The sequence below is a fragment of the Muscardinus avellanarius genome, assembly GCF_963383645.1.
Source record: "Muscardinus avellanarius genome assembly, chromosome: 11".
Lineage (NCBI taxonomy): Eukaryota > Metazoa > Chordata > Mammalia > Rodentia > Gliridae > Muscardinus > Muscardinus avellanarius.
Genome location: NC_137797.1, coordinates 57,929,868 through 58,001,956, shown reverse-complemented (window position 1 = coordinate 58,001,956; position 72,089 = coordinate 57,929,868).

Genomic DNA, 72,089 nt, shown 5'->3' with positions numbered 1-72,089 from the left:
TGAGCACTACGTAGCTGAGGCTGTCCACGAACCGCAATCCTCTGGTCTCAGCCTCCCGAATGCTGGGATTACAAGTGTGCGCCACCACACCTGGCTAATCAGTTGCTTTTCTATATGCCAAAAACGAATCCACAGTGAGCCGAGCGTGGTGGCACATGCCTGTAATCCCCGTGCTTGGGAGGTGGAGACAGGAGGATTGCACAGGTTCGAAGCCAGCCGCGCTGGCTTAAGAGACCCTGTTTCCAAATTTTTTAAAAAGTATAAAATAGGTCTGGGAGTGTAGCACCAAGGTAGAAGGGCTTCCAGGAACCCCAGTACCACCAAAAATAAAATAAAATAAATCCAAAATGAAAGAAATAAGAAAACAATTCCATTTACAATAACCTCAAAACCAATAAAATACCTAGGACTAAACCTAAGCAAAGACATAAAAGACCTCTACAATGAACACTATAAAACATTGAAGAAAGAAACTGAAGAAGACCTTGGAAGATGGAAAGATCTCTCTTACCCATGGATAGAAAGAATAAATATCATCAAAATGGGCATCTGCCAAACGTGATCTACAGATTCAGTGCAATTCTCCAACAACATTTTTCATAGACCTAGACAAATCAGTCATGAATTTTATATGGAGAAAGAAAAGATCCAGAATAGCCAAAGCAATTCTCAGCAATAAGAACTATGCAGGAGGTGTCACAATCCCTGACTTCAAATTATACTATAGAGCAATAGTAGTAAAAACAGCATGATATTGGCACAACAACAGGCAGACTGACCAGTGGAACAGAATAGAAGATACAGAAACAAACCCACACACCTATAGTCAATTGGTCTTTGACAAAGGGGCCAAACTCATCTTCTGGAGAAAAGACAGACTTTTCAGCAAATGGTGCTAGAAGAACTGGCTAACCATTTGTAGAAAGATGGAACTAATTCCTTACCTCTCACCACACACAGGAAACAACTCAAGATGAATCAAAGACTTGGAAATTAGACCAGAGACTGTGAAGTTATTAGAGGAGAGCATAGGCTCAACACTACAACATATAGGCACAGGCAATGACTTTCTCAAAAAGACCTCCAAAGCACAGAAAACTAAAATAAGAATTAACAAGTGGGATGACATCAAACTAAAAAGTTTTTGTGCATCAAAAGAAAACATCAAGAACCTAAAAAGAACACCTACAGAATGGGAGAAGATTGTTACCAGCCACCACTCTGATAGAGGGCTAATATCCAGAATATACAAAGACCTCAAAAGACTCTACACTAGCAAAACAACCCAATCAAGAAATGGGCCACTGAGCTGAACATACACTTCACAAAAGAAAAGACACAAATGTCCAATAGATAAATGAAAAAATGTTCAACATCATTAGCCATCAGGGAAATGCAAACCAAAACGAGCTGAGATTCCATCTAACCCCAATCAGAGTGGCAAGTATAAAGAAGTTAATTAGCAACAAATGCTGGTGAGGATGTGAGTAAATAGAAACTCTTCTACACTGTTGGTGGGAGCGTAAACTATTTTAGCCACTATGGAGATCAGTGTGGCTATTCCTTAGAAAATTGGGAATGAATCCACCTTATCATCTGGCTATACCACTCCTGGGTATCTTTCCAAAGGGGTTGAAATCAGAGAACTACTGTAACATATGCATACCCATGTTCATAGCAGCACAATTCGTAATAGCCAAAATATGGAACCAACCTGGGTCTCCATCAACAGATGAATGGATTGCAAAATAATGGATTTCAAAATAATAAAACAAAATTCAGGAAATACACACAGTGGAATTCTACTCAGTAATAAAGAAGAACAAAATCATGTCATTTGCAAGAAGATGAAAAGACCTGGAGAACATTATGTTAAGTGAGATCAGCCAGGCACAGAAAGAGAAGGGACATATGTTTTCTCTAATATGCCCAAACTAGGGAGTATTAGGAATACCAGAGGGACTCCAGATAATGGAGGGAAAATCTCAGCAAACTAGAAAGGAAGGGTAGGAGAGGAAGAAGGCTGAGGTTGATTAATGGAGGAGCTACATTTGAATATGTGTATAAGTGTGAATGTAGCATGGTCAACCTGGACACTCATAGTTGGGAGGGGGAAGGGGAAGCGGGAGGCCACCAAGTACTATGTGAATGTATGCCATTGTCAATATGATCCACATTATGATGTGAAACTATAGTGTACCAACAAAAAATGTCACAAACTTCTATGGACTACATAAATACTTACTGATAAATATTTGAACTCAGTAGTAGTTCACAAGTTTTCCTAGAATCATGAATTTTAGGTATTGTACTGACATTGAGACTCATTCAAGATCCACTTACATAGTCAGGTATGATGGCACACACCTATAATTCCAATGTTTGGGAGGCTGAGAAAGGAGGATCGCAAGTTTGTTGCCAGCCTCAGTAATTTTGTGAGGCCTTCAGCAACTTAGTGAGACCCCGTTTCAATACAAAAATAAATAAATAAATAAATAAATAAAGCTGGAGGTATAACTCAGAGGTAGAAGGCCTTTGAGTTCAATCCCTAGTACTAAGAAAATCATTAACATTTATGAAGCAGTGAAATATGAGACATGCTTAAATGACCTTATGATCAGGCTTGTTTTAACATAACCAAGGACACAATCATGTCCTATTCAATAATAATACAAAATTCAGTATATTCTATAAATATTAAGCAATTAAATTAAAATGGTAATCAGACTATAAATATTAAGCAATTTAATTAAAACTAGTCAGTTTTTAATTGACTGTAGTCAATTAATAAGGGTAGTTTTGCATGGCATAAATGAAATAGTTGACCGACTTTTGTTTTCCAGTAATTATAATATTGTATGAGGTTCAGGAGGAAATTTAACCCATGTTTCTTCTAGCTAATAACAAAAGCACTTTCCATGTATTAAAGATGTGTTATACCCCATGCACCAGGTACTTTACAGAATTCCCTTAGAGAAACTAAGACTCAGAAAAATTAGTAAGTTGACCAAGGTCATACAACCAATAATTAACTAGTGGAGTCAAATTTCTCTGACTTTAAAGTTTTTTGGGGATTTGCAGATATATTTCTGTCTTTGTAGCCCTGAATTGCTTGGATTTTCTACAGGAATCACATGGATTCAATATTGCTAAGTATTCTTAAAGCAAAATGTAAATTCTCTGTTTTATAATGGATCAGGGACACAAACCATTAAAAACAGTGCTCTGTTTAGTTACTTAAACTATATATACTCACATACCTGCAATTAGAACCTTTTTGCTTTACATGATCTTGTTTTTTCTTTGCAGTATTTCACCTTTTGATTCATCTCATCTCACTTTAATGAGGTATGTTACATTGCTGAAGCTTTTCCTAGTTCTTAGCTAAGGTTTCAGTAGGTCTGGACAGTCTCGTGTGACCTGGAAATTTCCTAGAGGCAAATTTCTGGCCCATGTAAAGTTCCTCTTACGTGGAGTGGCTCAGATATCTGCATACCCGACTTCTGCCCACTCTATCTCTTCTACTTTAAATGTTCTCCCACTGTGACTAAGTTTCAGTTTTCATAACCACATGAGAAACACAAAAAGGCCAGTTACTTAAGGCACCACTACTGAAAATAGCTGCCTGTGGCTTGTCGTAGTTTCCCTTGTTACTGCAGCAGATCTTAACAACTGCAAAAAAGGGAAAGACAGATGCCTGGGAGCCTTGCAGCCTAATCTATAAGACAATTTTTATTTGATTACTTTGATCTTCGTATTCCTCCATTTTGAGAAATTACTAGCCTCAAAGACAACCGTGCTAGGTAGAAAATCTGGAGAAAAGCCTTCAAAAAAATATTAGTGAAGCCGGGCACAGTGGTACATATTTGTAATCTCAGAACTTGGGAGGCTGAGATAGGAGGATTGTAGGTTCAAGGTCAACCTCAGAAGGCTGAGGTTGATTGATGGAGGAGCTACATTCGAATGTGTGGAAAAGTATGAATGTAGCATGGTCAACCTGGACACTCATTGTTGCGGGAGTAAGGGGAAGTGGGGAAAAATTTATTTGAAATGGTATCACTGTCATATATTATTCAATATATATGCAAATTATTTCTGTATTCTTTTATTGATCTATGTATTAATATCTGCATCTATAAGTATACAGTAGCTTAATCAAGTTGGAAATTAATTTTAAAAAAACAGAAAAGGATTGGGGGTGTAGCTCAGTGGCAGGATGCCCCTGGATTCAGTGCCTAGTACTATAAACAAATAAGTTAATTAATTAATTTTAAAAATATTAGGATTAATTTGGCTTAAATAACTTTTTACAAGAAATTATTTGAGACATTCAGTCAATGTTATTTTGCTTCTATAGTAAATTATCATGACTTCTTCAACAAATATGGGTACAGAATCATTTATTTGGATATTCTGTGTAGATTATTTAGAAACAGCAACATCACCAGCACTCCTCCATTAAAAGAAGCATTCTTCTGGCTAAAGTAGTCTAAAATAAATTACTTGTTTCATATCCTGTATATTTCACTTTGATAGTACAGTCTTAAGAAACATTTCATTTTTGAAAGCTACATTCACCTAAAACAAATACAGATTTTGGCAAATTGAAATAGGATGTGTTTGATGAATTGGAAAGAATATGTTTGTGGTATACAAATTGTTAAATAATCTGTGCTGTTGACTATAAAATAGGTCCTAACTTTTTCATCACAGGCCTAGTAGGGCCTTTACTTATTATTATGTCAACAGTTAGAATCAGTTGCCCTTTTTACTTGATATAACAAAAGTATCTCTCTGAACATTTATTAAGACTTAAACGGAGTCAGACTTGTATTATTTTATTTTGTGTGTGTGTGGTACTGGAGATGGAACCCAGGGGCATTCTACCTCTGAGATACACCCCCAATCCTATTTTTTATTCTTTAATTTGAAACAGGGTCTCACTAAGTTGCAGAGAGCCTCACTAAGTTGCTGAGGCTGTCCATGAACCTGTGGTCCTCCTGTGTCAGCCTCTTAAATAAAGGGATTACAAGCGTGCATCACCATACCCAGCTCAGACTTGTATTCCTAATTCGATACAGTGAAGTTTTGTCAAAGCTAAGTGCATCTCCTAAAAGTGTGCTCTAAAACTGTTGTGTGGCGATCAGGAGCAGGTAGCCAGTCAATGGTTAGAGCACACAGCAGTGTCTCTGATGGTCTTTTTACATTCTCTGACATATTTCTTCCATTTTTTTATTTTCCTTATTTTATCATTTTGCTTCACCTCCTGTTCCATCCCTGTGTCTTCCTGAAACCCACTTTTGGTACTTATTAAAAAGGATATAGGGCTGATAAATTACTTATTCTTAATATCCTTTATTGTAAGCCACAATTGAGAACATTTTAACTTTCTAAAACATCATCCTAATCTGGATAATGGCCAATACAAGCCACCAACAATCCTAACTCAGCCCTTACTGACAGTCTTCCCTAGGACTGTTCTCCCTGATTCTCACCAAACCTTATAAAATGAATCAAAGGGATCTCTGTGATTGTTAATTTGAGGCTAAAGCAACGATTTGAATCCTCTTTTACTAGTGTCAGCCTTCTAAGCAGGTTGGCCTGTAGGTTTACCCTTCAGATCACTTGTAGTCATGATAACCATTAATGCATGTTTAAATTATGTCATTTATCAAACAAACAGCAGTTGAAATAAAAAAAATCATATCTCTGACATTAGCTCCTCAAATCTGCTACTGAATCTCTACTTTTTTTTTGTGATTTTTTTTAATTAATTTATTTTTTAAATTGGTGCATTGTAGTCATATATCAATCACATTGGAGTACAAGACTTGAGAGGATATACAAGCACACATCATCCAATTAGCCCTCCTCCAGCCCCCGTCCCATTCCCTCCCCCTCCCTCCGTCCCACACTTCTTTGGTGATTTACTTTGATACATTTGTTTATGTACCTCCTGCTTTTTAAAGAGGCTCCGTCCTCCAGTATTACATACCCTCTGATTGGTCACATTAGTTGCTTCACTATAGGGCCCTTTCTATAGCTCAACCTCTTCCTGTTGCCCTTTTCCTCCTAGTTATTGCTGATTAAGAGAAGCGTCTGATTTATATTTTCTGCGATATTTCTCTGTGCATGCTGCGTTGCAAGTACCAATCCCACTCTTGATGGTCCCAGTAGTGGCCTGGCTACTCAGTGGACTGATCCAGACCTCGCTGGCTCAAGCAGCGGCCTTGCCTCATGGGAGGACCCAGTTCTGGTCTCGCTGGCCCTTGAACCGGTCAAACCCCTAAGCTGGCTTTGGTCCCGACCTTGGAGGCCCCAACACTGGTAATGTCTCACAGCAGGCTCCGATGACGGCCTCACTGGCCCCAGCACCGGCTTAACCCCTTGGCAGGCTCTTATCCTGGCCTCAGAGGCCCCAGTACCGGCCTTGCCTCAAGGCAGGCTCCGATGCCGGCCTAGCTGGCCCCAGCACCGGCCTAATCCCTCGGCAGGCTCCGATCCCGGCCTCGGAAGCCCCAGCACTGGTCATGCCTCAAGGCAGGCTCCGATGCCGGCCTCGCTGGCCCCAGCACGGGCCTAACCCCTAGGCAGGCTCATATCCTGGCCTCGGAGGCCCCAGTACCGGCCTTGCCTCACGGCAGGCTCCGATGCCGGCCTCGCTGGCCCCAGCACCGGCCTAACCCCTCGGCATGCTCCGATCCCAGCCTCGGAGGCCCCAGCACTGGTCATGCCTCACGGCAGGCTCCGCTGCCGGCCTCGCTGGCCCCAGCACCGGCCTAACCCCTCGGCAGGCTCTTATCCTGGCCTAGAGGCCCCAGTACCGGCCTTGCCTCAAGGCAGGCTCCGATGCCGGCCTCACTGGCCCCAGCACTGGCCTAACCCCTCGGCAGGCTCTTATCCTGGCCTCGGAGGCCCCAGTACCGGCCTTGCCTCACGGCAGGCTCCGATGCCGGCCTCGCTGGCCCCAGCACCGGCCTAACCCCTTGGCAGGCTCCGATCCCGGCCTCGGAGGCCCCAGCACTGGTCATGCCTCAAGGCAGGCTCCGATGCTGGCCTCGCTGGCCCCAGCACCAGCCTAACCCCTCAGCAGGCTCTTATCCTGGCCTCGGAGGCCCCAGTACTGGCCTTGCCTCACGGCAGGCTCCGATGCCGGCCTCGCTGGCCCCAGCAGCGGCCTAACCCCTCGGCAGGCTCTTATCCTGGCCTCGAACCCAGTACCGGCCTTGCCTCAAGGCAAGCTCCACTGCCGGCCTCGCTGGCCCCAGCACCGGCCTAACCCCTCGGCAAGCTCTTATCCTGGCCTCGGAGGCCCCAGTACCGGCCTTGCTTCACGGCAGGCTCCGATGCCGGCCTCACTGGCCCCAGCAGCGGCCTAACCCCTCGGCAGGCTCCGATCCCGGCCTCTGAGGCCCCAGTACCGGCCTTGCGTCAAGGCAGGCTCCGATGCCGGCCTCGCTGGCCCCAGCACCGGCCTAACCACTCGGCAGGCTCCGATCCCGGCCTCAGAGGCCCCAGCACTGGTCATGCCTCAAGGCAGGCTCCGATGCCGGCCTCGCTGGCCCCAGCACCAGCCTAACCCCTCAGCAGGCTCTTATCCTGGCCTCGGAGGCCCGAGTACCGGCCTTGCCTCACGGCAGGCTCCGATGCCGGCCTCGCTGGCCCCAGCACCGGCCTAACCCCTCGGCATGCTCCGATCCCGGCCTCGGAGGCCCCAGCACTGGTCATGCCTCACGGCAGGCTCCGCTGCCGGCCTCGTTGGCCCCAGCACCGGCCTAACCCCTCGGCAAGCTCTTATCCTGGCCTTGGAGGCCCCAGTACCGGCCTTGCCTCACGGCAGGCTCCGATGCCGGCCTCGCAGGCCCCAGCACCGGCCTAACCCCTCGGCAGGCTCTTATCCTGGCCTCGAGGCGCCAGTACTGGCCTTGCCTCAAGGCAGGCTCCGATGCCGGCCTCACTGGCCCCAGCAGCGGCCTAACCCCTCGGCAGGCTCCGATCCCGGCCTCGGAGGCCCCAGCACTGGTCATGCCACAAGGCAGGCTCCGATGCCGGCCTCTCTGGCCCCAGCACCGGCCTAACCCCTCGGCAGGCTCTTATCCTGGCCTCGGAGGCCCCAGTACCGGCCTTGCCTCACGGCAGGCTCCGATGCCGGCCTCACTGGCCCCAGCAGCGGCCTAACCCCTCAGCAGGCTCTTATCCTGGCCTCGGAGGTCCCAGTACCGGCCTTGCCTCACGGCAGGCTCCGATGCCGGCCTCGCTGGCCCCAGCACCGGCCTAACCCCTCGGCATGCTCCGATCCCGGCCTCGGAGGCCCCAGCACTGGTCATGCCTCACGGCAGGCTCCGCTGCCGGCCTCGTTGGCCCCAGCACCGGCCTAACCCCTCGGCAAGCTCTTATCCTGGCCTCGGAGGCCCGAGTACCGGCCTTGCCTCGCGGCAGACTCCGATGCCGGCCTCGCTGGCCCCAGCACCGGCCTAACCCCTCGGCAGGCTCCGATGCCGGCCTCGCTGGCCCCAGCACCGGCCTAACCCCTTGGCAGGCTCTTATCCCGGCCTCGGAGGTCCCAGTACCGGCCTTGCCTCATGGCAGGCTCCGATGCCGGCCTCGCTAGCCCCAGCACCAGCCTAACCCCTCGGCAGGCTCTTATCCTGGCCTCGGAGGCCCCAGTACCGGCCTTGCCAAAGGCAGGCTCCGATGCCGGCCTTGGTGGCACCAGCACCGGCCTAACCCCTCGGCAAGCTCTTATCCTGGCCTTGGAGGCCCCAGTACCGGCCTTGCCTCACGGCAGGCTCCGATGCCGGCCTCGCAGGCCCCAGCACCGGCCTAACCCCTCGGCAGGCTCTTATCCTGGCCTCGAGGCGCCAGTACTGGCCTTGCCTCAAGGTAGGCTCCGATGCCGGCCTCACTGGCCCCAGCAGCGGCCTAACCCCTCAGCAGGCTCCGATTCCGGCCTCGGAGGCCCCAGCACTGGTCATGCCACAAGGCAGGCTCCGATGCCGGCCTCTCTGGCCCCAGCACCGGCCTAACCCCTCGGCAGGCTCTTATCCTGGCCTCGGAGGCCCCAGTACCGGCCTTGCCTCACGGCAGGCTCCGATGCCGGCCTCGCTGGCCCCAGCAGCGGCCTAACCCCTCAGCAGGCTCTTATCCTGGCCTCGGAGGTCCCAGTACTGGCCTTGCCTCACGGCAGGCTCCGATGCCGGCCTCGCTGGCCCCAGCACCGGCCTAACCCCTCGGCATGCTCCGATCCCGGCCTCGGAGGCCCCAGCACTGGTCATGCCTCACGGCAGGCTCCGCTGCCGGCCTCGTTGGCCCCAGCACCGGCCTAACCCCTCGGCAAGCTCTTATCCTGGCCTTGGAGGCCCCAGTACCGGCCTTGCCTCACGGCAGGCTCCGATGCCGGCCTCGCTGGCCCCAGCACCGGCCTAACCCCTCGGCAGGCTCTTATCCTGGTCTCGATGCCCCAGTACCGGCCTTGCCTCAAGGCAGGCTCCGATGCCGGCCTCACTGGCCCCAGCAGCGGCCTAACCCCTCGGCAGGCTCCGATCCCGGCCTCTGAGGCCCCAGTACCGGCCTTGCCTCAAGGCAGGCTCCGATGCCGGCCTCGCTGGCCCCAGCACCGGCCTAACCCCTCGGCAGGCTCCGATCCCGGCCTCGGAGGCCCCAGCACTGGTCATGCCTCAAGGCAGGCTCCGATGCCGGCCTCGCTGGCCCCAGCACCGGCCTAACCCCTCAGCAGGCTCTTATCCTGGCCTCGGAGGCCCCAGTACCGGCCTTGCCTCACGGCAGGCTCCGATCCTGGCCTCGGAGGCCCCAGCACTGGTCATGCCTCACGGCAGGCTCCGCTGCCGGCCTCGTTGGCCCCAGCACCGGCCTAACCCCTCGGCAAGCTCTTATCCTGGCCTTGGAGGCCCCAGTACCGGCCTTGCCTCACGGCAGGCTCCGATGCCGGCCTCGCTGGCCCCAGCAGCGGCCTAACCCCTTGGCATGCTCTTATCCTGGCCTCGAGGCCCCAGTACCGGCCTTGCCTCAAGGCAGGCTCCGATGCCGGCCTCGCTGGCCCCAGCACCGGCCTAACCCCTCGGCAGGCTCTTATCCTGGCCTCGGAGGCCCCAGTACCGGCCTTGCCTCACGGCAGGCTCCGATGCCAGCCTCACTGGCCCCAGCAGCGGCCTAACCCTTCGGCAGGCTCCGATCCCGGCCTCAGAGTCCCCAGTACGGCCTTGCCTCAAGGCAGGCTCCGATGCCGGCCTCGCTGGCCCCAGCACCGGCCTAACCCCTTGGCAGGCTCCGATCCCGGATTTGGAGGCCCCAGCACTGGCTTTGCATCAAGGCAGGCTCCGATGCCGGCCTCGCTGGCCCCAGCACCGGCCTAACCCCTCAGCAGGCTCTTATCCTGGCCTCGGAGGCCCGAGTACCGGCCTTGCCTCGCGGCAGACTCCGATGCCGGCCTCGCTGGCCCCAGCACCGGCCTAACCCCTCGGCAGGCTCCGATGCCGGCCTCGCTGGCCCCAGCACCGGCCTAACCCCTTGGCAGGCTCTTATCCCGGCCTCGGAGGTCCCAGTACCGGCCTTGCCTCATGGCAGGCTCCGATGCCGGCCTCGCTAGCCCCAGCACCAGCCTAACCCCTCGGCAGGCTCTTATCCTGGCCTCGGAGGCCCCAGTACCGGCCTTGCCTCAAGGCAGGCTCCGATACCGGCCTTGGTGGCCCCAGCACCGGCCTAACCCCTCGGCAGGCTCTTATCCTGGCCTCGGAGGCCCAAGTACCGGCCTTGCCTCATGGCAGGCTCTGATGCCAGCCTCGCTGGCCCCAGCACCGGCCTAACCCCTCAGCAGGCTCCAGTCCCGTCCTCGGGGGCCCCAACACTGGCCTTGCCTCACGGCAGGCTCCGATGCCGGCCTCGCTGACCCCAGCACCGGCCTAACCCCTCAGCAAGTTCCGGACCCGACCTCGGAGGCCCTAGCACAAGCCTTGCATCATGGCAGGCTCCAATGCCGGCCTCGCTGGCCCCAGCATCTGTCTAACCCCTCTGCAGGTTCCAATCCCGGCCACGGAGGCCTCAGTAGTGGCCTTGCCTCACAGCAAGCTCCGATGTCGGCCACTGGCCCCGGCGCCCGCCTAACCCCTCAGCAGGTTCCGATCACTGTCTCTGTGGTTATTATTTCAAAGGTTCCAGTTGTAATGTATCAGATCTCTGCCTCCCCCGAATATTGGCCACTGGCATTGCCACTGCCTCCACCATTTCAAATCCTTCTCAGGCTCTTTTTCCACTCTGAATGTTGTCCAGTGTTCCGAAGCATGCGTGATGGTAGCATTCGACATTTGGTGTAATTTCTCCAAAAAAATAAAGTTGGTAAGATCCGGTTTCTGCTTCTCCTGAATACAAGTCTCCACCACCATAGCGAAGAACTCTTTCAACACCGCATTTCTCCTTGGTCTCCGCTAAACTCTCTCCTTATATGTGATGTCTGAGATTCTTAACAATATAGAGAAATAGCAGTCCTCTTTCACGGCGAATTTTTCCATAAGTTCCAGTGCATTTAGATAAGTTTTTTCTGCATCTCCAGTGTCCTGGCATCCATGACGGCTTTCTTACCACCTCTCCGATATTTTTCTTTATCTTTTTCTGTTCTGGGCCTGGTTTCTCCAGGGGTCTGACGTGCTACTCGCAGTTCGGCCGGGACCCAGAGTCCCGCGATCCGGGCCCCAGCTGGCATGCCCTGTGCTCGACCCCCGCCCAGAACCCAGCATCTTACTGGGCCTGGTTTCTCCAGGGGTCTGGCGTGCTACTCGCAGTTCGGCCGGAGCCCAGAGTCCCGCGACCCGGGCCCCATCTGGCGTGCCCAGCCCGCGACCCCCGCCCAGGACCCAGCGTCTTACTGGGCCTGGTTTCTCCAGGGATCTGGCGTGCTATGCGCAGTTCGGCCTGGGGCCCAGAGTCCCGCGATCCGGGCCCCAGCTGGCGTGCCCAGCCCGCGACCCCCGCCCAGGACCCAGCGTCTTACTGGGCCTGGTTTCTCCAGGGATCTGGCGTGCTATGCGCAGTTCGGCCTGGGGCCCAGAGTCTGAATCTCTACTTTTTGTAATGCAATAGAACAGTTTGCCTGTATTAAAAGGACCAACAGTAACTGCCTTTTTTATGTTAACATGTCTCTAGAGTTGGCAGTTGATACTGAAATTTGTCAAATAGTACTTCCAAAATTATACTTGTTCAATATGCAAAAATAAACAAATTGATCTGCTTAAAAAAAAGCATTCTTGCCTAATGTGCTGGCTCCTGCCTGTAATCCCAGTATTTGGGAAGCTGAGAGAGAAAAATCGCAGGTTTGAGAGCTGCTTCAGCAACTTAGTGAGACTCAGCAACCTAGCAAGACTCTATCTATTTCTTCTTTCTTTCCTTTCTTTCTTTCTTTCTTTCTTTCTTTCTTTCTTTCTTTCTTTCTTTCTTTCTTTCTTTCTTTCTTTCTTTCTTTCGGTGGTACTGGGGTTCCTGGAAGTCCTTCTACCTCTGGGCTACACTCCCAGACCTATTTTATACTTTTTTTTTATTTTGGGAAACAGGGTCTCTTAAGCCAGTGCGGCTGGCTTCAAACCTGCGCGATCCTCCGGTCTCCGCCTCCCAAGCGCGGGGATTACAAGTGTGTGCCATCACGCCCGGCTTATTTCTCTATTTCTAAGCAAAAAAAAAGCTTAGTCCCAGTAACACACACACACACACACACACACACACACACACACGTGCACGCACACTCAGAATTCTTTGTATGTAAAAGGACAAAATATTATCTTGTTTAAGAGAAGCATCCACATTAAGTAGGGGACAGTCAACATACATGAGCCCAAAACATAATAATGCAGGGCCACATATGACTGCCTGATATGAAATAAATATTATAAATGCTCCGAGTGGGAAAATTCACCATGGCCTGACATGAAGAGCCTGGTAGTCATTTACTCCAACTATGTGTAAAACACTCTCCATGGTGATTTTTAGTATAAAAATCTAGCTCTTTGTGGGCTTATTCTGAGAAAATGGTGTAGGAATTCAAACAAAATGCCCAGTGACTCACAGAAGATGAGAATACTCATAGTGGAGGAAGATGAGAAAGATTTCAGGGAGGTGGTGTTTGAGTTTGAATTTAAATAATGGGTAGGACTCAGACATAAGGAAGTCAGAGGAAGTGAAAGGGTATTTGTAGATTGAAGGAACATCCTGTGGAAAGACATTAGGGCATTAAATTATAGGATTTAAAAAAAAATGACAGTTCTGAGAGGGAACAACACAGCCGGCAGTGGGTGGCATTGAATGTAGGCCCACCTAACTGACTTTTTTTGTGAGCAATGGGGAGATATTTAGGCTTCATCTAAAAAGGAACTTGGCTAAAACTACTGGGGCAGAAGACAGCCCAGGACAGAACTTTGAGGAACTCTTGAGTTTTACTGAATGGAGACAAGAGAATGCTAATCAAGTGAAGAAGAGAAAAAATAGCCAGAGAAGTAGAAAGAAAACCAGAGGAAGCATGTTTTAAGAGTAGTGGTCAATAGAGATGCCAAACAAGGGGGGCGGCTAAAATAACTTGCCTTTATCACAGAGGTCCTTGGTGTTCTTAGAAACTTGGGTGATAAGGGTGAGGTTTGAATAGGTTGATTTGTGAATGGCCGATGAGGAAATTAAGAAAAACTTTAGTTTTTTAAATTTAGTTTTGATTCTACTGGGATGTAAAGAGAATGTACAAAGTAGAAATTGGAGGGGGATATGAGATTAAGAGAGGTTATTTTCATATCTAAATTGGAAATACTTTCATAGACTTATAGGGCAATTGGGAAAGTTCGTTGGAAGAAATATCAACTGTAGGATAAAGGTGAGATATTGGATAGTTTGTGAGGAGCTTTGGGTATGCTGTGAGTAGACAGGGTGAGGTCCAAGGCAGAACCAAAGGAGTGAAGGTACCTCTTTTGGACAGATCTGGAAGAAAAAAAGATGGAATAGGTGTAGGTGCAGGTAGCTTAACACCATAGTTGGTGGAAAGGTATTTGTATTAATTTGCCAGGCTATTGTAATAAATACTACAGACGAGGGTTCTTAATAACAGAAACTTAGTATTTCATAATTTTGGAGACAAAATGCCCAAGATCAAGTAGCTGGCAGGGTTATTTTCTCTTAAGCTCTCTCTCTGACTTGGAGATGGTCATCCTCCTTGTGCCTCCATGTGATATTCCCTCTGCGTGTGAATGGATCCCTCCTTCTCCTCCTCCTCCCCCTCTCCTCCTCCTCCCCCTTTCTCCTTCTCCTTCTTCCTCCTTTTTCCTCTTCATACTGGGAAATGAACCCAGGGAGGTTCTAGCATTGAGCTATGAACCTAGCCTTTTTTTTTTTTTAATTTGGAAGCAGGTCTTGCTAAGTTTCTGAAGCTGCCCTCAAACTTGTGATATCCTCCTGTCTCAGTCTCCCAAGCACTGAGGTTTATAGGCATGTGCCACCTTGTTTCGCTCTAATAATCTCTTCTTTAAAGGACACCAGTCATACTGCTTCAGGGGCCACCCCTATCATCTCATTTTACTTTACCACTTCAAAGGTCCTATTTTCAAGTACAGTCACACTCTGAGATACTAAGGGTTAGGACTTCAACATACAAATTCTCAACATATGCTGCTCAGCCCTTAGCAGCATCCCTATGTGAGGACTTTCTTTTATCTGTTAAGTAAAAAGAAAAGTAACTTTTTAAGAGGGAGAAGGGGACTCAAAGATTAGACAAGATGTAAGAATCGTGAAGATTTTCTTGTGGGGATCAGGGGAGTGGGTAGACCACCGATATGCAGTAGGCTTGCTTCAGTGCTGATGGCCCAGTGAAACTGGTGAGTTTAAATTTGTAGTGTGATTGTCTCTAGCAGAAATATGCCCTTGGGTCCAGGAAGGGAGAAAGTTTATGTTTTTTTTTTCCTTATTATTAAAGACAGGGAAGTGCAAAAGTAAAGAGAAGAGATTAGGAAGCAAGTAAAGAAAAATACATTTGGTTTGGTGAAAGCTGAAGAAGCCATAGATCTGGAGATTCTGATAACATCAAAGAATAGTTGAAGGAAAATAACTGATAATAAATTATGGAAATAGAGGGCTCATCACAAAAGAGGGATGCTGGAATTAGGTGGACTACATGTGCCATAAGTTGACTCTCAGAGTGGATGGTTTACAGATGGGAGGTTAAGGAATGAAGATAGGTCTTGAATGGAGAGACACTAGGCAAAGTGACACTCTTCAGTGACTGAAGGAGAGTGAGAAGGTTATCAGTAGATGTCAACAAAGAGAAGAGGGAAGTTACAAGGGTTACAGACCTCAAAAGAGCAACTTTTAATCAAAGGGAGTAGGATGTACATCTGAAATGACAATGGGTGGTAAGTAGGACACCAACCTTATCTCCTAACCTTGTGATGCATCATTAGATGGTAATAAATAGTCACTGTATTTAGAAAAGTGCCCAGAGGCAACGAAGTGTAGGAAATACACAGAGAAGAGAGTGAAGACAGAAACACTTTCTGGTTCATAGGGTATACAGAAATAATTAAGATTTTTTCTGGAGACTAGGTCCAGACAAGGACAAACAAAGCATTATGGAGATGATGGTGCATGCAGGACAAGTGTTTCAGAGTGCTGAAACTTGAGCAACATTTTACACAAAGTGAGTTGAGAGATTTTGTGACTATCATTTAGGGTGAGCGATGAACCTAGAGATGGGGAAATGAGAGATGCAGAAGCAGTGGACTCGCACACAAATTCTAATGCCTTGTTTCCATTTATTCTTTGAACAAATATTATGCAACGATCTAACCATACCATACCCAGTGCCAGGTACTAAGGATATAAAGATGAATGGTGTGGGGTTTTGCCCTTGAAGAGGTCTCAGTCTAGGGAGAGGATAACTAGCTACAATATTGTGAAAATGACAACCTAGACATATCTGAAAGGTACAATGTGACATAGAGGAGGAGAGGGGTCTGATGAGATACAAGTGACAATTTGTATATCCATTCATCTTCTGAAAGGGCCTCACATCCACAGAGGAGGGGTTTCTCACTGATACAAAAAGATGGGCCTGGCACACAGAGCCATCCTCCATCATGGACAATTATGTCAGATGTCCATGATAGACAACTGACATAATAGCCTAGTCCATATTACAGCTTCCGATGCTTCCCCCTCCTCTTGAGAAAATAAATAGCTAAAAACAGATTCTGTTTCATCCTCAGATTCTGTGCCATTCTCCATCATGAACAATTATGTCAGCTGTCCATGATAGACAACTGACATAATAGCCTAGTCCATATTACAGCTTCCGACACTTCCCCTTCCTCTTGAGAAAATAAATAGCTGGAAACAGATTCTGTTTCTAAACATCTCAGCTCACTCTTTTTATCTTATTGTAGCTCACTATGTCTCAAACTTGAGATGCCCAAGAATCACCTGCGGGGCTTGCAGAGCCACCATGGCAGGGTCCTGTCACCAGAAGTTCTCATTCAGTAGGTCTGGAATGAGGCCTGAAATATTTCCATTTTTTTTACTAGTTTTCAGGCAACCCCAAAGCTGTTGATTCAGGTCTACTCTTTAAGAACCACTGCTGGGAACAGATTGCAAGGCTTTACCCCAGCAGCCCCAGAACTTCTGACTCCAGAGTTCTCATAAATGCACCAGTTACTGTATGTAGTTAAGGGATCCCCTGAGGAAGGAAACCATTTCTGAGCTTTTCTTATGATCTCACTGCCCCATTGGCTGTAGCCTCATCTATTTGACCATTCTGTATAGTTTTCCAGCAATTGCCAGTTTGAATATGTGATCATCAAACTAGCCTTCCAGGCTTTATAGGAGAGCAGCAAGAGGTATTCAAGAGAGAGGGAGAAACATGAGTGGAGGCCATGTCAGGTGGACTGGGGAGCAAGAGACTCAGAGGACAAGGTTATCTGTGACCTTGGAGCAGAAGTAGGGGTGAGTAGAGTAAATGCTTTGGAGAAGTTTGCCTGGATTTTAGAGAATTTTGAATCCCCAAAAGAACAGGATTTTTTAAGTCAAATTACTTTTTAAAATAATATGTATTAACACTGTGGGGTGTGCCTGTGTATGTGGTGCTGGGAGTGAACCCAGGGCCTCCCACATGCTGAGTATATGCTCTACCACCGAGCATCATTCCCAAACCTGAAACACTAGGAAAAGTAAGAGAGGAAAAGGGTTCTAATAAAACCATTCCCCTTTTATTTGTTGTTGAATTAAGACCAAGTGAAAAAATAAACACAAACAGAGAGGTTAGGTAAGTTGAGATAGAAAAGATGAGCTTTATTGATAATACATACTAGATTGAAATATGATGGCTTTCTGGATGGTAGCCAATGATCTTCCTAATAATACACTTAAACTTACCCACTGGGTCATGGTCCAGGCTGGACTCGAGGCTTCCCCCAGGGTAGAGCTAACCCTCTCTGGTAGAAGCAGAGAGATATCTTAGTCTATTTTGTGGTGCTGTAACATAGAGGCTAGGTGATTCATGAAGTAAGGTTCATTTTGGCTGGAGGTTTTGGAGAAGGAAACTCCAAGAGCATGGTGCCAGCACCTACTTGGCCTCTGCTGAGAGCCCTGTGCTGTGTCCCAGCAGAGCACAGAAGTGGAAGGGGAAGCAAGCATGTGCAAAGAGGGGGCGCACAGGAGACAGAGATAAGGGGGTGCCTGCTTTGTAAACCAGCCCTGGGGTAGCTAATCCAGCTTTGGGAGCCAACCAGTTCCTGTGGGATGACATTAAACCTTTCTGAGGGTGGAGTCCCCATGTTCCAAGCACCTCCTACACAGCCCCAGCTCTTACATGTCCCAACAACCTTATACTGGAGATCAGGTTTTCAGCATATGAACTGTTGGGGGACAAACCATATTCAAAACATAGCAGAAGATTTTGAAAAGACTTGAGTAAAAGTGGAGATGCTTATGTACTGTACAACTCTCATCTCCTGCCATAAATACTCAGGTATGAAGGGGAGCAGATCTCGTGTACTACAACTATTTGGAATTGCTGATTGCTATGAGATGTGGCAAATAACATACCTGTTCTATTTTTATGCCTTTATTTTGCTTTTTTGCCACCTTCCTTCCAGTTGTGGGTATTGTGAAGATTCACAAATTTATGTTCATAGTTCTCTTTGAAAATTTGTAGGCAGACATTGGAGGCATGGGCCTGTCTTTCAAGCCATCTAAATTAAGGTCTGATACAAGTACTTTTTAATCTTTCTGTGAGCTGATAGAGTAATTTTCACCTACTAGCGAGTGTTCTGTAAAGACTGGCATATGATAGGTACTGCTGAAACATTTTCTAAGACAAATATTTGAGTCCTCATTTTCTTTTTACTTCTAAAAGATGAGGTCTTGATTTGTTGCTCAGGTTAGCCCTGAACCCCTGATCTCAAGCAATCCTTCTGCCTCAGCCTCCCAAATAGCTGGGATGATAGGCATACACTACTGTACCCAGTGAATCCTTACTTTGTAGTAGAAAAAAAATTAAGACAACTAACAAGAGACTTTTCTGCTTTCCAATGAGCCTGTGTGTATATTAATGCCTATTATTATGTAGCTAGAATTTCAACCCTATGTAATTTCAAATAATTCATTGCAATTATACCTGGTAGTTAAAGTGCACACACACACACACACACACACACACACACACACACACACACACACACAGAGTATTCCTAGGGCTTCAGCTCAAGGTATCTCCTTTTAGTCCCACAGACTTTTTAATGAACTCATGTAGGGGTCTGGTGCTTTCTATTTTGTAAGGTTATTAATTGTTGGTTAAATTTCCTTAGAGTCTATTCAGATGGTCTCCTTTTTTGTGTGAGTTAATCAGTTGTCTCAAAGAATTAGTCTATTTCATCTAGGTTATTAAATTTGTGGAAATAGAGTTTTTATAGTATTTCTTTATGCTGTGGTTTGGATAAGTGCCCTCCAAAGGCTCATGTGTAATGGATTGGGCCCTGGCCTATCTTGCTACTGGAGGTGGTAAAACCTTTGAGATGAGGCCTTGTAGAAGAAAGTTAGGTCATGAGGGTATGCCCTTGAAGGGGATATTAGGACCCCAAACCCTCCCTGTCATTCTCTTTGCCTCCCAGATGTCATTAAGTAAGCAGCCTCCTTCATCATGCACTCCTGGCCATAATTTACTACTGCTTTGCCATAGGTCCAAAGGCAATGAAGCCAGTTGTGGACTAAAATCTGAAACTGTGATCCAACAAAAACCTCTCAGGTATCTGTTGCAGCAACAGAAAGCTGGCTAACATAAAAAATAGTACCAGGAAGTAGGGTCATTGCTTTGACTACAGCTGACGATGATTCAAGAGCCTTTGTTTTTTTTTGTTGTTTTTTTGTTTTGTTTTGTTTTGTTTTTTGGTACTGGGGCTCCTGGAAGCCCTTCTACCTTCGGGCTACACTCCCAGATCTATTTTTTTTTTATTTTTGGAAACAGGGTCTCTTAAACCAGCGCGGCTGGCTTCGAACCTGCGTGATCCTCCTGTCTCCGCTTCCCAAGTGCGGGGATTACAAGCGTGCGCCACCACGCCCGGCTTCAAGAGCCTTTGGAATTAGTTCATGGGAGCTATTTGGAAAACTATATAAGCCAAACACTCAGATCTACATAAAGAAAAAGAAAAGGTATAAATGAAAGTAAAATAAAAATGTTTATCTTATTCTTAATTGACCTAACAGTTTAACAGTTTGTTCAAAATAATAATCGGTGCATCAATTATGTTTCAACATATTCAATGATGACACACATCGCTTAATGAAAAGGAGCCTTTCTGAAGAATGTGTTCTTCTGTGATTTTTGTCATGTGAACATTGTACAGTGTATTTACACACACCTGGATGGTATCGCACTTTACATACTTAGTTCTATGGTATAGCCTATTGCTCCTAGGCATGGTACTGTACTGAATACGGTGGGAAATCTAAACATAGAAAATATATAATAAAAATACAAAGCGATACGAGTTTTTCAGCTTTATTATAATCTTATGTGACCATAATCATTCATGCAGTCTGACGTTATGTGGCACAGGACTGTATATTCAGTTACACTTTTCTGAGATTCATTTCCCTGTGTTCTGCCACTAATGTGCTCAGAGGCTGCTGGGGCCACGGTTTAAGTGGCCCTTCGTATAGATTGTGCCAGTGGAAGATGGATGCTGTCTATGCGATGCCAGTTTCACAGGCATGCAAAATTGTCCTGGAGTCTCCACAGGATCATGGGCGCTTCCATTAAGATTTCAAAGGACAGCCCAGGAGGTCAGACAGTGTGTGGCAAATCCAGAGTCCCTGCAAGCAGCCGCCTGGCATTTTGATGCATGAACTTGTGAGAGTGAATCAGATGCTGCACTGGAGACTCTGGAAGTTCGGGTTGCCACGAAAGTGGACCAGCAGCCTGTCAAGGGCAGCTGCAGGCAGGGAGCCCAGCCAGCCTCAGAGAGAAATCACCTGAGCTGCAATCAGCAAAGCTGCAGGGGCAAGGCTCCCCGAGCTCCTTGAAGCTCATTCACACTTGCATGTGCCTGGATGCTGCACGTGGAGCATTAGGCTTAAATATTTGCTCTTTTGAATTGTGTTCTTTCTTCGGTCTGATCTTTCCATTCTTTACCCCTACTTCTCCCTTTGGGAATGAGAACGTTTATCCTGTGTCATTGCGACTTGGAAGTGTGGAACTGGTTCTTTTGATTTTTATAGGAGCTCCTCCTTGTAAGCTGACTTGTCTCAGGTTTTTGTTGCAGCAACAGAAAGCGGACGACCGTCAAGTTTGCATCACGTCTTGGTTGTATGACGGAGTTTGCACTGAGTCTCAGAGGAGACTTTGGACTTTTGGAACAGTTAAGACTTTGAGGACTCTTGGAGATGGACTGAAAGCATGTTGCATTATGAGATGAACATGGGCTTTTGGGGGCCAGAATAGAATGCTACAGAATGCTATAGTTTAGATAATTTTGAACAAATTTTTATCTGTTAGATCAAATAAGAATAAGAAACTTTGAGGTTTGTTATTTACATCTTACACTGTCTTTCTTTGTATAGATACATCTGTTTGACATCTAATTTTCCATCTCTCAGAATAACTCAACATTTCTTGAAAGGTAGATCTTCAATTTCTTGAAAACAAGTTCCTTTAATTTTTGTTTGTCTTTCCAAGTCTTTATTCTTCCTTCACTTTTGAAGGATAATTTCAGCATATACTGAATTTTAGGTTGTTGGATTTTCTCTCTCAACACTTTAAATCTTTCTCTCAACTCTCTTTTTGCTTGTATGATTTCTGAGGAGAAGTTGGATTTTTTTTTTTTTTTTTTTGCATTACTAGGGATGGAACCCAGGGAAATTCTACCTCCGAACTACACCCCAACCCTATTTTTTAATATTCTTTATTTTGAAACAGGGTCTCACTGAGTTGCTAAAGGCTTCACTAAGTAGCTGAGGCTGTCCGTGAACCATGATCCTCCTGTCTCAGTCTCCCAAATACTGGGATTACAAGCATGTGCCACCATGCTTGGCTGGATGTAATTTCTTTGTTTTTTTTTTTTTTTTTTTTTTTTGGCTACTTTCAGGAAATTTTCTTTATCTTTGATTTTTTTTTTTTTTTTTTTTTTTACAATTTAACTATGAATGCCTAGGTGTGTGTCTTGCCCATCTCACTTACTCTGGTAATTTCCAAGAAGAAATTACTCTTGTCTTGAATTTGCACTTTGGTGTTTGGTATTGATTTGGAAAAAATTCTCAGTAGTATTATTATCCTCAACATTAATTGCTTCAAATATTTCTTCCTTTTGTTATTTCCATTACTTGTATGTTATAGCTTTTGCAGTTGTGCCACAGCTTCTTTGCTGTTTTATTCTTGTTTTTTCACTTTGCTTTCAGTGTTGGAAATTTCTACTGAAACACGACATTTTGTATTTCTATTACAGTGGGGTTTGTTTTTTTTTCGTTGTTTTTTTTTTTCACTGTCAAACATTTCTTTTTTGATTCTTTCTTATAGCTTCCATTTCAGCTTAGATTGCTCATCTGTTCTTACATGCTGTCTATTGTTATTAGAGCCTCGAGCATATTAGTCATGATTGTTTTGAGTTCCCTGCCTGACAGCATCAACATCCCTGTTATATTTGAGTCGGCTCCGATGCTTGCCATGCTTCTTTGGACTGCTTTTTGCCTTTTTGTATGCCACATACTCTTTTCTGGCAAGGCAGACAGACATGTTGTTCTTGGTGTAGGGAACTGCTGTGCCTAGTCCTTCGGGAATGTGGTGGTGAGGAGTAGGGAGGGGATGTGTTCTGCAGTTCTGTGACTAGGCCTCCATCTTTAAGGAGTCTGTATCTCCAGGCTGAGCTTCTTGGGTCCTTTGCAGCTCTTTTCTTTTCCTCTCCCTCTCGCACCCCTTTGTCCCCCAAGCCCAGGGTAGTGCAGCTGTGCCGCTAGAGTCGGCTGGAGTTGGTTTTTCCCTTCTCTCAGTCAGTTAAGCTCTGACTGACGCCTAGTAGGCTAGGCTCTACTTAAGTAGTTTCTCCTTAGGGCTAACCATGTCAAGAACAGAGGTTCTGGTGTATTTCAAAATGGCTATTTTCCCTCCCCCTGCTGGAAGCATGAGGAATTTTTTTCTTCCAATTTTCATTGTGTGCACCTGACAGTTTTTACAGACAAAACACAAAAGCGAGCCCCTTCCAAGGCTGCAAACCCCCTGGAGTTTTGTTTTTTGTTTTTTGTTTTTTTGGTACTGAAGATGGAACCCAGGGGCATACTACCTCCCAGCTGCACCCCAGCCTATTTTTTTTATTCTTCATTTTGAAACAGGGTCTGAGTTTCAAAAGTAGCTGAGGCTGTCCTGAACTGTGATCCTCCTGTCTAAGCCTCCCAAATGCTGGGATTACAAGCATGCCCCACCATGCCTGGGTTGGAGTTTTTAACTCTCAGACTTGTGCTCACTGTCCTTGGGCAAACCCATCATTAAGATTTAGATTCCTCTCCCCTGGCGCTGAGTTCTGCCCAGGTTTCTGTGTGTGGGTTTCTCCTGTGTTCAGGTGGGGTCCTGCGTGTCCTGTGTACCTGTCTGTGTTGGACTGCAGTGATTTTCTCTGTGATTTCGATTCTTTTACTGACTTAGGAAGAGTTAGTGATTTTTTTTTCAGTTTATTCAGCCTTTTTACTTGTTATTATGGGTGTGGTGATTTATAAGCTCTTTACATGCCAGATAGGAAACTGAAAGTCCATTTTTCCATTAGTTAGTAAAAACCTCCTTAGATAGGTGCTTAATCTGTCCATTATTCAAGATAGAAGTGATGTTTTAACAAAATCCAGATATTTTCAAATGTTTTTTAACCTGAAAAAATTTAAATATACAGAAAAATGGAAAGCAGCATTTATCAATAGTTCACCACATTATTTCAGCTGTTTTTGTTGTTGTTCTTATTGCTGAGGTATTTTAAACAAATCCCACCTGACTTCACCTGACATACTTTAGTATGTATCTCCAGAAAATATGGACATTTTTTACAAGTACAATGCTACAATCACAGCTAAGAATATTAACATCTCTTGTTTTATCTAATAATCAGTATCATTCAGGTTTCCCCAGAAGCTTTAAAGCATTTTTAAAAAATAGTTGAGTTGTTCTAATCAGAATCTAAATAGTCAGTAACAGATTTTAGGAAGAAACTCCATGAAGAAAGCATTTTGAAAAGTAGATGTTTGCATTTTACATTTTTAGATGGGGTGTGTGTGTGTGTGTGCGCGCGCGCGTGTGTGTTGCTGGAGATGGAACCCAGGCCCTCATGCCTCCTAGGCAGGTGCTCTGCCACTGGGCTACACCCCAGCTCTCTCCCCACTCTTTTTTTTTTTTATGCCGGTCTGGGGATGGAACCCAGGGGCATTTGACCTCCAAGCTACACCCCCTGCCCTATTTTTTTATTCTTTATTTTGAAACTGGGTCTCACTGAGTTGCAGAGGGCCTCACTAAGTAGCTGAGGCTGTCCGCGAACCACAATCCTCCAGTCTCAGTCTCCCAAATGCTGGGATTACAAGCGTGTGCCACCATGCCCAGCTTTCTCCCTCCACTCTTAACAGGCTGGAGCTGCGTCTCTTTTCTAGAAAGACTCCACTGTGTTGCCAGTACTATCGCTGGCCTTCCAGAGTGCCTGCTGGGCCAGGTGCAGAGGGTTTGCCTGTCTTTCTTTCCACCTTTATTTATTTTTTGTTTTTATTTTTTATTTTTTGGTGGTACTGGGGTTCCTGGAAACCCTTCTACCTCCAGGCTACACTCCCAGACTATATATATATATATATATATATATATATATATATATATATATATATATATATTTTTTTTTTTTTTTCAACTTGGAAACAGGGTCTCTTAAGCCAGGAAGGCTGGCTTCAAACCTGTGCGATCCTCCTGTCTCGGCCTCCCACGCGCGGGGATTACAAGTGTGCGCCACCATGCCCGGCCCTGTCTTTCCACCTTTAAATGGAGCAAGCTGTGCTTCAGGCTTAGTGTGCCCTGAATTTCCTAACTAACACATATCATATTAATATCTACTCAAGCCAGACATGGTGGCACAAGCCTGTAATTCCAGTACTTGGGAGGCTGAGACAGGGCCAGCCTCAGCAACTTACTGAGACTGTGTTTCAAATAAAGATAAAGAGCTGAGGGTGTAGCTTGAAGGTAGAATGCCCAGGGTTCCATCCCTATTGCCCTCACCTCACACACAATGTATTCTATTATTTATTTTTGTCTCATAATACTTAGACATTCTTAGGTTTTTTTTTTTTTTTTTTTTTTTTTTTTTTAAGCGCTCACTGTCTAGTATCACATGGCACCTGAGGTTCAAAGCTCCCTGCATAGGACAGAATACTGTCTTTGAAGGCTTTGAAAAAATCCAATTGTATCATGTCCTTCAGGTGAATTATAACTTAAATTGTCTAAAGCACCATCTTTTAACAATATGCAGGTAGTATCTTGTGTGGCTCACCCAGTATCCTGTGTTCCCAAGAATAGACCCAGAATGGAGGAAAACTGGTAGAAGAGGGGAATGTTTAACTTGAGATAATTAATATCTCAACCAACTCAGGTTTCTGATGTGGTTTCTAGTCTAAAGTGTAATTTGGAAAATGTCTGACATGAGAATACTTCTAAAATTATACCTAATGTAGACTAAACAACATCAAATTCATCAGAGGGGGGATTTGACTTCCTAATGTAGACATAACCTTAGGTAAACTCATTGTGATACTTTTAGTGCTGTACTCTATTCACTTTAGAGGACCCCAGTTCCATTATTATTAATTATTTATTGGAGCCCATCTGCGTACTTGACTCTGAATAGCCATACATAAAAACCTAGCCCTTCCTCAGGGGCCTTCCAAGCTAAATTCTGTTGGTTAATGTCTTGGTCTTATTGGACAGTGGATTGATCTACAGTCCCAAAGAATTCTCTGCAGCTTACATTAATCATAAAAACTATGAAAATAATTATCTTTAAAATGATTAGCTTAACTTAAAGTCTTTTTTTCTTAAGTACCAAGAACAGTTGAGGGCAAGCTCTTAGATGACATTAGAGAATACACTTAGTTTACTAATGATCAGGTTAATGATTAAATCAAAACACTTTGCCTTAATGGATCAACTCTATTAATAGCAGTGATTGTGTTTTAAATGCATGTAGTAGATTGGGTCACGGGTGAAGTTCTGAGCAGAATCATCATTATTAAAAAGTAAGCTCAAAAGTGGAAGTCAACTTTTGCTCACTGTGGGTGAGTGGTCTCATCACCTGCATCATGGTGCTCTGGTGGTTGACCAGCACCTTCAGCATCATCTGGTTGTTTGTGTAAGTCACCCCAACTTGTCAAGTCAGCATCTGTATTTTTAACAAGATCCCTAGATGATTCACATGCACTTTCAGCCTGAGAGACGTTGCATCTAGTCTTTCAGGGAACTGTTACACCTGTGGGAACCAAGGGTTCCCATTCTCTCCCTAGATGGAAAACAAGGCCCAGAGGGCATTAAAGATTTTCCCAGTAACAAACAGGCAGGTTGTCTGCAGATACAGAGTCAGGTCAGCACTGTCGCCTACATTGGTGACATCTATTGTTGTCTGCCCAGCAGGCCCTGCTCCAGCTCCAGCATTCTCTGCAGCTTACGTTAATTATAAAAACTATGAAAATATTATCTTAAAAATGATGAGCTTAACTTAAAATCTTTGTTTCTAAAGTACCAAGAACAGTTGAGGGCAAGCTCTTAGATGACTTTAGAAAATACACTTAGTATTCTTTAAGTCAGTATTATACTGACTTAGTATTCTCTCAGTATTCTCTAGTTGGTGCAGCATGTCTGCGCCAACCTCAGCATTACCTCCCTTGGTGAGGTACCATCTTCACTGTCAATCAAAGGAGACATCTTTGTACTGTTCCACCTCATCCCCATCCACAGAGAATGTGACTCAGGATGGGTTTAAGCTTCTCACTCTAGAATACACATTTATTTTTAGTACTGGGGATTGAACTGGGGGCATATCTCTGAGTTATAGCCCCAGTACTTTTTTTTTTTTTTTGGTGGTACTGGGGTTCCTGGAAACACTTCTATGTCCGGGCTACACTCTCAGACCTATTTTATACTTTTTATTTGGAAACAGGGTCTCTTAAGCCAGTGCTTCTGGCTTTGAACCTGCCTCCAAAGCGCGGGGATTACAAGCATGCGCCACCACACCTGACAGCCCCAGTACTTTTTATTCTGTGTTCTTAGCTTATTTTTTTTTTAAAGGGAGTCCTTTTTTTTTCTTTTTCCTATTTGGACTGGGGATCGAACCCAGGGTGGTACACTTGCCAGGCAAGCACTTTGCCACTGAGCTACATCCCAGCCCTTATTTTTTATTTTGAAACAAGGTCTTCCTAAGTTGTTGAGGGCCTTGCTAATTTGCTGAGACTGGTCTAGAGCGTGTGATCCTCCTGCCTTAGCCTCCCAAGCATTGGGATTACAAGCATGTGCCACCATGCCCAGCTTAGAACCTGCAGTCTTCAGTTGAGACACAAAGAGATGCCAGGAACTTAGATGCAAGGAACCATGTCACGGGCAGTGGGACAGAGGAAGACCTGCAAGCTCCCTCCTGCTGCAGTCCGGGCCCAGGGATAACACATTCTGTGCTTCTTGCTATTCCATGCCTTATAAATGATCTCTGCAAAGGTCCCCTATGATTCATCTATAAAAAACATATTCTCCTTCTAGAATTTCCAGGCACGCAGAGTGGGTCAAGTGGATCATCCACAGATGTTCTTCTCTTTTTTGTTCACTTATCGTGGTCCACAATTCTTTGTTGAGTGTTCAAAATTCTCTGTGGTTTTTTTTTTTTTTTTTGGTGGTACTGGGGTTCTTGGAAGCCCTTCTACCTCTGGGCTATACTCCCAGACCTATTTTATTTTTGGAAACAGGGTCTCTTAAGCCAGCACGGCTGGCTTCGAACCTGCGTGATCCTCCTGTCTCCGCCTCCCAAGTGTGGGGATTACAAGCGTGCGCCACCACGCCCAGCTTCCTCTGGATTTTTGAGCAGTCATCCAGTGCATACAGCAAATAGCACACAATACTACTAGTGAAGTCTAAGGGACATCCCATAATAAGACACATTAAAACTTGCTTTGTACTGGAAGATACAAATATTTATTCATTCCAAGTGAGATAAATTAGGACTTTACATATTCTGATATCAGGTAAGTATTTGCTGTGAAGTGGGTTTAGAATTGGTCAAATTTGTCCTCCAATTAAGTTTAATCCCTCCATAGACATGACAGTGAGACTGGTGAGAAGTGGCTAACTTCTGGATAAAACCTGAAGGTAAGTCTAAAACTCAGTACAGTAAGAGATTAATAACAATGACTAATAATAAAGTAGGTAGATGATATCATAAGTTATAAAAATGTGGTTGCTTTCTCTCTCGAAATATCTTATTGTGCCTCACTCCCCATTCTTCTTGTTCTTTTCCTGTGATGATGTCAGGTGATTCAAGGTCCCTGTGAAGAGATGAAGTGGGGGAATGACAGCATTGTCATGCACCGTGGCTGTAACTTTTGCAACTTGAGGTACAACAACAGTCAACTAGCACACATTTCTTGTTGTCAGTGATAGATTTGTTCTTATTGTAGATCTTAGCAACCCCAGCATATGATTTTTTTCCCTTTAAATTGAGAACTTTCACTTTTTCACTGAAGCAAAGCACTTTACAGTTTCTCTTTGGTGTATCTGAATGGCCAGTATCACAATACTTTTGCACTTTGGGGCTATTACTAATTAAAATAAAGAATATTTGACATCAAAAATACAAACAACAGTAAATGCTGGAGAGGATGTGGGGAAATAGGAACTCTTTCACATTGTTGGTGGGATTGCAAATTAGTATAGCCTCTATGGAGATTAGCGTGGAAGTGGAGATCTATCAAAACAGAATGGATCCACCATATCATTCAGCTATACCACTCCTAGGTATCTTCCCAAAAGGACTGAAATAAGAATATTAATGGATACCTAGGTTGATTCCACGCATGCATATCCATGTTTATAGCAGCACAATTCACAATAGCTAAATTATGAAATCAACCTAGGTATCCATTAACAGATGGATTACAAAATTATGGGATATACACACAATGAAATTTTACTTAGAAATAAAAGAGAAAAAATCGCCATCATTTGCAAAAATAAACAAACAAAAAAGGTGGACCTGGAGAACATCATGTTAAGTGAGATTATCCAGTCACAGAAAGTGAAGGGCCATATGTTTTCTTTCATATGCAAGAGGGACTTCAGATAATGGAGAAGAAAACCCTAGTTGAGTTTCTCAGTCTTCTTCTTCTTCTTCTTCTCCTTCTTCTTCTTCTTCTTCTCCTTCTTCTTCTTCTTCTTCTCCTTCTTCCTCCTCCTCCTCCTCCTCCTCCTCCTCCTCCTCCTCCTCCTCCTCCTCCTCCTCCTCCTCCTCCTCCTCCTTCTTCTTCTTCTTCTTCTTCTTCTTCTTCTTCTTCTTCTTCTTCTTCTTGTGGTACTTGGGTTCCTGGAAGTCCTTCTACCTCCGGGCTAAACTCCCAGACCTATTTTTATATTTTTATTTGGAAACAGGTCTCTTAAGCCAGCGCGACTGGCTTTGAACCTGTGCGATCCTCCTGTCTCCACCTTCCAAGCATGGGGATTACAAGCATGCTCCACCAAGCCTGGCTCAGCCTTAGCTTCTTAGTGAGGTCCTCCGCAACTTAGTGAGGCTATGTTTCAAAATAAAGAATGAAAAATAGGACTGGGCGTGTAACTCAGAGGGTAGAATGCCCCTGGGTTCAATCCTAGTACTGAATAAAAAAAAATACAACAGAGTCTACAATACAATAGGCAAGGATACAATTGAATAGAGATGAGTTTGGAGTTTAAAGGGAGAGGTCTGGGTTGGAAAGATAAACGTGGTTGTCATCAATTGACATGGAACCTAAAGCCTTGGGACTGGGAGGGACTCATTTAGGGACTATAACGAGAGGTCTGAGCAGAGGAATTCTGACATTTAAAGGTCAGAGAGATGAGGAGGAAGCAGCAAGATTCAGAAGGAATAGGTACAGGAGGGAGATGAGAAATCAGGAGAGCGTGTCATCCTGGCAGCTAAGTAAAGACCATGTTTCCAGGAGGAAAGGGGTCTGCCAGGCCCAGTGCCACTTCCAGGACAAGCCAGGAAAGGAAGAGGCTTCAGAGGGTCATTATGACCCTGATGAAAGCAGTTTCGTTCACTGCAGTGGGTTCAAGATTGGTGAGAGGAGGGAAGTGGAAGATATTGACACTTCCAGGAAATATTTGTGGGTGTGTGTTGAAAGGAAGAGAAAAACAATGGGACCTGAAGGGGTCCCCGGGGATCTAGAGCTTTATATTTTCTGAATGGGAGAAGCAATGCCATGCTTACATGCCAACGGGAGTAATTCAGTAGAGAGGGAATAAATAGGTGCTGCAGAAAAGAAGGGGAAGAATTGTTGGGAGCACATCGTTAAAGCAGATGGAGAGAACAGGGCCTAGTGCACAGGTGGGGCCCGGCCTCCTCTGAGCTCTCCCACACTGTTAGTACAGGTGCTATTAGTATGAGATGTGGTGCTAAATTATGGAAATTTTGTTCTTATACTTCAAATATAAGAAGTTAGGACATTAATGACAGTAAAGGAGTGAGGCAGAGGACTGCTGTTTATTGTTACAGGTCCTAAATTACTACTTGGAAATTAAAATGATGTGCAGAAACCTGGGTGTGATGGTACATGTCTGTAATCCCAGTATTTGAGAGGCTGAGACAGGTGGACCACGGGCTTGAGGCCAGCCTCAACAATTTAGCAAGACTCTCTGCAACTTAGTGTGACCCTGTTTCAAAATAAAAAATTTAAAAGGTTGGGTTGTAAACCGGGTATGGTGGCACACGCTTATACTTGGAAGGCTGAGACAGGAGGATCGTGCAAGTTTGAAGGCAGCCTCAGCTACTTAGTGAGATTCTGTTTTCAAATAAAATATAAAATACGTCTGAGAGTATAGCCTGGAGTTAGAAAGCCCCTGGGTTCCATCTCCAGTAACACACACACACACACACACACACACACACACACACACACACACACAAATAAAAAAGGTTGGGTTGTAGTCTGGAGATAGTATATTTATTTATTGGCTCAATCCCCAGTACTTAAAAAATTATGTGCAAAGAAGAATGGTTTACTTCTCTGGGGAATGTCAGGCAACCTTGGTATGAATGGAGGATAAAATCAACCCTAGGGAGGGAGAAGACCCAGAGTGGAGTCATGGTTCTAGAAGAGGATGTTGGAAATCAGAGTCATTGAGGTACAGAAGATTTCCTGAAACTCTTAAAGCATGAAGAATATAAAAAGCAATGAAACAACATTATTGAATTTCAATAGTGTTCATATCAGGAAAGATTATGTCTCAAAATCCCAAATATATTTCAGTGGCCAAACAACGTTAATTGTTCATAATTTTGCTTTTCAAATAGTCTCAGCTAAATAATTATTCAGCTATGTAATTCTGGGAGCTTTTAGCATCCTTCATAACTGGAAGGTTGTACATGGACCATCTCCTTCTTTGTCTTTCCTTCCTGTTAAGGTACACAGGGTTTGGGAGAGTTTGTATATGAACTTTAGATATAACTACTTAAAATGAAAAAAAAAAACATTTTCTATATGGCAGAGCTAGACTAAAAATGAGATTTGTAATTCAGTCCCCACTCTACAACCAACACTATGGCTTTGATAAAATTATGCACCTTCTCTGGTCCTCAATAGCCTCATCTCTAAGATAAATGTGTTTTTTTTTTTAGTCAGCTTTCCATTACTATAACAAAATACCTGGGATAATTAACCTAAAAAAAAGAAAGGTTTATTTTGGCACAGAGTTAGAGGCCCTAGTCCACGCCCATTGGCCTCACTGCTTTAGGGCCTGTGATGAGGTAGCAGGTAATGGTTGGTAGTGCATGGTGGGTGGTGAAAGCTTGTCAGAGAGGGGGTGGGGTTTCAATAACCCCTGGAAGCGTATACTTCCAATGACCTTACACTTCCCATTAGGTCCCACTTCTTAAGTTTCTATCACTTTCCAATAGTGCTAAACTGAAGACCAACACATGGGCCTTTGGGAGACATTCCAGATTTGAACTCTCATGTGGGCCTCTGCTTTTCTGGGTCTCTTAGCTAAAGTATTCATCAGAAATCAAGAGCAGTCTAGTTTCTGTGTTCTGGTGCTAAATTCCAAGAACAGATTCTAATTGGCCATCTTTGGCTATATATAAACTTCTTGATCAGTTAGCAGGGTAAAGGTGGGGCGGGGTCATGTCCTACAAGCATGGCTTCAAGTATGCGCATGGGCTCCAAGGAGGCTCACTCTAGAAGGTCCCTAAATGTTGGCCCCAAATGGTTCCTCGAAACAAATGGGTGAATTTTGGTATGTCAGGCTCACAAGTAGTTCATATAAATAGCCTTTCCAATCTCCTTGACTTCTTTGTTTTAAAATTTACCTAATGTCTGAATATAAAGACAAACCAAAGAATTAAAGTGCTATTTTGGAGATTAAGCTTGAAAAGCAATAACTTTTTAACTTAATAAGTGTCTTAGATCTTGATTTTATTGTCTTATTTTGGATGAAAATTTGTTTGATCTTGCCTTACTAAGAGAAAAGGCACAGCCCGTGAGTTTTCTGCATTCCTGAAAAGTTCAAGCATATTACTTTTTGATGACAGGTTCTAATTTGTATGAGGAAGGCAAAGTGAAAACGAGTTCAAACAAATTATTCAAGTTCCAAAGAATGCTAATTAATGGGCTTTTGATTGGCTTCCTTTTTTTAAATTGTTTTTCTTTCTACTTTTATCCATAGTTGGGTGATTTCTCGAGATTCTGGAAGGCATTTGAGGACATATTCAGTGACCTGGGAAGTGAGTTCCTGATTTGAGGAACAGATCTTACTCGAAAGATGTGAAAGTAGCACCATCCAATAGAAATGTAATGGGAGTGACACATGCAAATTTGCATTTCCTACTAGCCACATTGAGAAGAAGTAAAATGAATCAGTTAACTTTAACAATTTCATTTAAACTGTTATAGTCAAAATAGTGTTTTAGCATTTAATCAATACAAAAATTATCAAAGAGGAGCCGGGTGTGGTGGCACATGCTTGTGATCCCAGCATTTGGGAGGCTGAGACCTGAGGATTGCAGTTTGCAGATAGCCTCAGCTACTTAGTGAGGCCCTCTGCAACTTAGTGAGACCCTGTTTCCAAATAAAGAATAAAAAATAGGGCAGGGGTTGTAGCTCGAAGGTCGAATGCCCCTGGGTTCCATCCTCAGACCCGTTTAAAAAAAAGAAAAGAAAAAAAAAACCCCAAAATTATCAAAGATATTTTACACTTTGTTTCTTTGTACCAAGTCTTTAAAAATCCAGAATGGGTTTTACATCTGACCACAACTCAATTCAAATACGAACTATTCAGTGGTTAAAGAGATACCGAGACTTCCGGGAAGATGGCGACCGAAAAAGCGGGGCTTAAGAGCCCCGCTAACAACTAATCTCCATTACCACAAAATCAGCGCCTTTCATAGCCAGAAAACACCATCACCAGAGAAACAAAAAAATCACCAGGCTCCAGAGAGAAAGCGGACTGAGAACAGAGCTCAGAGCCACAGAGGAGATATACCGGCATTACGCCTGAGGCCGCGGCAGCAGCGCCATACTGCCGGTGGCAGCAGCGAATTCACCGGACAGCTACAGCAAGCCGAGGTGAGCCGCTGCGGAACAGCCAGGTGGGATTTCTCGCCGCAGGTAAAATCTAAAGCTCCCAGTGGCTGAGCTCAACACACACTGCAGGGATTCAGAGTGGAAATCAAAACCAAGAAGAAATAAGCCAGCCTCACGGCCAAGGGCGTAGCAGCGGCGCCATATTGCCACCGGCGGCAGCAGCAGAGAATTCACTGAATCCAGTACAGCTACATCTGCGTACTCAAGAACAGTGAGTCAAATTGAGGGCCACAGAGGAGAAATCCCAGTACTGTACTCCCTGGGACTTGACCCAGTGGGGGAGGGGCGGTGGCAGAGATATCACACCATAGGAGAACGTGCAACCTGGCACCCCCCACAGTCTAAAGCAGCCTCTATCGACTCTCTGGGTCGGAGACTCTGTGATACAACCCAGTAAAGGAGTAGTGGGGTCTGAGATACTACAGACTCAAGATCCAGAACACCTTAAGTGAAGTCATAGTGACCCAAGGGAAGAACCCAGAGAAGGCACACACTTCCTAAATCATGGGAAAGAGGAATAATACTGGAGCAATGAATGCCCACAACCCCACAACATCAGAACCCGATAAAACAGAAAATCAGAGATTTCTAGAAGATCAAATCAGGAAAATAGCTGTAGAAATAATAGAGGTGCTTCGAAAAGAACTGAGAGAGAGCCAAAAAGAGATAAAGGATGCAATTAATGAAGTAAAGACCTCAATTCAAAGCACAAACAACTGATTGGACCACATGGAGAACAGAATCTCGCTCTTAGAAGATGAGCAATCCAAAAATGGACTCATAGTTTCTAATCTAGAAAAAAATATCCAACAGCAGGAATCTGATATTGAAGAAATATGGGCCCATTTTAAGAGAGCTAACCTAAGAATAATTGGAATAGAGGAGGGAAAAGAAAGTGAAACCAAAGAGATCAACAATCTCTTCAAGGATGTAATAGCAGAAAATTTTCCAAACATAGAGCAAGAGGTTGATACACAGGTCCAGGAAACTTATAGAACTCCCTTTAGACAGGATCGGAGAAGAGGATCCCCACGTCACACAATTGTCAAAATGACCAATTTGGAAGCCAAGCAGAGAATCTTAAAGGCAACAAAAACAAAGGGCCAAGTGACATTCAGAGGCAAACCAATTAGAATCACTCCATACTTCCCAAACCAAGTCATGAGAGCCAGAAGGGCTTGGAGTAACATATTCCAAACTCTGAAAGAAAACAACTTCCAGCCAAAAATTTCCTACCCAGCAAAACTTTCTATCAAATTAGATGGAGAAATAAGAAGCTTCCATGCCAAACAGAAACTGAAGGAATTTATGTCTTCAAAACCAGCACTAGAGAAAATACTCAAAGAGATTAACTACAAAGAAGAAATAGGTAACACACACCAGAACCAGAGAAACAAGAGTTTCCATCCAACAGACAACTAAGATTGGTTATCTGTGGAGATTCATTATTTATGTTAGTCTTTTACCTATCTCTAAATGGTACTGTTTGCCTTTATTGTTGTTAATTTTTAGGATTTCTAGTTGGAATATTAATATACCTTCAGATATAGCATTTGGAAATATTTTATCCCATTCTATTAGTAACTGTTAACTCTGTTTACATTGTCTTTGGATATACAATATTTTTTTATTTTTTAGGGAGTTTGTATACTCTTCTGTTGCCTGTGTCATTGAAATCATATCCAAGAAATCACTGCCAATTTCAATGTTGCGAGGTTTTATGACCCAGATTTTCTCCTAAAGGTTTATAGTCTTAAGATTTATATTTAGGTCTTTTATGTATTTTGAGTTAATATTTGTATATGGGATTAGGTAAGGGTCCAACTTTATTCTTTTCCATGTAATTATTATTGTTTCAACAATATTTTGTTAAAAATTATTATTTCCCCCACCAAATGTTCGTGGAAACCTTGTCAAAAATAATTTGACAATATAGGGAAGAATTTAGCTCTAGGCTTTTATTTAACTCCAATGGTTTATATATCTGCCTTTAGAATAGTACTACACTGTTTCAATTATTGTAGCTTTATATGGTTTGAAATCAGAAAATATATATCTTCTAGCTTTGTTCTTTTTCAAGATCGTTTTGGATATCTAGAGTCCATTTTCCATATTAGGATAGATTTTTTTTTCTGAAAAATAAATATATAAATATATGATAGTTTCACCTAAAAAATAGAAAAAAATATTCTCTGGTAAGAAAGAAAGCAAAAAGAAATATTGAAATGTTATCTTTAAGTCATCAAAAGCTTGGTATCAGACAAATGAAACTGTTATGTGAGATTATCATTTTTAATTTTGGATAAATTGCTATAATACTAGATGTCAACCACTAAGCCAAGCATGGGAGGGAGGGATGGGGAGAGAATGGGGTGGAGATCGGGTGGGAGCTGACTGGGCGTTGTGTGCATGTATGTCTACAAAAGTTTGTATCCCACTATGATGTATGAATACAGTGCACCAATAAAAAAAATAAAATAAAATAAAAAATTAAAAAAAGAGATAGCGAGACTTACTGAGATAGCATATTTGTGTCTAATAGAAAATATTTTATGTTGATCTGATTTTTTAATTTCAATTTCAATTAATTAAAGTTTAATAAAATAGAAAAAATCAGTATGCCAGTCTGCTGTAGTTTCACCACTAGTCCTCAGTCGCCAAATTAATTTCCCACAAAATGGTCTATTATTTCCCACCCTTATAAGGTGCAGTGGGATTCATGACACCTGAGCCCAGAGCTCATCTCCTGCCAGTGGAGTCTAAGCACCGAGGGCATTTTGTTGTGACTTGTTTCCCACCCTGTCCCTGCTCAGGTATTACTGAGAACTCTGTCTTTGGCCCCTCACTGTTGACACTGGATCCTCTGTGCTTATCTTGTTTCACAATAGCAACTGGCCCCAGGTTCCCTGCAACAGTTTTTCCACAGTGTTCTGGTCCGCATTCCTCACAGCCATAATCTAAAGACCTGACCTCGTAACTTAGGGGAAAAAAGATTATTTTCTTACAATTTCCAGTTTAGTCCACGTGAGGCTGGAGACTGTGCATCTCAGGGTATGGCAGCGGGAGGTGGGGAGAGAGAGAGCCCATGCACTATTGCACTATGCTCCTCACACCACAGAGGTCAGAAATGGGAGAGAAAAGGAGGAGGAGGAGGAGGAGGAGGAGGAGGAGGAGGAGGAGGAGGAGGAGGAGGCATTTATATAATCCTCAAGGTAGCACCCTGGAGGACACCTCCAGTCACACCCAAGTGGCCTAGGTCACCACCCAGATAAATCCATTATCCATTGCTGGGATTACAACCCTTAAGACACAATTATATCAACTCAAAACACCAATTTATGAGCTCTTCAAGGGGCCATTCTATATCTAACCATAGAATATACCAACCCAGGAGTGGATGTTGGGGTCTGCTCAACCACCTGATGACATGTAGCGCCAAGCACGTTGGCGTCTGCATAACCGCCTGACAGAACTTCTGATCAATGAGCTACATGTAGCAAGCGCGGGTCTGCACAACCGCTGGAACTTCCGATGAATGAACCTGCAACAAACAGCGCCAAGCGGATATGGAGGGCATAATTACTCTCCTTGCCCCTGCTGTCTGCAGCTGTAACAGGAGAGAGGGAAGTGTGCCTCTGTTTTCTTAAAGCCATTCCATGATGTTTCAAACCTCTGCAATGGAAATGTAGCCTTGCTTTAGAAGACACAGTGCATGACTCAGTTCTAATCCCATTGCTGGACACAATGAATGTTTTAGGAGCTGGCTTGAGACCAAACTCAATGTTGAATGTTTATGCCAACATTGGCTACATTATTCCTTTTGTATTAATGGTTAACTTGTAGAATGCGCATTTATAATTACCTTTTTTTTTTACCATTAGACAACAGTCTACTTGAGATTGTTTCAAAATAAAATATATAAAAAGATGGGGGTATAGTTCTGAGGTAGAGTGCTCCTGGGGTCAAACTCCAGTAGCACACATAAGAAAGAGAAAGAAAGAGAAAGAAAGAAAGAAAGAAAGAAAGAAAGAAAGAAAGAAAGAAAGAAAGAAAGAAAGGAAAGGAGAGCCTCTGTATCCAGCTATGCTTGAAAGAGGATTCATCATTGTATATGGTAATTATATAAAATAACAAGTTATATCTTGTTTACCTTCAGTTGGAATGTATAACTTGCCATAAATCCCGACAAACTTCTTATTCTGACACTGTCCCTTGCTAATAGACCACATTCTCTTATTCCACCTCAACAATGGCTGTGCCCATCCTTACTTGCCAGGGCAAACCAGGCTGATGCTACTTATTCTGCATAGAAGATTCACGAAAGTCACTGACTCTTTGCTTATAATAAATGTAGGGAATTCTATCATGGGATTTCTGTGTATCCGAGAATGAGTCAAAATCTATAAACTCATTGACTTGGGGAATTCAGCTGCCTCCCAGCCTTCATCGTTCCCCCTCCTCCTTGTGCACACAGGAGGGATGCAAGATGGATGAGGGAGGTAGCCTGGCCGGAGGGAGACAGAGCTACTTCCTAGATGAGCAACAGCCCATTAGGTCAGAACAGAGTTTATTAGTCAGTGAAGCACAATCACCATGAGTATATGGAATGAAAGAGCTTCTACAATTGTGAAGAGATTTGGGAAAGCAAAGGTCTACAAGGCGGAGTGAAGATCAGAATTAGGGGAACTAATCAGCCTTCCCAGTGCCCTGGTGCGGGTGCACAGGACAGGATGCAGGGAAGAGATGAGAAGTCACAGGCTTCCTGACCCTGGAGTCCAAACACTAAGGGGTGTTCTTGGGAAATTGCTGATTCTATCTAACTACCTCCTCTGTGGATTGGTAGCGATGTTTCCAATGGTGGGTGTGAGGCCTCTATTAAGTAGCAGGGCTAGAAGTTAGAAAGAAGAATTGAATGGGGAGCATAAGAGAGTGGGGGCACACTGGAACCTACTGGGCACCCCTGCTGGTCATTCTATCTGACCACAAAGACCTCTGGGGAACAGTAGCGGCTACTTCACTCTGTCCTCTAAATCTCACTTTTCTTTCAGCCAAGGCAAACATAGAATTATTCAGGGCAAAAATTCTGAAAACTAGTTTCTGGCTCGCCCATACTGACTTTAGGACTACACAGCACAGGTCCGTGTTCAGGTGGTGATGGCCAGATAAACCGTGAGCCATGGTGACAGTCAGCACCTGGTGACAAGGTGTACCACTGGCACAAGTCAGCCTTCGGGGTGCAATGTAGGCTGCTACATCAGGTTGATAATGCTTTCCCTGTAGCTTCTCTTTAAAAATTTTTTGTACTCTTATTGGTGCATTATGGTCTCACATCACAATGTAGTTCACAGCGATAGTGACATACACACACAGGGCCCTTGGTGAGTTTCCCCCTGTTCTCTTCCCACTCCCTCCCCTTCCCCACACAGGATATTGAGACTGGCATTGGTATTCTCACATATGGACAGAATGTCAATGGAAGTGATTCCTTCATTAATTCTTCCTTTCCCCTCCCCTCCATCCCTTAGACCACCTTCCCCTCTCCATTGGAGTTTCTCCTTAATTATCTAAAGTCCCTCTGGTATCCTACTTACTCCCTAGCTTCTGCATAAGAGAGAAAAAATATGACCCTTCAGTTTCTGTGACTGGCTAATCTCACTTAACAATGTTCTCTGGGCCCATACATTTTCCTGCAAATAGCATAAATTTGTTCTTCTTTATAGCTGAGTAGAATCTCATTGTGTATATATCCCATAATTTTATAATCCATTCATCTGTTGATGGACACCTAGGTTGTTTCCATAATTTGGCTATTGTGAATGATGCTGCTATAACATGGCTATGCATGTATCGGTATAACATTCTTGTTTCAGTCCCTATGGAAAGATACCTAGGAGTGTTCATTATGTGGGTCCTCATTTTAGATTGTCCCCATCATGGAGGGGTCCCTGGCCTTGCCTGTCACTGTTTCTTCCCTGCCATTGGATTGTGAAGGTTTGACAGCTAGTCGCTTTGTCTTCTCACTGAAGTGTTTAGCAGTGATACTGGCCTGAGCCTTCACTTTTATTTTCTCCTAACTACTTGGTCTGGACCTAACAGGCTTGGGAGGCCCAAGACTCTGGCCATGCCCTAGGTCTGCGCCCTACTATTAAAAAGTGGTTTATTTTTTAATTTTTTTAATTTTATTTTTATGTGGAACATATTGAAAATAGCATACATTTAGATTGTGCTTGGTGCCCTTTCCCATACCCTACTTCCCCTTCCCCCTCCCAACAATGAGTGTCCAGGTTATATTCATACTTTTACACGTATTCAGATGTAGCTCCTCCATTAATCAACCTTAGCCTTCTTCCTCTCCTATCTTTCCATTCTAGCTTTGCTGAGGTTTTCCCTCCATTATCTGGAGTCCCTCTGGTATTCCTAATACTCCCTAGTTTGGGCATATTAGAGAAAACATATGTCCCTTCTCTTTCTGTGTCTGGCTGATCTCATTTAACGTAATATTCTCCAGGTCTTTCCATCTTTTTACGAATGACATGATTATCTTCTTTATGGCTGAGTAGAATTCCATTGTGGGTATTTCCCATAATTTTGCAATCCACTCATCTATTGATGGAGACCTAGGTTGGTTTAATATTTTGGCTATTATGAATTGTGCTCGATGAACATGGATGGGTATGCACATGTTGCTGTAGCTCTCTGATTTCAGCCCCTTTGTAAAGATACCCAGGAGTGGTATAGCCGAATCATATGGTGGATCTATTCCTAGTTTTCTAAGGAATATCCACACTGATCTCCAGAGCAGCTGAACTAGTTTGCACTCCCACCAACAGTGTAAGAGTTCCTCTTTCCCCACACCCTTGCCAGCATTTGTTGTTATTTGATTTTTTTATGCTTGTTACTCTGATTGGGGTTAGATGGAATCTCAGCGTAGCTTTGATTTGCATCTCCCTGATGGCTAAAGATGTTGAACATCTTTTCATGTATCTATTCACCATTTGTATCTCTTATTTTGTGGAAATATGTCCTTGCTCCCATGAGCAGAATAAATATCATCAAAATGGCCATTCTGCCACAAGTGATCTATAGATTCAATGCAATTCCTGTCAAAATACCAATGACATTCTTCATAGACCTAGAAAAATCAGTCATGAATTTTATATGGAGAAAGAAAAGACCCAGAATAGCCAAAGCAATCCTCAGCAATAAGAACCATGCAGGAGGCATCATAATCCCTGACTTCAAATTACACTATAGAGCAATAGTAGTAAAAACAGCATGGTACTGGCACAACAACAGGCAGACTGACCAGTGGAACAGAATAGAAGATACAGAAACAAACCCACACACCTATAGTCGATTGTTCTTTGACAAAGGGGCCAAACTCATCCTCTGAAGAAAAGACAGCCTTTTCAACAAATGATGCTGGGAGAACTGGCTATCCATTTGTAGAAAGATAGAACTAAATCCTTACCTCTCACCATGCTCAGGAATCAACTTGAGATGGATCAAAGACTTAGAAATTAGACCAGAGACTGTGAGGTTATTAAAAGTGGTTTCTAACCATGGATAAGAATTTAGAGGTGGGCTTCATCAACCCTCCCCCCACCCCCCAGCACTGCCTCTGCTCTATCACCTCCTTCTGGGAAGGCCATGCTTCCTTCCCACTTGCCAAGTGCATGGGCTTCTCTGACTTGAAGCTCTGGCACGTCTAGTGATATATATTCAAGTATAAAAACACCCTTCAGTCAAGATAACCTTCTTACTTGACTGAAGGTCTTTTTATATTTGAATATGAACTAAGTAGATTTATTAGAGGGATATGTGAAGCCAAGGAAAGTTTATGGATTTGGTGCCAACAGAGCTGTTTTTATAAATATAGTACAGGATAGGTAAACACAAGCAAATGAATGAACAAGGCTGGGCTGCACCCTTGTATTAAAAAGTGATTTTTAACCATGGATGGAAATTCAGAGGTGGGATTCACATTCTTGTAGCAAAGGCTCAGCGAGAAAGGCAAAGAGTGACATCCCGCCATTGTGACAAGGAATTTGTACCTTCTTCATACATATTTTACTGGGACTAGACTAGGACTGGATTTGTATCACAAGTCCAGTGTTCATTAGCATTGTGACTTTGGACACATCGTGGAAGTTATCTGAGCATCTATAAAAAAGGACCAAGAATTCCTACCTCATAGGATTGTTGTAAGCATTAGGTGTTAGAACAAAAGCATGCAAAGCTCCAGGCACACAGTAGTTTGCAATGAATGGAAACCCTCATTGTACTATTAAATTCTATGGCTCGACAACTACTGATCCTTTCTTTGCTAAATTTAAGCAGGCTTCCAAAGCCCTACAGTAAGAGGAATCTGGCAGTTATTCTTGTAGTTTTTTGACTGTACCAGCTTGTTTTAGCTGAATGTTCAAGGTTTAGGTTGGAAGAAACTGCCCTTAGTGGAACAAATCCAGAAGAGACTCAAAGGCCCATTTTTGACATGAACACACATGACCTCACTTGCATTAAGAAATCAAAGTACAAGGACTGAGTGTGATGGAATCTAGGGCCTGGCATCCTCTCATCCATAAATCCAAACATAATCCTAGTGTTTCTCTCCACACTAAGGATGGCTGAGCAGACTAGTGCCTGATGCCTTAATGAGCCTGCTGCACCAGCCCTGGAAGGGTCCCTGGGGACCCCTTAGCAGGCACTTGTTTAAACCATTGTTTTCTGAAGTTCTATTACTAGCAGCTGAACACAAATCCCACTTACAAGATGCATACAGCTGGGATCCTATTCTTAATTCTCCAGCAGTAGCATTCTGCAGATGAACTCTCCCATGTGGGAGAAATATCTTTGCAATTGAGGCAATATTTGAATTGTGGAGGCTTGGAGGGAACCAGGTGTTCATTGTTGCCAATCTGTGCCATATGAAACTTTGAGCATCCCTGCACTGTGTAAAAACTCACCTGGGGTCAGGACAAACTGCTGCTGACTTTAGAATAAAAAGCCACTGTCAGCCAGGTGTGGTGATGCATGCCTGTAATCCCAGTACTTGGAAGGCTGAGACCAGGGGATCACAGGTTTGAGGCCAGCCTCAGCAATTTAGCAAGACCCTCAGCAACTTCACAAGATCCTGTTTTAAAAAAAATAGAACTGGAGATGTAGCTTGAAGGTAGAATGTTCCTAGATTCAGCACCCAGTACACACACACACACACACACACACACACACACACACACACACACACACACAGAGTGCTACAGATAAAAACCAAATTCTTAATGTGGTAGGAAGAATCTCAGTGAATTTATTTGGGCCTTTTTACAAACCATGTGTCTGCAGGCATTTGGTGACTTCTACAGAAGGTTGATAGTAGTAGAGCTTTTATTAATGTCTTCTATTACCTCATGGTCTCATTATCATTGAATTGTAAACTAACAATAAATTTTCATTACATTGGATATTCTGATTGCATGTTTCTTTTATGTTTTTTTTTGTAACAGTCCTGAAAGGTAGGTCATAATTGTTTTAATAGCTAACGTGTGTGTGTGTGTGTGTGTGTGTGTGTGTATCACAATACTTACTATATGCCAAGTACAGTTGCAGGCATTTTACCAATTTATGTGCTTAGTATAATACCCCAAAATTCCTATGAGTTTTTTTTTTTTTTTTTTTTTTTTGGTGCTATACTGCCTGCACATTTTAAATGAGGAAGCCAGGATTCAGGAGGTAAGTGAATTGTCTAGGAACTCACTGCCATTAATGAGTGCGACCACTATTGTAACTCAGGAGTTTGCATTTTAAGATTTTTAACTTCATGCTTCTATAGGTTATAAGGTGTGAACTTGGGCAAATCATTTTTATTTTGCAAATCATTTTTTAAATTTTTAAACATTTTTGGCGGGGATGGAACCCAGGGGCATTCTACCTCCGAGCTACACCCCCAGCCCAAATTTTTATTCTTTATTTTGAAACAGGGTCTCACTGAGTTGCAAAGGGCCTCTCTAAGTAGCTGAGGCTGTCCGCGAACCTGAATCCTCCTGTCTCAGCCTCCTGAATTCTGGGATTACAAGCATGCGCCACCATGTCCAGCTTGGGCAAATAATTTATTGAGTCTCATTTTCTACCTTTAAAATGAGGACAATAATGCTTACTTCATAAAGTTGTTTTGAGGATGAAGTGCAATTAATTACACTAAATGTTTAATCCAGTCCCTAATTCAGTACATAGTAAATGTTATATAAACATCAACTTTTGCATAGATGGATTCTATAGAATAGCTCTTCATTCTCAGGCTAGATTTACTGAGAGCATGTTGACTTTGGAAAGAAGAGTGAATAGAAAGCAAAATTGATGGCTTTAATATGATTTCTGCTTCTTAAACCTTGGTAACTGTGTTTTGATTAGGTCAGCTTTGGAGCTAGATGGTCATTGGGTCATGGAAGTACTTTCTGAAGGGAAAAAGAAGTTTTTATGTAGATTCTTAAACACTACTCCAGTTAAGGCTCTTTAAAAATGTAGATTTTCGTGATCTAGATCTTTTTTATTATTTTTGAAACTTAATTTTATTTTTTTATTCTTAATGTGCTTTTATTGGGGAATTATAACATTCTTTTCTTTTCATATCAGAATTTTAGGGTGAGTTAATATTGGAATATTCTGTTTTCTCATTCTGAAACAGGGTCCGCTGGCATGATGTGACCTGTTTCCCTCATGTGGGCTAATGCTTACTTTGACAGAGTTATAAAAATTATTAAGTTAGGTAGTGGGGCTCTTTTTATCTTGAATAAAATTTTGGTGTATTTGTTAGACTTCAACAATATGATGGAATACAGTGAAAGATGCCCTTGATGGCGATAGTCTAGAGAGAGAGTGCCAACTTTCCCAGGTCAACTCCCAATACTTCTTTATTCAAGCCTTCTGTGCTAGACTGACCTATTTTTAATCACCTAAATATGCACATTCCCATTTCTCTGATTTAAATAATATTTTTTATGTTCAACCTCCACATTTTCTGTCCATTGATTCAAACAACATGGATTGAAAAATATATTGCTTGAAAGGAAATGGGTGTTGTTGATCGCTGAGAAGTAAAGGAGGGGCACAGCCTTACCCTCCTGTAGCTGACAGCGTGACCTTTCCTAACCCCACCCTCTGAACTCTCCTGCTCTGACCTCAGCCTAGGAGGACTTTTTGACCCCAGTGGACTTATTGTCTATCACATGTCAAAACTCAATTATTGGAGGACTAAACAGAATTTTCTGGTTTATTAAGTTACCCTTAGTAATGCAAATATTATGAGAAAATAAACATTTTAGATTATTTTTAAACTTATACTCTTCTTTCAGTTGAATAATGGTTGTATTGTCTGTAATTCTCCCAATACATTTTTTATATGATAGACCAAAATAACTTTTTTGTGTGTGAGACTGGGGATTGAAGTGTTCTACCTTCGAGCTACACTCCCCAGCCCAATTTTATTTATTTGGAAACAGGGTCTTAATAGTTTGATGAGAGTCTCACTTCTTGTTGAAGCTGTCCGTGAACCTACAAACCTCCTGTCTCAGCCTCCCAAGTACTGGGATTACAGATATGTGCCACCATGCCTGGCTGCAAACTGACTTTTTTTTTTTTTAACAAAAAGGCCCAGATTGTATCTTTATTAATATATTTCAATAAAGTTAGATGTTAAAACTTACTACCAAATAAACAGTTTTCTCTTGGTTCTCATGTTTTTTCTGATATCACAATCAAAGTATCATGAACCAGTTCTATTTTTTCTTAGCTATATTATTATCTACTGGGCAATTAACTTTATTTCAACAATCATTTAATTGAACAATCACTGTGTGCTAGGCCAGGTGCTTATAATAACAGATAAATAAAACATAGTTTCTACTCTCATGATTTTTTTTTACCATTATTGAGGGGTAGCTGTTCATAGTCATAAAGGCAAGTATGCCACATTATACTATTTTTACACGACATTTGTATTAGTTGACTTTGCATTGCTATAACAAGACATCTGAGCAAAACAACTCAAAGGTGGAAAGGTTTATTTTGGCTCACAGTTTCAGAGGTTTCAGTCCATTATCTTTTGGCCCTATTTCTGTGGGTGTATGGTGAGGCATACCATCACTGTAGAGGGTATGGTGGAGCAAAGCTGTTCAGAAGGAGAGCGAGAGAGCTCGAGCACGCAGGAGAAAGAGAAACCCTTCACGGGCAAGCCCCAAGTGACTCACCTATCCAACCAGGCCTCATCTTATAAAGTTTTACCTCCCAATAGCACCACCAGCTGAAGACCAAGCCTTTCACACATAAATCTTTGGGGGACCTTTTAGATATTAGATCTAAGCTCTAATGACATATATGTCTACATTTATTATTATTATTATTATTATTAATTATTATGCTGGGGATTGAATTCAAGGGCATTCTACCTCTGAGCTACATCCCCAGCCCTATTTTTATTTTTTTTAATCTTAGGGTCTCACTAAGTTGCTGACAGCCTCATTAAGTTTCTGAGGCTGACTTTGAATCTGTGATCCTCCTGTCCCAGTTTCTCAAGTACTGGGATTACAAGTGTATGCCACCACGCCCGGCCATAGCTACATTTATTTTACACTTATTCTTGCCCATCTCTCTCACTATATGCGTATCCATACTCACACATATATGGCATTCTACTCTGCATATGCATTTAAACATACTTAAACATGAAGAAAATACTTCTACATACTTATACTGCCCTTCGTTCTGCAAATTTTGTACTTATATTACATCTCTGAGGAAAGTTCAAAAGTTCCAAATGTTGGGTCATGGCCACATTTTAAAATCTAATGAAAGCTATGGAGATTCCTAAAAATATATCCAATGATGTGAAATTTTAGAAAGTTTGGGGACTTATCTTTAAGGAGTCCTTTCCAGGTTAGAAATCTCAAGCAGAAACACAAAAAAATTTTCTTAGAAAAAAAAAATTTGTGAAATGTTGTGATAGAACAACTTGATGCTAGCTTTTAAAAAGTAAAATGCTTGTAAATGGAATATCTATACTCTGTACAGTGTGCAGACCACGGTAATGAATTTAAATGAATAGAAATAGCACGGCAAACCAATCACTCACTCAGTTGTATCTATATATTGTAACATAATCTTTCAAAGTCATCAGTAGATATAAATTTCATCCTTTCCTGTAGTGAATCAGGTGAGTAGCTGTGGATAGACTCTTAACAGGCATGGTTAGAAAGGCTTTTCCTTAGGGAATAAATACCTTCAGGGCGTTGGAGAAGCTGATGTAGTGCTGGCCCTTTGCCCATAATTTCCCTGTATCAGGTCCAAGTCTTGGAAATCAAATAGCTAGTCTTGTGATTCTGATAGCAGCTTCTCCAACTGTCATTTCAAAATGGGCAGTTTCATCTTGTTCTCTGATGTTATGAAAAATGTATCAGACTTTTAAATTGCCCAATCCAAACATTATTTGCCATGCATTTTCCACCCTTTGATCTTTCTCTGCGTTGTTATTTATCAGTACCAGGAAGCTGTGGTTGAAAGATGGGCAAATTCAAAGGCTATCAGCATTGCTTTTGGCCCTGGATCCACAAATTCAAGTCTGTCACAGGTCTGCTGTGCTTTTCTCTAACTTGTCAACATGTGTCACAAGAGCACCACTCTTCCCTTTATTTACAGAGTTATATAAAGGATGGGATGATGTTTATCTTTAAAACAACGATACTCTAGCCAGGCGTGGTGGCGCATGTTTGTAATCCCAGTATTCGGGAGGCTGAGATGGGAGGATAGTGGTTCATGGACAGCCTCAGCTACTTAGTGAGGCCCTCTGCAACTTAGTGAGACCCTGTTTCAAAATAAAGAATAAAAAATAGGGCAGGGGGTGTAGCTTGGAGGTCAAATGCTCCTGGGCTTAATCCCCAGACCCGCAACAAACAAACAAACAAACAAACATCAAACAAAAAAACACCTAAAAAACTAAAAAACAATGATACTCAAAGCACACAGCAAGCTAGTCATCTGTGTGAGATCATTTTTACTGTTATTTTTTCTTATTAGCTATTATTACAGTTTTAATTTTACATACATTCATGTTTATAGTTAATTAACACCTGTCTTCCCATTATATTGTAAGCATTATGAGTCAGAAAATGTGTCTAATAGTTCGGTGTCTGGGATAGAGTAGATGATAATTAATATGTATTGGATGAATTTACCCTCACCGATATGTTGGGAGTTTCTCCTATGGAATTGTCTTTAGAGCCAATTTCCCCCAAACAAAAGACACTGGCCTTCTGGATTTGCTTTGAAGAGTGTGAGGCTGTTCTTTCTTGGTCTGTCTGCTATTTTCCTTCCTCTCTCTCACCTTTGCTGCAGGTGACTCCTCTCATTTGTCTCTTTCTCCCTTCCCCTTAGGAAGTTGAAGCAAGCACCATAAACTACCTGGCACAGCTCTGCCATTGACCATACCCAGGAGTCGGGGGAGCTCGTGGCAGCCTGAGGGATGGTTAGCAAAGCCTTTGATGAAGCACTGAGTGCTGACTGCGTTCATCCAGGTCTGTCCTGCTGGAGAAGCCTTGCGTGGGTATAGCTGACTGAGCACTGCAAATACACATTGCTCAAAGTTTGGGACTCAAGTTTTAAGTGAGTTAATTATAACTAAGATGGCTTTAAGTGAGTTGGTGATGGTAACCAAATTATTTATGACAGGGGAGAGCAGCTAAATTTACAAAGGATTGTAACTCTTTTATTTATTGCTGTGATATATTAGTTTCCATTTTTTTAAACAAGGGTTATTCACTTTAATGAACAAAAATATATGCAAGAAGTGTTTTTAATTGTTATAAGGGAAATGGTGCCTTCGAATCATTTTCAAGAATTGATCAAGAACATAGCATAAAAGTGGATTAATCTATAATAAAAATAAACACATATAATTAAAGTGAGTAAGCTAATAATAAAATAACCTAGAATTCCTTTTTTAAAATTTTTTCTTTTAGAATTGATGAGCTGGGCATGGTGGGGCATGCTTGTAATCCCAGCATTTGGGAGGCTGAGACAGGAGGATCCGGGTTCACGAACAGCCTCAGCTACTTAGTGAGGCCCTTTGCAATTCAGTGAGACCCTGTTTCAAAATAAAGAATAATAAATAGGACTGGGGGTATAGCTCAGAGGTAGAATGCTCCTGGGTTCCATCCCCAGTACTGCAAAAAAAAAAAAATTGATGCATAAATTTTTATGGTGTAGTGGTCTCAGGAAGACTTAGAGCCAGGATGCTCTGCGTTCAGTGTACTAGCTCCAACTCAGGAGTCCGTACCATCCAAGTGCCTTAACCTACATATTTCCTTTCTCCCCCACTAACTTTCTCTCTCTCTGTGTGCTCTGAGCCAGTCACTGAATTCTGTGCCTCAGCTTCCTCATGTGTCAAGGAAGGGGTGATCTTTCCTACCTCACAGAGTGTAAATAAAGCACAAACAAGGGGCCTGGCACACTGCCTTGCTACATCAATGCTGTCATTATTATTTTATGCTTTAAACAATCTTTACACATTGTGAAAGATTTCAGAATGTTAGTGTAATATTACTAAATAGAGCTTATAATACATCATTCATAGTTGAGGAAAAAATCATGATAATTTTTCTAACAACTAGAAAGTTCCTCTATCGTCCCTATTGACATTTTATCCTTGATTAAGCAGAAGTTGGACATGTGTACTTGCCTGTGGTGGCTGCAAACACTGGACAAAGGGATAGGAAATGGGTTGGTCAGAGAGAAAATGCTGTCCTGGTAAGAAGAAAAAGATGATGATCAAGATGATGAAGTCAGAGGTTCTATACCAGAGCCACTACTTGTGTGTTAGCTGTGTGACTTGGGCGAATCACTCAGCTTTTCTGGGCCCCTCTTCTCATCTCTGAGTGAGTAAGAGCTCTGCTTCATTCAGTTGCTGTGAAGGAATGTACACGAACGTGGTTTGTATGCTTTCCTCATTAGGTCAGTGCACTAGTTCAGGAGCCACGTGCCACCCAAGTGCCCCTGTGCCCTTCATCTACATATTTCCTTCCCCCCACTCCAAGTTTTTCTTTCTGTCTGTGTTTTCTTTGAAGTTGTATATTTCAACCCTTAAACTGAGGTCACACAATCATTTATTAGCATAATTCCTGCCAGATTTCTTTCCTACTGATCTTGCAACTATTTTAAAACATTGATAGCCAGGGAGGGAGAGATGGTTTACAAATTCTGTGAAATACAACTTACAGTAAGACAACAAAATACAGCTTACAGTAAGACAGCCCACCTGATAACTGGGAGGCAGTCATGGCAGAGGACCTTCCTTACCCACTAGAAGCGATGGTGATCTCTTCAGATGGAAACAACAAAAACATATCTCTAAGAGCCGCAGTGATTCATAGATATTTCAATGTGGGCTTCAGTTCCAACAGTCAGTAAACATTTACCCAACAGTGATGGTGCCAGGACGGAGGATCTAAAAGATGAAACCGAGTCATTTACATTTTTTAGGATCCTATGTTCAGGTGCAATACTTGGAGAAATAAATTCATGTTTAGAATAAGAAGGGCTGTTAGTCACATATCAACACAGACACATACACATATATTCACACAAAATTATATAATGTGTTTGAAAAACAAAGCAATATAATCACTTAGCGATGCTTTTGAGTGCTATGAACATTGTTTAGACTTAAACTGGTGGTTTTCCTAGCCTGCAAGTAAATATAAGTAATAGTTTAAGTTAAAAAATACAAAAATATTTTTTTAGGTGCTGGGATTTAAACTCTGGGGCATTTTACCTCTGAGCTACATCCTCAGCTGTATTTTATTATTATTTTATTTGGAAACAGTGTCACTAAGTTTCTGACAGTCTCACTAAGTTGCCGAGGCTGGTTTCAAACGTGTGATTTTTCTGTCTCAGACTCCAGGAATTACAGGCTTGTGTCTGTAATTGCATGACACAAAATAATATTTCAAAACACAAGACAGTTACATTGAAAACCCCTTATCTAGATATTTCATTGGCAAAACCTAATCTTTACAACTGCTCAGGTTCTATTTTCAAAATAACCCATTTCATACGTACTCCTTAAAAAAAGTCTTGTAAAATAAAGGCCTTTGTTTTTCAAGCCTCTGGCTGTACTTACTGTTCATATACAAAGAACCTGCATTTTCAGAATAATTCATCACAAACGAGACACAAATAGTTGAAGGACACACACACACACACACACACACACACACACACACCTTCAGAATTATAAAATTCACCAGGACACCTCGAAGCAATGTTCCCTCACATGTTTCCAGCTCAAAGGGCCTGTACGGTTCACTCCTTTGCAAAACACGTGCCACATTATATGGATCACTAGTCTTGCCTTTTAGTTTCTTTTGTCGGATGACCCATATTTTTCTCTGACTCCCCCTCACCAGCCTTAGAGACTGGAATGACCCAGGGCTTTGAAAGCTCAGGATGAACTTGTGACTTGTCCTGTGGTTAAACGAGTTCCCTTTATTCAGTTACCTTCCTCTTTAGAGTGGATATTTGGAAACATTTCATTTAGTAAACAAAATCTTTGTGGGAATTAAGTCTAGTACAGATCAAAATCCAGGCTAAGAGAGGATAAAGAGATACTTTCTGACCAGGAGAAGAAGCTACATAAGAGATAGAGTCTGCATTATCAAAATGAAGGAAGGCTTAAAAACTGTCCCAAAACAATCATGGAAAACAGATCAAATACTACAAGCATTGGTTTAATTCTCTGCTTGATGAGAACTGTAGACAGCTGGCTAAAGGCTAATCCATCAGAACTGGTAGAAAAGCAATAGTGATTGTATTTTTTCCAGCTCCTCGGGGCTATTATTAATATGAAAAATAAGGAGAACCATTAATGTGAAGTGTAATTTCCAAAAATAAATTCTTTAGGAGAGAGAGAGAGAGAGAGAGAGAGAGAGAGAGAGAGAGAGAGAGAGAGAGAGAGAGAATGAGAACATCAATAAGTGCCTCAGGGATTAAAATGTAAAGAATAGAGTAGAAGAAGTTACTCCCTAAAATTTTAGCATTAGTGAATATCCAGGGCCATTTTCTCTTTTCTTGACTAGCAGGATAGCCAATGATGACACGTTGTTAAAATGCCCCATGCTACATATTCCCAGATCTAGGTTTCTAATCTGCCTACTCAAACTCTCTGCCTCTTACCTCATATTTTCTTTCTTTCTTAGCTTTATTGCTTTTTATTTCTTTGCTTTGTTGCTTTTGAGCCTTCTTAAGAGGAAAGAGAAAAAGAGGAGATGAAGTCAAAATGAATGCCTTCCCCCTTGTTAGCTTACAAATGGCTGATGGGAGGAGGTGAAAACAAACCACTAAAATAGAATTTATTCACTTGTATCTGAATATTTGAATATCTTTTGTGTCTGTGTGTCCCAATTATTATGAACAATTGAGAACAAGTGAATCACTTTTAAATAATACTTTTGGGTTTAATATTTGAATATCATAATCTGAAAATCGTATTGCTACCAGCCTCTTATTTTATTTTATTTTTTTTTTGGTAACACCCGGCTCCTGCCTCGTTTTAACTAAGGGGTTGACCTTCGCTGTGAAGCTCATGCCACCGGGCCCCATGGGGTGGGCTGTCGGGCTGTGATGGATCACAAGGCAACATCTGTAGTGTAGGTAGGCGGGCTTCTTTGTCATTTACTGAGAAGGGCTTCCTTGAATGAGGCCAGCATGTCCCAGCTGTGGTTTTGTGACATCTCAAAGTACTTTCTATTACTTTAAGCAATTATGCAATCCTACAAAATTGTTTTAAAACATGTTTTAAATTAACTTTATTTGTGTAAACATAGCCTATGTCTTGGAGCATCTCCTTTCCACGTATTTTTGGCAAGGGAGAGGTGAAAGAGGGCTGTCATGATGTGAATCCAGTTTTACTTTTCCTCTCATAGAAACCATGGGTTGATGATCACCATGTGCCCCGTACTATGTGTACTAGACAGAGACAGTAACCTTATGAATGGCATGTATAAATAAAGAAATTGAAACTACATTAAAAACATACCTGACCCATAGCAGATAGATAGCTATAAGGAATAGTTCTGGAATTTTAACCTCATCTCTATAACAAAAGTATATATTCCTCCCTGTATACCATACTTATTCTGTAGCTCCTTAAATTTAGAGATTATGCCTAAACAAACCTTTGTATATTCCACAGTATAGAAATGGAGACCTGGAGTGAAAGATGATTTTTTTTTTTTGGTTGACCCCAGGTGGGGATCACCTCAGCCTTAATTTATTTTGAGAGAGGGTCTTGCTGAGTTGCTGAAGTTTGATAATGGCATGTGCCACCATGCCCAGCTGAAAGACATGAATTTTAATCAGTCACTTGGGTAAATTACATGACATCTCCAGGCCTTATATACTTCATTTATGGCAAATGATAACAGTTTGCATTTCTAGACTACTTGCTCTATGGTAGGCATTGTTGAACCCATCAATGCATGAACTTAATTAACCTCCTGACGCCTATACCTATGCCATATGTGTAATTAAGCCATTTGTGTGGACGAAGACTAAGAGACTGAGAGAGAGAGAAAGAGAGAGAGAGAGAGACAGAGACAGAGACACAGAGAGAGGAATAGTTTAGGCAAGTTTACAGAGCTAAAATTGTGGGGTCATGATTCAAATGTAGGTTTGCTAACTCTGGGCTACAGCATATACCCGTAACTGCTGCTGTCTCTAAGTCAGGTCATGGTCTCTTCCAGAACGTAGTCTCTGACTCTAGAGCACTGCAGACATTTTTATGTTAAAGAATCCTTTGGAGTCCCTAACTTGCTAGGAACTTTTCCCTGCAGTTGTTTTAAAAATCAAGTTAAGCTGGGCATGGTGGTGCACGCTTGTAATCCCTGCGCTTGGGAGGTGGAGACAGGAGGATCGCACAGGTTTGAAGCCAGCCTCACTGGCTTAAGAGACCCTGTTTCCAAACAAAAAAAATATAAAATAGGTCTGGTAGTGTAGCCCGGAGGTAGAAGGCCCCTGGGTTCCACCCCCAGTACCACCACAGTTAATTCCTAATGTTGCTCTTACATGCTTATCTTACAATTCCATCATTCTTATGTAGCACAATATATTATTCCAAGTAGATTAACATGAAGATTAGATGAAATTATATATATATATGTATATATGAAGTTTATATATATATATATACATATATATGCATGAATATTAGATGTATATTAAATGTAAAGTCCTTAGCCTTCTATAGATTCTCTATAATTTAGAGCCTGGAATAAAGCTTATATACTAACATTTCATTGGGAGATGTCATCTCAGGGCAGAAGAAAAAAAAGGAAAAAGAAAAGTGATGAAAGGAAATACAGGTGGAGTATAATCAACTTTGCTAGAGCTTCAAGAGAAAACACAGCTGGTTATGTGTTGCATCTGCAAGTGGGCAGAACTGTCCATCAGAGGAAGTAAGGAGAGGACTTTATGGGCTCACTCTGGTCTTCTGCCTCTCCTTAGTTAATCTGCAATTTGTGACGCGTTGACCCTTTACACTGCCATTTGTTTCACTAGTCCCTCTAGGCTGTGACTGGGAAAGCCTACTCTGTGATGAATTCTCTGAACCCAGAAATGGTGCGAGAGGCCAGCACCTTCATGGGTCTGGTTAGCTTGGACCTTGCTGTTGGACCGATCATAGCCACATCAGAGCTCAGTGTTACCCTAGAGGCTGTGGACACCTAGCTTTGCCAATGGATGATGCTGGACTCTCTATTGAGCAAATAGCCAAAGGCCCAGGAAGAAAGTTAGGCAGAATGAATCTGGGGGAATCTGTAATTTGATACAATATTTTACCCAATTCAATGACCAGCACTTGGTAAGAACTGAATAAGTCAGTATTGGTACTGTTATTGGCACAAATACATATATAAAATACTGTGAATTCTAGAACCATCTGTAGAATATGGACATGCCTAGTTTCCCCAAATGATAGGTCTGAAGTCTCAAGGTGATAAGGCACCCAGGACTGCCCTGATCACAGGTCAGAACTGGCTATGTAATTTGCTGTACAGGGCAAAAAATGAAAATGTAAGAGACCTTTTATCTGTCAGAAAATTATTGAGAATCTCAAGTCAACACCACCAAAGCATTAAGAAGGATGAGGCATTTCTAAACATGGAGTCTGTGCTACTGCACAGGTTCTAGGCGCAGGGCAGTGCCCTACCAGAGGCTCCAGGGACATGACAGAGACGTCACATCTTTCACTTGAGTTAAGAGTAGCTCATATAACTCTTAACTTCATATTTTCTCCTTACCCATAAAATTGGCCAACTAGATAAAAACTAATGACTCTGTGTTGAGTATAAAAGTCCTTAACTCTCAGATCATTTCTTTTTTTCACCAGCCTTCATAGTCTAAACTCAGGTGTAGTGTTTTTCTTGTGCATACATGTGGATTGCTCCTGGTGTTCGAGATACAGCAGAAGGGACGTTCTGATGGTGAGGTGGATGGAACCTCAGGGCTTTTTTTTTATGAATGGGGATGAAAAAGAACGCAGAGTACTATGCGTAGGGAAGCCTTGGTTATTACTAACTGTGGCACCATTTGGGGGAAGGAAGAAAGAAGTATAGGTGCTAAACAGAAAGTTTATTTGATAGTTTTAACTAGATATAAACTTTTAGCCCACATATTTTTGAGTCTTAATAAACTGCATAAATAAGATGGGACTCCTCTACCCATGCTTAGACCTTATTTAAAATATAAACCATTCCATTCTAATACAATTCTCCATAAATAGAACCAGGACTCCTTGGAGAAATGGCTGACTGTAGGGCCAAGGCAAGAAATATAAAATACAAACCTGGAATGCCTTTTAGCACCATAGAGTTAGGAATTACTCAAAAATCAAAATTAAGTTTATGTCAAAGGGACACAAGAAGGTGGTCCCAATGGTGTAGCTGGAACAATATGAACAACAAATAATAACATAACAGCACTGAATTATAAGCTAACACACAAAACAACTATTCATGGTCTATAAGGGTACAAATAAATAATTGAATACAGAATAAATATGGAGAAAATAAATGTATTTTCTGTACAGAGGAATGGCACATAACTGATGTTGGTATATGACCTCGGGGAGGAAGGACATAACTCTCCCCTCTGTAAGTGTGGAATTCACATAGTAACTTTGTTCCAGAGTAGTGTGGAAATGAGAGGAGAAAGTAGCTTGAAGTGAAAAAGTCTAAAGCACTGCCCAGTCAGCAAATCCATGGCACCGTCTGCAGTAATGGCATGTTGGGTGCATACATCGTTGATAGGATGTGATGAAAATGTCGGTTGGCTTTTGTGGTCTTCCTCCTCCAAACATAAACTCTGTATAATCATGAGAAACACATTAGACAAATCCAAAGAGAGAAAGAGTCTCAAAAATATCTGAGCAGTACTACTCACAACTGTCAAGGTGAGTCACTGTGGAAATCAGTATGGAATTTCCTCAAAGGTTAGGAATGGAACTACCATATGAACCAGCTAAGCCACCCCTTGGTATTTGTTCAAAATGATTAAAATCAGTTCAAATAATGCTATATACATATATAAAGTTACCAATTCCAATTTCAATAAGATTTTTGGGAAGGGGGAGGAAATGGGACGGGATCCAGACTGAAACACACCAAGTGCTGCGTGCGTGTGCATTTCTAGCATCATGATGTATAATTACAGTGCATCAATAAAAGTGTGTTAAAAAAGAATCAAAGGCGATACTATACTTAGAGCGATACATGCATGTGCATGTTTATTGCACCACAATGCACAATAGTCTAGTTATGGAACCAAAGAAAGTGCCCATCAGCAGATGAATGGACAAAGAAAATATGGTATATACACACATGGAGCTTTACTCAGCCATAAAGGAGAACAGAACAAAATTATGTCATTTGTAGGAAAGGAGAAGGAACTGGAGAGCATCATGTTAAATGAAATAAATAGACTCAGGAAGTCAAGGATTATATGCTTTCTCTCACAGGTTCGAGCTTGAGAGAAAAAAAGACAATAGAAGGGACATGAGGAAGGGGAAGTAGAAGGGGAGGGAAAGCAGAGGTACAGGGAAATGAAACAGACCGAATTGTGCTCTGTAGCCAGACGTGGTAGCACAAGCTTGTAATCCCAGCATTCGGGAGGCTGAGACAGGAGGATCGCGGTTTGTGGACAGCTTCAGCTACTTAGTGAGGCCCTTTGCAACTTAGTGAGACCCTGTTTCAAAATAAGGAATAAAAAATAGGGCAGGAGGTATAGCTCAGAGGTCTAATGCCCCTGGGATCTATCCCCAGACACGCCAAAAAAAAAAAATATATATATATATACACACACACACACACACACACACTATGTACAAGTACAAATACATCACATACATCACAATGAAGACCACTATTTTGTGTAATTACAATTCATCAATAAAAATATAAAAAAACAAAAGGTGATTCAAAACCAAGGAAAATGCAAGGAAAGACCACAGCCAACAGTATCTTAAGGAGACATGACAGTTTAATGTAAAGTGATATCTTAGATGGGATCTTCAAACAGAAAAAGGACATTAGGACAAAATAAAATGTGATAAAGTTTGGACTTTACTTCACAGTAACGCATTGATGCCGGTTTATTAGTTAGGACAAATATGCCGTGGTAAGAAAGTTAAGACTGAGAGGAACTGAATGCAGGCTGCCTGGGAACTCTGTACTATCTCTGCAAATTTTCTGAAAAATCTAAACCTATTCTAAATTTAAAATCTCATTTAAAAACTACACAAACCATCCTGTCCTTTTCCTTCCTTTCTTCCTTTCTTTCTTCCTTCCTTCCTTTCTTTCTTTCTTTCTTTCTTTCTTTCTTTCTTTCTTTCTTTCTTTCTTTCTTTCTCTTTCTTCAGGTCTGGGGATGAAACCCAGGGGTATTCGACCTCTGAGCTATACTCCCTGCCCTATTCTTTATTCTTTTTAATTTGAAACGGGGGTCTCACTAAGTTGGGGAGGACTTCAGTAAGTAGCTGAGGCTGTTCTTGAACCGCAATCCTTCTGTCTCAGCCTCCCAAATGCTGGGATTATAAGCGTGTCCCACCACACCCAGCGCCATCCTGTCCTTTCTAATCTTTGGTTTGGTCCTATGTCATCATTGCCCTTGGAGAAAATATGGACATTTAGCTTAAATAAAGACTTAAACAGAGATAAATAAGTTGACTACTACTGGTAAATGATAAACACACAGGCTAAATAACTTTGGAAAAATATTTGTTACAAATTTTAGAAATGAGCATTGCTTTCTTTTCCGCCCTAATTTTTATTATTAATTTTGGTGGTACCGGGGTTCCTGGAAGCCCTTCTACTTCTGGGCTACACTCCCAGACCTATTTTATTTTATTTTTTATTTGGAAACAGGGTCTCTTAAAGCCAGCGAGGCTAGCTTTGAACCTGTGCGATCCTCCTGTCTCCGCCTCCAAAGCGCGTGGATTACAAGTGTGCGCCACCACACCTGGCCTTTTCCCCTAAATTTTAAAAGGCCATATTTATTATAGTTGGTTACCTTAATATTATTTGAACATATTTTTATTGGTGTATTATAATCATACGTCTTGGTGAATTCCAGGGTAGTAGAGGCATACATTCACACAGCATTCATTGAGTCCTCCCCCAGTTCCTGTCCTATTCTCCCCCCCTTCACTCCTTCCTGTGCTTAATGCAGTGACTGGCTTTGATAAGTTTGTGTATGTACATCATGTCTCTTGAGGTGTTTCCCTCTTCCTCCCTCCCATCTCCCTCAGTTAGGCTGCCTTCTTTACTCAACTAAGGTTTCTCCTCCTTTGCCTGGAGTCACTCCTATGTCCATTTCCTCCCTAGCTTCCTAATATTAGGGAGAACATCTGACTTTTCACTTTTTGTGACTGACTAATATCACTTAGCATAATGTTCTCCAGTTCCACCCATTTCCTAGCAAATGACATAATTTTGTTCTTTATGGCTGAATAAAATTCCATTGTGTACATATCCCATAGTTTTATAATCCATTCATCTGTTGATGGCCATATTGGCTGGTTCCATAGTTTGACAATTGTGAATTGTGCAGCTATGAACATAGATATGCATATATTAGTTCTGCAGTTTGGTTTCCATTCTTTTGGGTAGATACACAGAAGTGCTGTAGCTGTATCATATGGTAAGTTCATTCCCATTCTTCTGAGGATCCTCCACACTCTTTTCCAAAGTAGTTGCACTAATTTGCAATCCCACCAACAATGTATTACACATTGTTGTACCTACACATTCATGTATTTGTTGTTGTTTGTGTTTTTGATGATTGCCATTATAATGGGAGTTAAGTGAAATCTCAGGGTAGTTTTGATTTGCATTTCTCTGATTGATAATGATGTTGAACATTTTTTTCATACATTTATTTTCCATTTGCATTTCTTTTGTGATGTGCTTTTGCTCTTAATGTCTTTGGCTATCAGCCTGCCATGATTCAATAGGATGAACCTGAGTGAGTAATGAAAAATATGGCACAGCAAGTGCAGCATAAAGCATAGTTTACGTCATGTTAGGAAATCACCTCAGAACATAACAAGCTCTAGTGGTGCATCATTGGATTGTGTTTTAAAGGTGAAGAATAAATACCAAGAACAATAATCCTTTAAATCAGCAAAAATCCCATTTTAATTCCATCTGCATTAAAACCATCTGTCATAAGAGAAAAAGCAGACAAACACAGGTACCTAAAACAAGTATTTATTCCTTCCCCTTGATAAATGTAAACATGTTAATTAACATTTTAAATATTGAGGATTCTTAGCAAACAATAATTCATATTGTTATTACCATGTGAACATTTGACCTTACTTTTCACAACAAATGCAATGATCTAATTAGAGAAGATATAAATGAAGATGAGCAATGGAAGAGAAATAGCAGTACAATACAATGAGTAGGTATTAAAAATCTTATTGTTGTCAAACTAGCTGTTTAATTCCATTGAAATTTCCTTTGTTCTCTTTATTAAAGTGTAAGTATACTACATTATGTTCTCATTGCTGATTTTGAGAAATATATTTTCTTTTTCTAGAAATATATTTTAAGCAATAATTTACTGGAAAATGCATGCAAATACCTGAATTTTGTGCAAAAATGATAGAAAATGTTTTACATATTCAATACTTGCTTTTATTTACTATTTATCAATCCTCAAATGCTGATAAACTAGTATCCATACTTAGTTTCCAAATATTTAATATTGTTTAAAACAAGCCCTCCTGCCCCATGCATCCCATTAAGATGGGAGAAATGAAACATTTCAGAAAATTCCCCCAGCTATAAGGAATGAAAGAAGAGCCAATCTGGGACCTATCCTCATATTTGCTGAACGATTTCAACTCATACCCAGAATGATTTTTTAAAATGTGTTTTTCTGCTTCAAGAGTTAAAGAGTCAATTTGATTTATGATACCCAACTACTGGTTGAGAGTAAGGGAATATTTTTAAAGATCTAAGGATTAATGGGGTTTGAAGAGTTTAAAAAGAAAAAAATATAGAGCTATATTTCAGGAATATCTTTCCCTCCATCATTTTCTTAGTTTCATATTTTCTGACATTGCCTGCCTTCTTGTCTCTTGGTATTTCTGAATTCGTTCCCGTCATTTCTTGACTGGGAATGCATCTCTGCTCTTTATGCTATTCTAATGAGGTTCTATAGAAAAAAATCAAGTAGAAAGAGAAAGAAGAATGCAAGGCAGTTTAGTAATGTTTAGAACTGTTGGCTTTAACTCATGAAATGACCTGGGTCTCAGGTTGGAGTAGGGAGGGGTGAAGGAGAGAGCCAGACATTTGCCTGACCACCTAGGGGTAGAATGTCTCTAGTTTGAAGATTTCCTGCTTTCTTTGGCAGGCAGCCCTGGTGTTGTTTGGGAAAGAAGTATCCCACTAAATTCCTGAAGACTGTAATCATGTGTTCCCTTCCCTTCCCTGAATTCTTCTCAAACTTAGCCTGGCTCAGAGTTCCTGCCCATCGAGGTGGTAACCACAGGCTTGAATTTTGAATTCTTATCTCCATTTCTCTGTTCTTGTTCACTAACAGCTGACTCATGAATCCTGGTGTGTGTGTGTGTGTGTGTGTGTGTGTGTGTGTGTGTGTGTAAAGGAGCCAACCTGTACTAATACCAACTTTCCAACATGTGTCAGGTGACAGCTTAGGTATGTAGTGGTGATCAGATATAAGAACTGGCTCATATGGAACTTGCATTTTGAGACAAGAATTAGGTAAAAACATCAAAATTAATAGAGAGTGGGAAAGAAGAAAATAAAAATGAGTGTTTGACAGGATAAGTCAATGGGACATAGGTGAAAGGATAAAGAAATAATAGTGGGTGGGCGTGAACTATTGATTAAGTGATCAGTTAAAGTCTCTTTGAGGAGACAAAACTCAAGGTGAGAATTAAGTGGCCAAAAAATATACAGTTAAGCCAATACAAATATAAATAATGGAATAATATTTGAAACAGAAGAAAAACCTAGTGCAAAGTCCTTTGGGTTGGAATAAATAAACTCAGTGTGTTTGAAGACTATTTCTATGGTGGGAGTGGAGTGGGTAAGAGGAGTGGTAAGAGGTAACATCAGGAACACAAGTGAGGCAAAATTATAGAAAGCTTTGCCAATGAGTGTTAAGAATTCAGATTTTAGCTGGGTGTGGCGGCGCATGCTTATAATCTCAGCATTTGGGAGGCTGAGACAGGAGGATTGTGGTTCTCGGACACCCTCAGCTACTTCTTAGTGAGGCCCTTTGCAACTAAGTGAGACCTTGGTTTTAAATAAAGACTAAAAAATAGGCCTATTTTTTTTTAGTGCAGCTGAGGGTGCAGCTCAGAGGCAGAATGCCCCTGGGTTCCATCCCCAGTACTACCAAAAAAATTTCAGATTTTATTTTTTTAAATTTTTTTGAAGATTTAAAGGAGTTTATTAAAAAAATAGAAATACATAAGACAGTTACAGCCTCATGTTGCCCAAGGGTAACATGAGGGGTTGCTTAGAACGAAATCACTGACGTACAAAACACGGAACAGACTTTTAAAACACATAACATCCTCCATCTTGTTTCACATAATTCTGACGTAGTAAAAGTCCCTGTAAACTTCCTCCCCTTACTTTTCCCGTGGAACTCTTAGTTTATGCCCAGTTGTCTCCTTTCATGAAGGTTGACCCCTCCTCCCATCCTAGCTAGATTATCCAATTATTATGTAAACCTGCCTTTAGAATGAGGAAGTCCTAATTCCCCTCTCCTATAGACTTGTTAATTACCTTTAGCTAGGTTAATTTACATTGGAATAGTTGCCTGCTTCTTGGCAAAAACCAAGTCCTTTCACAGATCTGCCCCTTACCCAATTTTTGAAATATATCTATTAATAATAGGAGCTTTCTCAAATCTGCCTAGGCCATTCCCAATACTGGTACATTCCCCCCTCTGTCTAGTAACTTCTTGACACCTGTCAGGCCAAAGGTAAATACAAAAAATACATTTTGACTTTTACTATTCTTATTAACAGTTAACATGAGCTCAATCCCCATCTATTTCCCCCCTATTTTCACTACATATATGTATCCCTTAGCAAAGAAATAAAAATACCAACTCAGTCATTAACTGCTTTTAGCTGAACCGGGGTGACATAAGGGGGCCCCAGCTTAGAGTACACATGTATATAGTTGGCATGGGGGAATCAGATGGGTCCGTGCCGTGTGCCTCTATGACCATCCAAAGGGCTTCGATAGATGTTTCTTTTGTTTGTAATACCATCTGAGGTATGAAAGTTTCAAGCCTTTGAGACAACACTCACAATACAGTTTAGCAGACAAGTCCCCCCCCCAAAGCAACATGACAAAGAGAATGAGAAAAGTTATAAAAGGCATAAGCCATGTCCCCATGATGAACCATATATTATCTAGGGATGCTAGTAACAGCAGCCTTGGAAGCCTTAAGGGATGATGGAATATGAAAAATTAACACAGAAAACTGACCAGCCTAAGGGAGATGTAAGTTTGACTCTGGGATTGGACTGTCCACCGTATGGTTGCATTTGAGATTAAATGGCATGGGTCCCATACACAAACAGTCTCCTGGGACAACTACTGAGGTTGGAATAGGGTCTTCCACCATTTGGATGTTTCTCTTAGAATTATAACTAAGAAAACCTAAAATGATGTTAGACTAAACCAATTAAGTAAGAAGTTAAGACCTGTTTTGCTGACTTAGGCTGAAACACACAAAAGTGGAATATATTTAGTTTATTTTGTGCCACGTGAATCCAGAAATTAGTACTGTGGATAACTGAAATAGGTTTTGGGGTAATTTGAATAAAGATTTTAGATGATTTCTTATATGTTATATCATTAGGGTACTGTTTTTGAAGTTTAATGCATTTATAGGTGCCAGTATCTAGTATAGTGGCTTGAGGCTGAATAATAGAAAAAAATTGGCATTAGAAGGCTTTGACTGATCCGTTAAGTTCTTATTGAATCTTTGACCCATATTCCCAGTCTATGGGAGAACTATGATTTGCCCAGCACTGTTATATTACAGTGTTTCCTATTGCCACTGTGTCACCATGGTAGCTAGAGGCTGTATTTTGTTCAAAGAACCCCCTCATGTTACCCTGAAAATGTCTTCTGTATTTCTATCTTTTTAATAAACTCCTTTAAATTTTTAGCAAGGGTCTGGGCTATTGCATATCTATCCTTAGCTCAGGACAAGAACCCGTGGTTTTTGTGATTTTGGGGGGGAATTATTCCCAGGGGTCTAACAAAGATCCCTGGGGACAGTTCCCCCAGACGGTAATAGTCACAGTCCAAAACTGTAAGAGTTTGGTGTCCACATGGGGCTGACTTTGTTTCGGGTCATCCCACTATGTTACTCTGTGGTGTGGTGCTTTACTCTAAGCTCTAGTTTTCCCTCTTTCTAAGGGCGCCAAAACTGTAACAGTTTGGTGTCCACGTGGGGCTATCTTTCAAGCCAAAGGTGACTCAAGCCAACGGTGGCCGGAAGCCACTGCATCTTGAAGATCAGTAACCCTCCCCCAAATGGGACCAGATCCTGGTGGATGACTGGATTGCCAGTGCCAACGGGCTCTCTGGAATCATGGAGATCCCCCCGCCATGTACTAGCTATAGCAGAATCTCCAGGGGAGGGGGAAATTCCCCTTTAAATAGCATAGGCATGATAGGCCCAATGAGTGCCTGCCCATTCTGCCCACATCAAAGATGGGACACTCTTTTAAAAGCCCTATACAAAGTTAAATCTAAAAAGAAATGTCCATAGCCCACCTTCAGAAAGCTTCCCAAACAGGAGATGCCAGCCAGCACCCATTTCTATAACGGTAGTGAATTTTTTTTTCTGTATTTGGAAACAGGTTCTAGGGAGATAAGCTAGCTTGCTTTTATTGACAGCATCTAGGAAGCATTGCCATTAGCAACCGCGGCCTTGTGCACCCTGTGGGTCTGTAAACTATGGCAGTTCGCAGGCCCCAGCAGCCCCGAACTCCCAGCAGCTATTAGAAGTCTGAATAGGTAAACTTATTGGAGAGCTCAAGAAAAAGCCTAGTCAATATTTTCAGCCAGAGAACAGCTGGGCATGCCTGTTTGGTGAATGGCCACACCCAGAAGGCATTGTCCAGCATTCAGCAGGCAGATACAGCTCCATTTGCATAAGAAAGCCCTCAGGGAAGGAAGCTCAGAAGGAGGCCATGCCTGATCTCAGTGGTATCTTGGGATTCAAGGAAACAAATTAATAAGATTTTTTGAAAATGGCAATATTTTCAGCTAGAAAACCTCACTGAGATAGAGAAGGGACAGGCAGGGGAGAAGGGACAGAGGCAGGGCAAGAGGAAGAGTAGCTAAACTTCGAGCCTGCAATGCCCTTCTGGCAGACTGTGAGGCCACTCTCACTGCTCCATGCACACAGGCACCCCAGCTGAACGCCCCTGGCTGGGCCATTCAGTTTTGGAGGGTTGCAAAGGAGGAGGGCGAACTTCCCCGCACTCTCCAATCATGCCGTCTCTCTCATAGGATCTCCACTGGCATGTGTTCTTCAAACTAGAAAAAATTGGATCCCAAACTGCTAAGGAGAGCCGGACTGTCCCAGGTGCAGCTCCAGCGGCATGGGATTAACAGGGTCCTAGTGTCACCAGATTAGTCTCCAACCAACTAGGCTGTTACTGGCCCCCTGTAAAAGAAATCTACTTATGGCTTGCTCTGATTTATTGACAGTTTAAGGCTTCTATCCCTACCTTGCTAATACAACTGTCTGAGGCAGAATATTAAAAACAGTGACCACCCACTCTGGATCACTGAAAAGTATTCTGAAAAATACAGTCTTTTATTACCTGGTAGCATTACCTCATCCAGAAGGAGAAAGGAGAGGGTGGGATTAGAAGAGACAGGGTCTGGGGTGGCTCAGACTCACACTCTTACATCCCATCCTGGCTGAACCCCGAGGAGTTGCCCTCAGGAACGCTCTCACATGCGTGCTTGGCTGAATTTGCTCCTGGCCGAGCTCTTAGCTTTAGGGGATGCAGGGAACCTCATCTGGACAGAGAAAGGCCATGCAGCTCAACTGGACAGGAGATATGAAGCAAGGGGAAAGGGTGGCAAAGCCCCTTCCCATTTAATACCCTCCCAGTGGGCAGCAAGCTGGTGGGAAGTGAGTCCACCCTCATGAGGCACACACACACACACACACACACAGGGTGCAGCAAAGAAGGGCAACTTTCAGGGCACAAAATACCTCCCTCTGTCTTAGATGAGATTCCAGCAAAATCCTAAATGCTAAGGTAACTGGTTTTAGATTGGGAAGCTCTGGGAAGGTGGGCTACCTTGCCCAGGCAGGCCACTAAAACCCCACCCTTTCTGTCTCAGATGGGATCCCAGCAATCCAAAGTGGAAGCTGGATCTCCACTACCATGGGTCCTCCAAAATTGGAAAATAATTAACACCAAAATGCTAAGGAAGAAAGATCTCATTTTTTTTTTCTCTGTATGAATGGAGACACATGGTCCCCTCAGGGATATATAAATTATAATACAATACAGCAATTAGACCTATTTTGTAAAAAGGAGGAAAGATGGAGAGAAGTAGCTTATCTTCAGCTGTTCTTTAACCTCTGAGACCACCCAGATTTTATTTTAAATGCAGTTGGAAGCCCTTCTGGGTGTTCTCAGGTAGAATAAAGATTGGGAGTGCTTTGATCTAATACACATTGTTAAAAGATCATATATATAAAAATATACATCATAGATATATATTTGATGTATAATATTTATATGTTTATAACTATATAAATATATAGTTATATAAATTTTATGTATATATAAATATATTTATAAACATATAAATATATTTATGTAATATTTATATAATACATGTTTATATCAATATTTGATCATATATACATATGTTTATATATATATATATATTTGAAAAGACCACATATTTTTAGAAGAAAATATATATAAAGGATATTTTGTAAGAAAGCAGGATACAAAAATGGATGAGGAAAGACCAAACAGGAATTATTGTAAGCCCAAGGGAGAAGGTACTATGGTTTATATCAGAGATGAGGTGAAATGAACAAGCAGAAAAATGGGCAATTGTGGGAATGTTCGATGATAGAGGGGACAGGACTACTGGATGGATTGCATATGGGAGGTAAAGAAGAGTGAGAAATCAGGTATAAGTGATAGATTTGGGGCCTAAGAAACCAGGTTGGTGGTGGTGCTTCTTTCTGGGATGGGTAAAGGCTTGAAGAAAATCAGTTTGGGAAGTGGGGAAGGTGAAGTAAGGAGTTGTTTTGACCACCGTATTTCTGAGTCATCCTAAAGTTTGCACAGGGACTTAAATGACACGACTAAGACAAATCTAGAGATCTACGTCATCATGTAGATTACATGGGAGAGGACTTTGGACATAGTTATTGTTACTCCAACACTTAGATGTTGGAAAGAAGAGGAATGACCAACAAGATGTCTGAAAAGAGAGCATTTCAGTGAGAAAAAAGGAGAACCAAGATTATGTGATGTCACAGAAGGCGAGAGGAAATATTGCAAGAAGGATGGTGTAGGTACCTTTTTTGGTTGCTGCTGAATGTGGACAGAGAAGTGGCCTATGGATTTGAAAATGTGGAGATCACAGTAGAAAAATCTTTGAGGGTTTGATTCAGGCTGAATGACACTTGGAATAAGTATATGAAAGTAGAGGTCTTGGTAGAAACAACTCTTCCAATAAGTTTGTAGTAAAGGGAGTTTTCTCCTCTTCCTCCTCTTCCTCTCATCTTCCTCTTCCTCCTCTTCCTTGTCCTCCTTTTCCTTTAATTAGGTGAGTTGGAGTGTACTTGTATGGTGACTACTATAGTAAATAATATTCAATATTTGGAAAATAAAGTGAAAAATAGCTTTTGTGGAAATACTTTGAAATTTAAAATAGCACTTGATCCCTCCTAATGGATTGGTAGTTTTTTTGTTGTTGTTGTTTGTTTGTTGTTGTTTTTTGGTGGTACTGGCCTTTACAACTCAGTGAGATCTTGTTTTAAAATAAAGAATTAAAAAAAATAGGCTGGGGGTGTAGCTGGTATAGCTGGGAGGTAGAATGTCCCTGGGTTCCATCCCCAGTACCGCAAAAAAAAAAAAAAAAAAAAAAAAAAAAAAGTATGTTAGTCTTCTTGATAAAATGGGGAAGGCAAAAAGTTACTACAAAAAAAGAAATTACAGGCGAGTATAGGTAGTCAAAACCAGTTTCACAGGGAGCATAGGGAGGGGTGAAGGGGTAAGTTCTAACATCTTGGTAGCATGATCACAGACAGGAAGTCATGAGTGATATTTAGGGGAACAGCAGATAGTTAAGACTGGCCATAGCACAGGGATAGTTAGGAAGTAAGCATATCAGGATAAGTTGGGACAATATTTTGGCTAGTTTGACTGCCCAGGAAGAACCTAATTTTGCAAAAATCAAGTAGAGTTGGAAGTTTCTGAACCAAGTAAACTAATATTTTTAATAGTTTCTTTGGATATTAAAATATACATTCTGGCCTAACCTTTTCCCAAGGTGTTATAGCATGAACTTCTTGAAGTGGCTAAGAAATAAGACTATCTTGGAGAATCTGAGAACTAACTTGTAACAGTGGTCGCTATCTTTTTTGAGAATTATTTCCTGGCAGGCACTATGCTAGGTTGTTCACATTTGGCCATCACATTAATCCCGCGAGGTAGATATTACAATTCTCCTTCTACAGATAAGAAGAAAGGCTCTTTGAGGTTTAATAGCTTGCCTAAGCTGCACAGAGAAGTCAGTATGGAAATATAGATGGTTCTGTCTGAAAAGTCCGCACAGAACATCTCTCACCCTTGAGAAGTGTATGGTTTTGATGAGAAAATAAGACCTCTTTGTATGAAATGTTAATAACTCCCATGCTCTCTGGTTTTGTTTGGTGTGTTTGTGTGTGTGTGTGTGTGTGTGTGTGTGTGTGTGTGTGTGTGTGTGTACTTTGTAGGTTTTTTCCCCTGAATTCTTATAAATGTGCAATGAATGTAGGCTTTTATACTTGGATTTTGGCTTCAATTTCCAGTTTGAGACTTAGGTTTCTGAAAATAAAATTAGAGCTTTACCTTAGACATGAGCCCACTTGGCTAGGGTTCTGGCTTGTCAGACTCATTTTGTTCTCTGTCAGTTCTGCAGTTCTCCTCAGGAGCCTAGGCCACTAGTTTACAGCTCCTCAGAGCACCATTCACAGTGCTGATGTAGTTGGCACCCAGTTATGCAGCTGGCTGGCCCCTCTTCAGGTCTCCTATTGTGCTAATACTTTGCCTCCACAGACACTGGATCTCCAAGGTTTCAACTCAAGTGTGATGTTTACATTTTATATCCAGATAACTGGGCTAAGACACCTAGAAACATTATTTCTGGGTGTTTCTATGAAGGTGTTTTCAGAAGAGATTAGAATTTGATTGTTAAAATGTGTAAAGATCACTCACACCACTGTAGATGGACATAATCCAATCTGTTGAGGACCCAAGGAAAACAAAAATACAGGAGGAAAGTGAGTTTTCTCTTTTCTTGTACTGGGCCATCTATCTTCTGCTGTCTTGGACATTAGAGCTCCTGGTTACGTATTCGGGCTCTGAAACTTATTAGCCCTCCTCTGCTTCCCTGTGTTCTTAGTTCTCAGGCCTTTTCAGCTGTGACCTATAACATCAGTCCTTTGGATTCAAACTGAATCACACCACTGGTTTTCCTGGTTTTCTAGCCTGCAGATGAAAAATTATGGGAATTTGTGACCTTCATAGCTATTACAGCCAATCTCTGTGTTGTTCTCTGATTGGCTCTGTTTCTCTGGAGAACACTGACTAGTACACCACGTTTCCTATAATGCTGCGAGCCCTTTTGTCTTTGACTGTCAACTTCATTTTTAAAGGCCAGATGAGTTCTCATCAGTCCAATCTTTCAATATTTCACTATTCTTCCAGATTGTCTCTACATTCTTGAACTACTAAATGCCTAGTATACTTGCCCTCTGAAATTAGTATGATCAGGAAAAGTATTGAAGCACCTGCTCAATTCATTCAGAGGAGATATCAGAAATATGTGGAAACTACCAGAAAGACCAACGATACGCATCCATTCACTTATCCATCATATATTCACTGAGTGCCTGGATGGGTCAGACAAACTTAGCTTCATGGGCATGTGTGACCTGTGCAGTCATAGATGGTATTATAGTTAGATGTAAAATAGCCCCTAAAGAGCTCATTTGTGAATGTCTGGAGATGACGCAATTGAGTGATGAGGGTTATATTCCCAGCAGTGGATACATCCATTATAATGGACTTATCTTGGTGGTGACGGAGGCCTATAGAGTGTGGCTAGAGTTATGTTTCTGGGCTTGTGGCTTTGGGGTTATATAAATGGCTCTTCATCTCCTGGCATCTTTCTAATGATTCTGGCCTCCATAATGGGAGGAGCACAGCACATGTGCTCTCTTCTTTTCCTTAAACCCACAGTCCCTAGCCTCATATGAACTGAGCCCAAAGTGAAGCCTGATAGGGGAATGGAGCCCGTGCCTGAGTAGAGAAGAGACACATGACCTGTGTGCCTGCCACAGTCCTTGCGATTTCCAGAGAGCATGTATGATGCCCATGAGTATAAAATCCCAGTGGTGGGAATTCAGTGAGAATGCAGGGGAGTACAAGGTCAGTGTGTCACCTCTAGGACTATCTATGTGGCTGTGCTGACAGCCCCACGTGACTTCCCATTCAAGCCAAAAACTTGCCTCCAATGCAGAAAAAAGGCATAGGTATCCTAAGAAACAGGGGTGATACCATCATATCTTTTCTTGGTGTTGGCTCACTGGAAGCGATGCAGTTGCTTTCCCTTTCAGTAATCCCATAATCATAAGTGAGCTCAAGGTAGAATGTGCATATTTCTGGAAATTAAAAGAGTTGGGTTGGTTTCGTTTAGCATTCCTACTATTCTGGTAAGAATATGCATATGATTGTGTGGGCTATGAAATCCAAACTGGAACTTTGATGATTCTTTTTATATTTGCATGTAAAGCCTGCAACAGGCAACATCAAGATAAGTGGTAAAAAAAAAGAATGCATGCTAATAATTTACATAAGAAAAAAGCACTTTATATTTTAATGATTTTAATAGCAAATATCCTTTTTTTTTTTTAACAAGAAGTCCTACATTGTTATTTGGTGTGAGTCCCACAAATTATGTGGCTAGATCCAGGCCAGGCCTGGTGCTGGGAAATAGGACAGTGATGGATAAGTGAGATGGAGTCTGTACTCAGGACATTTACATTTGAGCAAGGATAATTATGTAATGGCAATTGTTATAAGTGGTGCAGAGGAAAGGAAAGGTACAGTGTGCTATGAGAACACATAAATGGAAGAACCTGTGGTGGTAGTCATGGTTGATTACCTACTTAACAGCTCTGATCTCTTGCCAAAATAATTCACCTCCTTTGGAGAGTAAAAGCATAAATCCTGCCCAGTACTATATGAGTGGGAGTCTACTGGAACTCTTTTGGGAAAGATGTTCTTGTCTGAATAAAAGAGAAACATGAAGCCTGGAGTGGTGGCACATGCTTGTAATCCCAATACTTGAGAGACCGAGACAGGAGGATCAAAGGTTTGCAACCAGCCTCAGTTGCTTAGTGAGGCCCTTTGCAACTTAGTAAGATCCTGTTTCAAAATAAATAATACAAAATAGGACTGAGGGTGTAGCCTGGAGGCAGAATGCCCCTGGGTTCCATCCCTGGTACCAGAGAAAGAGGGGGGGTATTGAAAGAGAAAACCCTTCCCTCTTTCCTACTTTAGATATGGTTGTATTCAATCATGATGCCTGGTGCTAGGGTCGCCAATTTTTTGATCATGAGGGGGAAAGGCAGGAAAATGGCAGATAGCTCACCCAGGGCTTAAATAGGATTGTGAGCATCTGAGTCAATTAAGAACTACATGTTTATAGCATTCTTCCTAGGGGAGAAAAAATAAAGTCTTAATGCTAAAGACACTTCTGGCCAGATAGTCTGTTGTTTACAGTCAAAACTTTCTAACAGACACTGAGACACTGAACTAAAGCAGCTGATCAGAGAGGATTCTCTTGAGGAAGTCACATTTGCAGATATGCCAAAAAGATGAGCAAGAGCTAAGTTTTTGAAGATTTGGGAGACTAGAGCTCTAGGCAGACAGAATAAACATATTCAAAGTTCCTGAATCAGTAAGGTACTTATGTATGAAAAGCTAAGACCCCAAGGTATAGTATGTGCTGAAGACCACAGTAGGTGCTCAGCATCTTGGACACCTGTTTGTAGGATGAACCAGCAGGCAGATGACTTCACCCTATGCCTCTGGAGGATGGAGACAAGCTTTGGCTGCTACTCTATAAACTGTTCATGGAATTTCAGGCTCCAGTACTCAGTGTCTCCATCAGCTTCCTCACAAGTAGCTGGTAGCCAGAGTTAGCTTTTCATTTTGTTGATAGTCCCACATGTGAGAAATAGATACCATTGTGTGCATGTGAGTAGCTTCACAGAGATCATCAGAATTTTTTGTAGCAAACTTTGAATGCTTTGGTGAGTAACCTTCCTTGCCCTGATAAGTAAGCAAAATGATGTGAAGGAAGCATGGGTCATGGGGTATGAAATCCTTAGAGGCATGCTTCAGCAGTTACACTAAAGGATGTTTTTATGACAGCCTTGGATGATTCCCCAAATGATAAAAATAATGAGAAGAGTAGAGTCATCCAGAGTGTTGGTATAATTGTGGTTTTGGTGATTAGAACCTGCTCAGCCTTTATGACTACGGTGTGGTCCAGGTGCCTGGTGATTCCTATAGATAATGACTCTAAGAAATCAGGTTGGAGGGCCATTATCATCGTAGTCTTGTAGTCATCAGATTCAGTGCCAGAGGGGTAATAGTGGTGCTTTATAACACAAACATGGGCCTCCAGGGCCTGTTTCAACTGCTGTTGCACAACTATAGTGATTTTCTGTAATTTGTGGGAGGAAGGAGATTAAAAACCCAGACACTGCATGGGAGACAGAAGATGAAAAAGAAGAAAAGGAAATAACATCTTAATTGTTTCTTAAAATGTATATGGCACCTGTCAGCATTAAAGAAATAGCATGTCATTCATCTTCCTAGCAGC